This window comes from Diprion similis, chromosome 8, assembly GCF_021155765.1.
Source record: "Diprion similis isolate iyDipSimi1 chromosome 8, iyDipSimi1.1, whole genome shotgun sequence".
Taxonomy (NCBI): domain Eukaryota; kingdom Metazoa; phylum Arthropoda; class Insecta; order Hymenoptera; family Diprionidae; genus Diprion; species Diprion similis.
The window spans coordinates 7,163,895-7,216,983 of NC_060112.1; the positions used below are offsets into that span (position 1 = coordinate 7,163,895).

The 53,089-nt window shown below is 39.7% G+C and overlaps 3 protein-coding genes across 4 annotated transcripts; all 3 read right to left on the reverse strand.

Annotated features, from left to right (window-relative positions):
• Positions 1-1,219: 1,219 nt before the first annotated feature.
• LOC124408847 (cyclin-dependent kinase inhibitor 1B-like) lies at positions 1,220-10,306 on the reverse strand. Of its 2 annotated transcripts, none has more exons than XM_046886093.1 (3): positions 10,272-10,306; positions 1,690-1,873; positions 1,220-1,567 (listed from the first exon to the last, which is right to left on the reverse strand). In XM_046886093.1, the coding sequence occupies exons 1-3, from the start codon at positions 10,289-10,291 to the stop codon at positions 1,382-1,384; spliced, it is 390 nt and encodes a 129-aa protein (XP_046742049.1). In that variant the 5' UTR covers positions 10,292-10,306; the 3' UTR covers positions 1,220-1,381. The 2 variants fall into 2 exon arrangements, with proteins under 2 accessions (XP_046742049.1, XP_046742050.1); XM_046886094.1 differs by lacking the exon at positions 10,272-10,306 and adding an exon at positions 4,333-4,444.
• Positions 10,307-23,621: 13,315 nt separating this feature from the next.
• LOC124408541 lies at positions 23,622-29,417 on the reverse strand. Its single transcript, XM_046885532.1, has 2 exons — positions 28,825-29,417; positions 23,622-23,880 (listed from the first exon to the last, which is right to left on the reverse strand). Exons 1-2 carry the CDS (start codon positions 29,114-29,116, stop codon positions 23,723-23,725), a joined length of 450 nt encoding a protein of 149 aa, XP_046741488.1. The 5' UTR covers positions 29,117-29,417; the 3' UTR covers positions 23,622-23,722.
• A 9,081-nt stretch (positions 29,418-38,498) lies between these two features.
• On the reverse strand, positions 38,499-49,837 carry LOC124409048 (mucin-22-like). Its single transcript, XM_046886442.1, has 5 exons — positions 49,789-49,837; positions 39,359-42,807; positions 39,009-39,213; positions 38,746-38,925; positions 38,499-38,659 (listed from the first exon to the last, which is right to left on the reverse strand). The coding sequence occupies exons 1-5, from the start codon at positions 49,835-49,837 to the stop codon at positions 38,517-38,519; spliced, it is 4,026 nt and encodes a 1,341-aa protein (XP_046742398.1). The 3' UTR covers positions 38,499-38,516.
• Positions 49,838-53,089: the final 3,252 nt, after the last annotated feature.

Here is a 53,089-nt window from a genome sequence, read left to right on the forward strand (position 1 = left end):
CAATCAATCCACGCAATTATACTTGCAGGAATCGTAGATCCTGGTGAAAGTTGTTCGTGCAGTTCAGCTCGAAACAAGTTCATTGTTCTTACGTAACACTTTGCGATTAGTAAATATATAATATTCTCCAGAGGAAAATACCTATTCGGTTGCACATTTATGTAAGAATAGAAATTTCTAGCCTCGGTTTGGTTCGTTGGGTTTTGCAGGTTTGGGAAGGCGGTGGACGGGGGTGAGAGATTTAAATTTGGAAACCCGGACGCCGAGGATTTCTGCAAAGCTGCAGGTACCTGTAAGTAAGTTTATTGTATCCGAGTATTCGAGGGAAGAGACAGCCACCTGTTCACCGATGTGTACACAAGAAATTATTTAAATACCTACCCTGGCTTGCTTTGGATAATAAAATGCGACCCTTGTTGTACAGCCGAACAGCTGACTTTGCACGAACCTTCGTTATGCGGGTGTATTATAACAAGAGATTCTAAACAGCGGGATACATTCGGAAGGTAATAGAGAAAAAGAGAATTAGGAAAATATTTAGTGAACCCTGTGTAAAAATCGTTGACAGAGGAAAAGATAGTGGCTAGATTTTTTTCCTTAATGCAAATATCGTTTACACAGGGGCGGGAGGGAGTGTAGAAAAAGCATTTAATAAACAATATGACAACAAGAATAACATGTGCGTAATGAAATTTTTCAAACTTCAAAGATGTATACATTATATATTATCACATTATTATTGTTATTGTTGTTGCACATATTTCGAGAGAATATCATTATCATCACGAATGCGGTTTATAGAATTTTATCAAATACCGTATATGTTATGACAATAATTAAAATTTTTATACTATATGTATATCAAATTATCAAAAGTCTCTTAATTCCGAACACGTATAACATTATATAATTTTTATTCGCTAACGCTCGGAAGTTTCTTTTTTCTTTTTCATTATTTAAATAAGAAATAAATAAATAAATAAATGACTAAAAAATCTTATCAGTTAGATAAGAAAAAAAAAAAAAAAAAAACAGTAATAAAAATCAATAATATTACACGTATAATGTACCTAATGACTCGTGACTAATCTCTCTACTGGCCTAAATTTTTACTTCGTAAATACACTTTATGCGTTGTAGATTCTTGGCATAGAATGCTTTTACAATTTTCTCTAACAAGAAGATCTATTCTCTGTACTTTCTCTTCTTCCCGTTCTGCTCGAATTAATATTCGACTATTCTTACACACAGGTATAAAATATTATCTAACAATTATTTGGAATATAGCATAACCGAAAAATGCTAGTCTTCCATTTTCTTTTCTCTTCTCTTCTCTTTTCTTCTTTTTTCCATAGACTCATATATTTATACACTTATATAGCTAATTATCATTACTATCAACTACTTCGTTCGGGTCAGTCTCTGAGTTTTCTTTTAATTCTTCGCTCCCTTTCTCGCTCAGTGAATCGAAATCCTCGTCCTTTTCACCCTCGCCGACTTTCACCCATGCGTATTTACCCTCCAACGGTCTTTCGTTGGTGAAATCAAAGTTCCATCTCTTCTCAGCCTGCGGCAGTCAATTTCAAACTATTATTATCAGGCCTTAATATATAAAATAATTAAAGCAAAAGTGTAACGACGCGAAATAACGAAAATTAAACAGTGAATATATATCTGCCGCAGCCATACCTCTGCTAAACTCTTTCGCCCTTCCTCGGACAGGCGATTCGTCAGATTATCGTTGACGCCTGCCTTTCGACTATCCTGCGCATCCTGCCGCGGGCTTTCTTCGTCCTGAAAAAGTCGCCTCGCCACCCTCTTCGCTTCCGTTCGCCTGACTGCGAGATCTCCCTCCTGCATCGCAAGACGAGCCCTGAAAAAAAGTTGAAATTTTCCATCTATTGTACTGCGTAAATTTTGATCACTTTTTGCGAGTATTTTTTTTTTTTTGATTTTTGGCTTTTTTTCCCCTCCGTTTGTTATAAAGCGAAATTTGGGTATTACGACATATTTTTTGGAAGAAGATTTATTGTAAGAGGATTCTTCTTCCGTCTTGTTATGCTTGTGCTGTCGTATTATAATACAGTTTGTACAGTTTGCCCTTTGGAATTATAGAAGCCAATACTATGCGTGCAGCGCGGATCCGTTTCAAAGCGAAAGTCCGCCGTAATTTGAGCCATCGCGCTTTTGGTATCGCGAGCTTGGCGTCTAAATTTATTAATCGACAAATCGAACGCGTTTCGATGATTTTTGTAGAAGGAGAAGAAAAAAAAAAATTTTTCTTCCACTGAAAACCAAATTTTCACTCTTAGCCCAATTTTGTATACCTACATTGTACAAGAAGTGTTTTTTCTTTTTTTCTCTCCTTTTTTTTTGTTGTATAAAATTTGATGTCCGTTTACTCATTATTCTCAAGCGTTAAGAAATTTCAAATTTACACAGGCGTTTGTTCTTCTTGTGCGCACATGCGCGCATTTATATACAGACGTTGCAGAGAAAATGAGAGAAAAGAACGGCGCCTGCACCTGCTTCCGCAGATAACATATGACAAAGCGTTTTGACATAATCAATGCGGTTAGTCATTATTCTTACACATCCAAGCGTCATCAAAATTTTAGTATTTTTTTTTCTTTATATTTCACTTTAAGACAAAAGGTTATTAATCTTATAAAGATAATGATCATTTCTTTATCATAGTATAATACAGGCTTCGCTTTCTGTACAAATAAATTTTATATATATATATATATATATATATATATATATATATACACACACGCACACACGCATGTAATATTGTAAATAATTTGGCAGATGCGTCTATTCGTCTTATCGTCCCGCTCTGCAGAGTTGCAGGTTTTCGTGTTTGTTCCGCATTTTCGAAAATTCTTATCTGCGGAAACTGAGACCCTCATTGTATATTACAGACACGTGTAAGGGTTGTTTTTTTTTTTCATTCCATTTCACCACATTTTATCGGCGAGGTAAAGTTGAGCGAAAAAAGTGCAGCTGTAGCTGGTTTCGTGCAAAAAATATTAAACGTTGAGGAAAAAATCTCCTTTGGGCTAAAAATTTTGTCACGATAAAATAAATGAATTTAGAAAGAAAAAAAATGTTGTCACCTCTTTATACTGAAGCGGTTCTTCGCAGTCTGATTTACATCGTATAATATGTATTTAAATAATCATCTGCATATATGTATAATAATTGAAGGTCATCGGCCAGGTTCAATCATATTAGCTACATCTTACCTCAACGGCTTGTGTTTGTGTGTAAATTTATCCAGAAATCGAAATAATTATTGCACAAGAATTGCGTTTAATTATTCATAAACTTTTTATTTCGATTTATTTAATCTTCAGTCTCTTTTTTCAATCGAAGGAAAATATTTTGGTTGTTAGTTGTTCAATCCATCTCTCTCTCTCTCTTTTAAAAATTCACCACCTCTTACTCGATATTTATTTTTTTCTTGTCCCGAACACAGATTATCTTTGTTTCAAAAATTCTCGTCCATCGTGATTATTGATGAAAAGCGCGTCTGAGAGCTGCGAATTTCCGTCAATTTCTCTGTTTTTAATAATACAAGGAACTCTTTCTTGCTACGCGATATTCGCGAGAAACGCACTGATTTGCCCCGGCGACTCTCCTCGAACATGGTTGCGAGCCTCTGTTGCACCCCTGAAATCGATACGAACCATTTGTTTCCAAGGGTGCGCTACACGTATACGGGGGTGGATCATCCTGCGCGCGCACTATCATTTTTATTATACCTATATTCATACTCATTCACGTTTGTTGACGCACATTTCTTTCAGGGATCGTAAGTTCAGCCGGGTTGATAAAAATAGAAACAAAAATGACAGCATAATATTATAAATATCAGGATAAATAATGATTGATTTATATTATACGTAGGTATAATACAACTGGAGTTCTCATATTATCTAGAAAGAATTATTCTGCATACACGTTATTGTAAAAATCTTTTAAAAAACATATTCGTCTTCCACTGCTGCATTTTATTTTATTTTATTTTGCCGTTAGGGTATACATAAAAATAGATCAATTTTCAAAATATTTTTATCAACTATCATTCGCAACATAAGGTTAAGGAAATTAAAACCGCTGGATAAGTATTTTGCAGAAAGTTACGTATAATTATCACTAAATTTATTCTGGATCGGATATATAACCAAGTTTAAATTTACCCCAACACACTTTTTTTTCACTCACGCACTTTACATGAAACTCATTAAAGTTTCTGCCCCTGAAACTAATTATCGAGGGGACGATTTTTCACTTTTCAATAATTTGTCGGGATCACTTTATTACTTACCTGTTAAGTATCCTGGAATCGGGAAACGGTTGTGCGGATGTGCAGTTTATAAAACTCAAATCCGTCATGTGCACAGCATCGCGGGGAATTAGATTCGCGACTGGACTTCTATAACGGTTGACGCCTATCGTCGGACTGTCTCTGCTGCACGTTGCACGTTCACCTCGTGTATGGATATATACATAATTAACGCGGTGCACCGATGTTACATAGGCATGATACACTAGAGCCTTGGGACTAATCGATTCTCGAATCGTGAAAAACCGACGGCTAAAAAACTGTTTCTATACCAAACTTCGGGTGGGGGTCGAAACTCAAAAGGATCAATATTTCGAATGTCCGATATATGTATATCGATATTTCAAAAATGCGAAAATTAAATGATGAAAGATGAATTGTTCGAAAAAAAAAAAAAAAAATTGTAGAACCGTTTAACAAAGTCAGAAGAACTTAGCTTCTTTCGTCCTATTTTTTCCAATAGAAAATAAATAAACATGCAGAAATATTTTTTACAATAACAAATTGGCCGAAGCCTCTGCTCCGTGCTTGCACACAGTTTTCAGGACGGCTGCTGCAGTAGCTTCTGTCTTTATTGCACGTCTTGCCACCTCGCTATATCGATGAGTCAGTTCGTCGTTTCGTCGTAATCACACGGACAGGCTGAAACTCGCCACATTTTATCGTGAATTATTTACACTGCTTACGCGATTATGTAATGGAGAATTTACTCGCCAATATTGTTAGTCAAATAACTTCTGACCGTGGGAGGAGTTTAAAAATCGAAAAATACGAAAGACTTATATCGTAAAATAGAACCAAACAAAGTTATCGTGAAAATCTCTAATTTTTATTTTCTCTATTTTTTATCTTTACCGTACCTTGAAATTATTCTCCTTAATGGGTTCTAATGCTGTAGATAGTGAATAAATAAGCAAGTTGTAAATCATTATTTTATGTATATTTAAGTCTGCTTATTATGTACCGTGTTTCTCTCAACTTTCGTTTAAGCTCACGTAGTACTCCTACCTTTACCGACCGAGCAAATTCACCCTTTCTTCTCCTGTATTAAATAAACAATCGAACGGAAAGGGTTCAAATTTCGACGGTGCTTCGCTCTTTTGTAACCGAATTCAGGAAAGTTACTCATATCCCGAAAATTGTCAAAAAAATTTATGGTTTTTTTCACATTTGCTACTATTCTCACATTTCTCGCATTTCAGGGGCCAAAAAGTGCATAGCTTAGATACTTTGCGTAATCCCGGAAAAAATGAGGAGTAAAATGAGCCAACGTGAGACTGTTTTTACGCAATATTTAGGTGGCTAGACGAGAACTAGGATTTACGATAATTGCTTAGATCACGATCAGCTGAGCGCATGGACAACCAAGGAACTCTCGGCTGCATGACCTTAATGAGAGAATATAAACGACGACGGTAATGAATTCGAGTAAATTAATTATAATAGACGAATGGAGCGCACGTTTGGATCAATGCCCGTAATTGGTTTCTTTTTATTCTTTTGCACGGTCGTAAATAGCGTTGTTAATCATGTGTATGGCTGCGTGCAACTGAATGTATCGACCATATGCTGAAAATCTTTCGCCAACTGTTGCTTCCTGCAGCTCATGCACCGTACCTTGAAATCATATTCAAAGACAAATCCGACGCATGCTCGCTTCGGTGAATCGTTGCTGGTTATTCGGTGGGGATCGCCCCTATACTTATGGTAAAAAGAGAAGTAACGAAAAGATGAAGAGAAGGCTGAGTAGGAGGGAACGAGGAAATATACTGAAATCGACACACAGGACGGTTATTTAACGGATATTCTTTGTATAATTTTAAAAACTGATCGGTAGGTACATCCTTTTTTTTTGAACACGAGAAAACTCTTTGCATTCCTTGATCGCTTATACCTGCATTCGTAAAATTCCGTTCGAAATCTTTTTCAACGATACTAGGTATATATACCGTGGAATTTCATTTTGTCCTTTTTATATTTTTATATTGTTCATTCTCTGAAAATTTTCCTCATCTTCTTCTTCTTTTTCACCGCTGCAGTTTGATCAATATCGATGTATCGGATGAAACTGCTTTAAGAATAGATCCTCGTATACACAAAGCAGAAATAAATTATATACCTTCATAGAAACTTTGTCTTCACCGTGGAATTTTCGTCGTTTATCTTTCCGTCTTTTTTATTTTTCCAGATCAACAGTCGATTAGGAAAAACCGTTTTTCGAATACAGTGAGAAGAAAAAAAAAAGAAGCCAACGTTGATCGTGTATGTATGATGATTCTAATCTTGTCAACTATGCAATTAGTTTACAGTTTTTATGATAGCCCGATGGATCGCGGAAGAGGGTTGAAAAAGCAAAAGGAACAAAGATGGCAGAAGATAATAATTGATTGGAAAATATTGTTTTTTGCCATGCAATCGATTCATCAGCAATTGCAACTGGTATTCAATTCTCGGCATTGATGAAAGAAAGGAAGAAATTTAAGCCAAAGTCTCGATCTTATCTCCCCCTCTTTCTTTTTCCCCCCTAACTCTCTCACTCTCTGATTTTCTTTTTCTCTTTCTCTTCCCCTGCGGTTCCTTTATTTATATCTTCTGCCGCACCCTTTATAATCCATCCATCTGTGGACACACCGCGCTACCCGATTTTCTACCCCTTCATATACACATAAGAAGAAACGTTAATAAACATGTTTTTTTTTGTTCATTTTGTACTTTTAATACCACGCAGACGCGTTTTTTTTCACTAAACTGATTTCAAAACTCAGTTCATGTGTTGGTATTTTATGATTTCGTTATAAGTCTGCAGCAACTTCCTGTCATATGTCGCTTTTCAAATTATTATACACAAGGGGAAAGACTGAAAGCAGCGAGGGAAAATTAACTCACACAAATGATCTGTCAATAGGTTTGCGAATTAATTATAATTCACCTGAATTAACGAGAATCAACTGAATTGATGCAGGATAACTAAATCGATGAGAATTAACCGAGAAATAACTGAGTTTTGGAAAATTAAGTCAAGTTCATTTGAATTTGTTTGGAATCCTCACCGGAATTATCTGTTTACAGGGGAAAAAAATTTGAATTAAAATTAAAAAATTGAGTTTAATTAAAATGAAAAAATCAACTTGAATTCGAATTCGAAACTCACTTGAATTAGAATCAATTACTTGGAATTGTCGAGTGAAAATTTGAAATTCATGAATTGAAATGAATTGGTTTGAATTAAAGAAATTCATCTGAGTTAAAAAACTTAATTCGATATAAAAACATTAAGTTGAGTCATATGAATTGATTAAAATTAATTCGACTTAAAAATGATTGTGTCACTAAAATCTCGAGTTATTTTCACCTCGGCAAGCAGTGCGGTTGGAAAAGATGCGACTATTTTTCTCTCGTTCATTAATTTTCAATGTTTTTTTTTCATCGAGCAGACTTTAATTCAGGATGGCGGGAATATATAATTCATCGTTAAAATTTACGTATACATTTGAATATTAAACGCGTGTATAATTATCACGTGCCAAAAAGATATACAAATTTAAAGCCAATGATTCACTCGGGAATTTGTATTCCTTGTACTTTATTTATCTTCTTTCTTTTCGCTATGTGCGCGGATGAAATTAATTATGACGAATTTTTTAATTTTTCAACAAGAGTGTTGACTTTTTTCTTAAATTTTTTTTTTATTTTTTTTTTTTCTATTTTACATTGCGCAATTAATTTTCAGGAATTCTTGCAATCTTAATGACGGATATCATGCATCAGGGTATAAACCGCGATAACAATGGGACAATGCAAGCTGAGCTTGACTTCTGTAAGGCGGCTAATAATTCTTTGTTGTACAAATATACTCACGTACACAGCTCGCGCCTCTCAGGGACAATAAGTGTAAACACAAAACATATACACACACGCCCTCTGCGGGCTGTTTTAACAACTATAATATTATAATTTAATGCGTTTTGCGTCGACGCGCGAAAACAATGGCAATGCCTAGACGGTTGTATTATAATAGCATATATGTATGTATACAACGGGAAAATATATGGAAGGAGAGAAAATTTTTAAACTCCACGTTGAACTGCTTCTGTCGGTTATATTTGCCCGCATTTACTAAGATTTCTCGAACTTTTGCTTACGCCAATCGGCACGCTTCGATAATTTTAAAAAACTGAGCTATTATATGCTCGCGTGTTGATATACACGCGCACGGCAAGGCAATCGACGCACTAGAACTTGGCTGATAAAAGAGAGAGAGAGAGAAAAAAAAAAAAAATGTTTGCACTTTTCACTTGCGGAATTAAGTATTCAGCCGTAGATTTGTCTCCGGATTAGTTAGCACCGCCGCCGCTAGGCGGTGTTTTCTCGCAGTAAAAGAGACTCGAATATTCCGGTGCTTCTGAGGTTATTTCATCTTCGCAGCGAATTCATCGTAACATTATAATTTCGAATCTCTGACGAATCAATGTCCGAAGGATAGAAACAAAACCAAAAAAATGAGGGCAAGCATAATTCGTTGAGTCGATCACCGGCCAAGGAAGGTTTCAAAGAGAAAGAAAGAAGCGAAAGAGGGGTCAACGACTTTTCATCTTCTGCAGTACACCAGAGTGGCGAGAAAGCAGTCGCAGGCTGCATGTGATGCAGAAGGAGGAAAAGAGAGAGAGAGAGAGAGAGAGAGATAGAGGGAGGGAACGAGGGATGGAGGGAAGTGGCGATGCAGGGAAGGGAACCAGGCAGCCGAATGAACCGGCGCCACCGAGATTAAGAGTGGATATTTTTAGACCTCTTCATGTATTTCTACCTATACGGTGTATTCGGTCTGCTTCGATATTTGCGATCCCGGGCTCATGAGCTTACAGAACCTCCGGTCGCCATTTTTTAGTTGGTGGTTTTTTTTTTCTAACGTTTTTCAAATTGTAACGAAACATTGAAGAAGATACGACAGAAATGTTATTATTTTGTAATTCGTTGGAATGACTTTGAAGTTGAGGATAGTAAATATGACGAATTAGGGCTTACTAGAGTTCATGACAAACCTGAAGTTGTGAAATTACCGAAGATTTTATCGATAACAGTTCCAAATTCCCGTGATCAACTACCGGCCTTGGTATTTGTATGAAAATATCATCGCGAGGAACGAAAAATCGGTCACTGAGAAACTATTTGAGTCAGGTTAGGATCTCTGCCCACGCGAACAACTGACGGCTCTGTTATGCGTTCAAGTTCTGCTTCTGGAGCCAAGTAGGTAGTAGATATCGTTGCGATGTGACGACAACTCGTTGTTTAGACTTCGATTACTCGAGCATCTCACACACACACACACACACATTCGAATACTGCATACCAACGTGAAAAGATTACTGAATTTTTTTTTTTTTTTCAACAATCGTACCAATGAAACCTGCAACACCGAATTGTGCATCGAAAACTCTCATACGCGAGTATGTCGTCTTTTTTTTTTTTTTTTTTGCTTCTCATGACGGTTGGCTCATGGGCCACCACAAAGGGTGCTGCAGGAAGGACCTGTCCGCGTAATTCAATCCGTTTAAATCCCGCATGAAATGCTAGTAGATGAGGAAAAGATATATTCACGTAGGCACTCTGCTTCAAGTGGCCGGTTTAAAGTGGGTGCGGGTTTAGCTTGACACCGGATGAGGTAACCGTACCTGACACGTTCTCTGTCCCAAGCCAAGGTAATGTAACATCGTGCACAACGTGGCGTATGCGGTATACATTGTTCTCATTTTCCGTACAACAATCTCGGTGGAAGTATGAAATCTGCGCCGTTTGGCAATGTTCGAGCCTCCATGATCCGGAGAACAAGAAGTCCTCGGAAGTCCTTCGGAGTTTTGGTCGATGCACGAACAACTACTGAACACGTTTATGAAATTCTTAAAGTCATAACATCACTCACCTGTGTCTTGCGGCGAGCATTACGGGGATGATGCAGTTTAAAAGTGATCGGTATCGCTCTTCCGGAGCGGGGGATGAACCGAGTTCAGACTTCTCGGGACTAATTCTCGGAGAGTCTTTGGTGCCGGAACGCGATCTTCAAAAGCGTTGAGCGTACTACTGATCGTCAAATGCAGGAATGGGTAGATCGTTTAAATGTGCAACTGGCTGCGTTTTGTTTTAACCTTTAACGGGGTCTATTCCTTCAAGTCAAGTCAAAGCGGCGCTTGCGCGATTCGGAATTAGGAGCGAATGAATACAAGGGGCGCTGCAGCCTCGTCTTCTATACTTAGGTGTCGTCGTCCTCCTCCTCCTCCCCCTCATCTTCACCTCTGCATTTTACTTTGTTATATAGGTATATATACATGTAGGAGTAGTTACTCGCGCATCACGTACGCTATCAGCGTTACGATGCACGTGTGTTTTCGACGGCGCACTCGTCTTCTCCATCCTGCTGTACCTAGACACATATCGTATGATGGTCGATGTTAGAGCCCTTCTGTATATACGTAGGTACACACGTGTTACAGGAGTTACTAATAATAGTTTCCCGCCCGCGGGTCTCCCTCAGGAGAGAACCGGGTGAAACCAAGACCGAATTAGAACTCCGCTATATTATAACGAACTGCAGTCAAAACTCCACCTCAAGGGCGACGACGTTAACCACGCTTCCGACTATATTTCGTACCTACTATGCCTCCCCTAAGCCACAGCAGGGTGGATTCTAAACATAGGTTACATATACATGTCGACATTATAAGACGAGATATTTCGACGTTGTAAGCTATGAGCGATGCGAAACAAAGGATTTTTTTATCACTGTGTCTTATTTATGTGCTCAATACTCGCAAGTGAATGTTTAAATGTGTTTATATAAATCTTTAATCATAGGCACAGATTTGTCGGAAAGCTTAGCGGCTGCTTTTGTAGCAAGTGACGATGGGGGGGGGGGGGTGTTGCCCTGAAAAAACCTTACCCATCTTGACAAGGGAAACCTTAAATCGAGAAGCCGATAACTCACGTCGAAAACAAACAAGTTGATGGAAAAATTCGAAAATCTATGAAATTGGATCACCCATTAACTTTTATTGCATCAGTTTTTTTTAGATTACTCGTTGCTTAATACAAACGACACAAGTACTGCGTACAAAACCATCCGTTAGAAACAAGCATTCGATACTTCGTAAAATATAACACAATGTACTTATAATTAGAAAGTTCGACGCTTATGTCCTCAATTATTAAGAGTATATATAATGAGGAAAAATTTATTACATACCGTGTAAAAGTCTCAGTTGCATTTAGTCGCGATGAAAATAATGAGACGGAAAAATTTCGGTAAGAAGAATCTCTCTATCCATCCACCCGTATATCTATTCTATTCAATTCACCAGCTGTAAAATCCACCTCGCATGCAATAACGAGATCGAATATGTAACACACATTGCGTACGGATCAAGTACCTCTTACCCTGTATAGTGTACAGATAAGCTCTGTAGAGACGTCCTTGAAACACATACGGCGCGTACGTATAAAACGATATTCGCAGTTTAACGAGATTCGGTCGATGTACGCGCGGCGTGGTTTCGTCATACCGTACGTACTCGTATTTATGTGCATACGTATCCATCCACGTAACTACGGGTGTAAAACATGTTCCGTATACGTCCTAGGTCAGGAGAGCCTAGTTGCTCTCAGTGGGCGTCGAATGTTTTTACGGTTGTTGGAAGTTTTTTCTTTTTTTTTTTTTCTTCTTTTCTCATATCATACAAGTTTTTACGCTTCCTAACGAACATTGTAATAGAAAATAGACTTGTGAGAAATTTTATGAATTTTAATTAGGATAGAGTATATTAATGAAACAGTTTGGTGGGGAGGGATATTATTCAAGCTCGAATCTGACCCCAAATTGTTGAACGGATCAAAAAAATTATACGAAAGTATTTAAAAATATTGTGGATGCAATGGAAAAAAAAAAAAAAAAAAAAACGGTGCAAAAATAAGAAGTAGATGATCGGTTTTTAGTGACTCGCTATTTTTTTAAACAAACAGACACATAAAATTTCTATCGAAAGAACGCGCGTTTCAGTTTTGACTTAAAAAAAAAAAAATAGTGAGCCACTGGGAACCCATTAATGAACATTACTGTACAGTAATATTCATCAATTCCTTAACCTTCCGACTAACTTGTTTCCGGTCTGAAATAAAATGCGACCACGATTCTGTACAACTTATCTGACAATGACTCCTAATCTCTCACGTCGGCTGCATCATTGTCACATAATTCGTACAGAATCGTGGACGCATTTTGTTTCCGACCGAAAACAAGTCAGCCGGAAGTCCAAGGCATTAATGAACATTACTATACATACAGCTTAATACTCTCGATGTTTCCTCTCGTCTCGTTGTTATTGTTATTATTCTATACTCGATCGGTCTTCTTTCGCGCTCTCGATTTTCTCCTTCTTCCCTTATTCTTTTTTTTTTTTGTTTTATCTTTTAAGAACGAAGGAATATGAGATCCGACCAAGATCATCTCCCAGGGTGGTGCATTATGGTGCAGACTGCATGCAGGATACCCAGCGTGGGACACAAGGAGTTACAAATACGGTTCCTCGCCTCGCCTATATAATATATATATATATATATATATGCAGCGATTCGCCGGACAACGGTCACTCCATCCCTCCACCGACACTGTATGATCCACGATCGATATTACGGTCAGTTCTGCGGTGTTTTGGTCCGCTGACCAGTGACCAGCGTCCAGGATGTTGCATTAAATCCCTCGTGGGACTTTCGCGATTCGATTTAACAAACCTGACACCTGCCGCTCTCTCTCTCGTTCTGTAATGTCAACTCTTTCTCATTTCAAAGCTGATATAGTAGGTACGTATACCTACCACATACCTAAAATTTTACCCTCGACACTCATTTTTTCATACATCAGTGACTCGAGTTGTTTACATTCGAAGATTTTTTCACGCGATCATTTTCAGGATTAGTCTCATTTTATGGTTTAGAATATTTTTTACTTCGAATCGTATTTTTCTTCTTGTTTTTTTCATAAGTATTTTGAAAATCTTTCGTTTACGCTAAGTTTCAAGTTTATCATTATTGTTATTCGATTTTGAATAATAATTACGGTACTCGTGATGCATGTAATCTGCAATCAATGGAAATATATCCGTAAAAAATTTGATAAAATTATTATATAATACATAAATCAGGGAATCGAGAGGATTTAAAAGAAAATCTTTTCCAAGACCGGAAGTCGCTGCCGTAGGGGATGGAAATTGGGGACGCGTGACGCGTACCAGACATGGCAATGTAACAGACACGTGCGACTTCGACCACGTGTCGCATACATAGGGAGGCGGGATGCTGCGGCTTTTCCTGCTGCAGCAGCAGCTGCGCATGTCAAAATATGTGTGTATAATACGAGAATCGAGAGGCAGTCTATGTAAGCTTCATCAGGAAGTTGAACATGCGGTTCGGTAGGGGTGATTTTTTATTTTTACTTCTCTTCCTTCACTCGAAGAAGATTCGTTCTTCTAATTCAGCTCCGTGCTTGTTTCGTGGTAAAATTTCATTATTTCTTGTATCGAGTTCTTGGTAATTACGAAATGGGACATTTGTTCCATAGGGATTCGTGTATACTTATTAACTTGTTGCATATTTCATTAAAATTGTTAACTAATTCGCTTCTATTTTAATTATTTAAAATCGAATTACGGAAACTATTTACATTATATATAGATACAGTTAAAAACTATATCTATAACAAGATGGTCATATCGATTAATGGTCGGTGTCAAATGAAATGGCGTATTAACTTTGAAGATTGTGAGAAGAATCACTCAAAATTTAAGCAACTGACTAATCACTGGACATGATTTGTATGTTTGAATGTTAGTGACGATCGAAAAATTGGACTTTTCAACAATATTACGAATATAACCCTTAGAAGCTTGGCTCTATTTTTTTATTTCACAACAAAAACGGCGATTAGTTTTGAGATTTCGAATTTCTGCTCTTCTGGAAATAGCTACTCAGCAGTTTTTTCTTTTTTTTTTTGTATTTTGCCTAATGTACGTCTATCAAGCTGACTCTGTGGAATGAGGACAATCATGAAAACACTATTTTATTAATTCAGTACTCTTTTATTGCTAATTAGTTTCGCTATCGCCGATTTTCTCACTGGACATATTTTTTTGGAAACCGCGGTTGTGCTGAGTTGATATTTAAGCCAGTACAATTGCTCAAATTTTTTTTTTTGTCAATTCAGAGCAAAAACATTATCAACGAAATGGCACTAAATTTTTCCATCCTCGAGTATCAAGTCAGCACAAAATACAGTTTCAAAAAAATGTATGCAGCACCAAAATTTGGCGATAGCGTAGCTATAAAGTCCCAAAATAGCACCAAATTACCGTATACTTGTTGTCTGCGATTGTGCTTATGTATAGCTATGCGAGTTTAATATACGTGCTAAATGTCTATAATATATATATATATATATATATCTATATCTGTATGTACGAATACGTGTACGTAAAACGTGTTCGAAAACGTGCAGGTAATATATATCAATAATATTTGCATAATAATATTAAATGCCGTTGTAACCGACATTTCGCTTGACCGGTGCGAAGTTTTTCGGTTTGAAATGCGGACGAGAAAAGAGAGCGATTGGTCATCGTGGAAAAAAAAAGAAAAGAAAAGAAAAGTGACACTAATGAAGGTTATAACGTCGCATTCAAAAAACTCGTGCAGTCTTCTCTCCCCTCCTCTCCTCTCCTCTCCTCCCCCTTTTCGCCAGGCTGTTTAAATTTCACCGAGTAGCCGTATGTAGTATAATATAATCCATGTATCGCATTAATAAAAAAAAAAGGAAGAGGAAAGAGCAAACAAACAGTATTATTTGACGCAAGATGGGGGGGGGGGGCAAACGAAGTAAAAGAGGAAGAAAAACGGGGAAAATTGGGGGGGCAGAGGGGGGAGGGGTTGAGACACGCACATACGCATAAATAAAGTAACAACAAATGCGGTTTAACCGGGGCGACGACTTCTTCGTGCAGTTTCAAAGCGTCCGTCCCGGGATGCACGCGCCTCTCGGACCTTTTCAGCGTTATGTTTCGGTGGTAGTGACAATAGGCGTCATAGAGCACCTTAATGAACTCGTCGAGCGACATTTACTGCATTGGTAAAGAGCGAGAGAAAGAGAGAAGGAAATAAACGCGGTCAAGGATACCCATGCAGTTCTCTGCACTCTGCAGGTATAACAAACTTAGCGTTCAGTAAGTATTTATATCGGGCGATCCGCTATTGAGGTTAATTTTTATTACATTAGGGTTTGATGATTGGACAAGTATTTTTTAGGTCGTACGATAAATAAATTGTAAAATTCATTCTAACGCGTGAAGAAAAGATCGTAGGTAGTAGCAAGAATTCAGAAACGCGTAAGATTTTATGTAATTAGAATAAAAGAAAACTTTAGTTCTGTTTTAGTTGTAATATATAAGTTACGTGTCCAATTCTGAAATTGGCGCGGAACCCCCGATACAATTATTTTCTGACAACGATGATAATATTATGCAAATCGCTTCGACTCGCTCATTCCTCTCTCTCTCTCTCTCTCTCTCTCTCTCTCTCTCTCTCTCTCTGTCTCCCTTTTTCTTTACAGTCTCGGTGTGATGCACATAAAAATTTGAAATGTGTGTTCGAAGGAGAGAGAAAGAGAGAGTGAGAAAGCGCGTGAGGTCGAGCAGGGTGAAGGGTGTAACCGACGCTTCAATTAGTCCTATTCATTCCGTTCATTTATTTATCCCTCTCTTCCTCTCTTCCTCTCTTCCTCTCTTCCTTTTTTTCTCTTCCACTCCCATCGTCATATACCTACGTAGGTATAAGGTACCCTTTACGTAGTTCACCAGCAGCCATACGTTACTTTTAACATTATACATTATATTACACGCGCATGCAGTGGACATATATTATGTATCATTTATGCCTATATGTATATTATTCAATGCAATTATACATGTAATCTAGGACAGCGAGTTGAATTATAAAACTCAGCCATGGCGTGATGACATTTATGTATAATTTATACAGCTACCGGAATTTTTCGTAACATTTAAATGATTATTGCTTTAATGTTGTTTTTACGATTGTAGTAATATATTATATATTGTTATTATTTATTACGATAGAATTTCTAACGGGTGACATGTTTACTTTATTTTCATTTCATTGAATCTTCTAAGGCTTTTTTTCTTCTCTTCTCTTCTTTCTTGCTTCTTTCCCTTTTTTCATCGTATCGAGAAAGGTTCATCCCTGTTTCCTTCTCACGAATTCTTAATTGGAATTTTTTTATACGCCGGTCCAGATAATTTCACGGTTTATTTTCAATCAATTAAAATTACTGCGACTGCATGGATCCTGCAACGGTCTTTTGAAAATGGATCGATGTTGGTTTGTACGATATTGGCAGTGTATAAATGTAACGAAAATATTGAAATTTTTGTTCTTCTTCTCTTCATTTATCACATTTAATTTCACGCTCGATCGATCTTTTTTGTCTTTCATTACCTTATTTGTTGTTGTTGTTGTTGTTACATTCCTTTCATACAATTTTCAACATTATTTGAACAGTTTTCCAATTTATAACTATTATGCATCAATCGATTAAGAGAATTTTACTTTGGCACGTGTATTTACCGCGTGGAAAGTTCGGTAGTTGCGGATGTGAATTATTTGCGATCGAATTTTCATGCGTAGGCATAATGTAAAATCAGAATTCAAATACAAATTCCATATATAAAAATCAAGGGACTCCACGTGTCAACGAATGCTTGATGTATGTATATTCTTACACACACACACACACACACATACATACATACATACATATATACACACGGTATTTTAGTATGTATCTATAGCTTATACATCATGCTTACAGATATATGTTTTGTTGGAATACGCGAAACAAGGCGTAATTTTATACATCGAGCTGTTATTCAGATCTGGTATACATATATAGCTTTACAGGAGGAAAAAACGAATAGCTACCTATAATATAAGAAAAACAAGAATTTACATAACCCGAGGAGTGAGAAGGCCGACGAACGTGGATACGAAGAAAAAAAAAAGAAAAGTAAAGAAAAAAAAAAAACACACACACAACTCCGTAGAGTTTGAAAAAAAATATATACCCTGTATACGATCTCTAAAAATAATCTCTCGCGATACGAAATTTACAATTCTGCGTATATAAGTATGTATGTAGATATATACATACATGTTTTATACACATGTATATATATATATATATATATCAAGAGTAGCAAAATTCCACGCGATTTTGCCGCTTGTTTTTCATTATCATAAACTTTTGGCTATATAGGTACGGAGCTAGATACAAACGCGATACATATATTACATACCTACGTATATGTTTCTAACATAAGAAAGACGGGGAAAATAATATGAGAAATCTGATGAAATCAATGACGACGACAACGACGACGACTTGTGGACTTCGACGTTTCGAACGATTATGCATATATTTATCGAGTCACTGTTATATACCTATACCCATTACGTATGTACACCTAAAGCTTCTCATTTCAATGTTAAATCAACGTCGATTTGGATCACGTACAAAGTAACTACCTGACAAGGCGCGATTTTTTAGCATCTATCAGGGGGGAAAAAAGGAAAAATAGAAAATAAGAGTAAAAACGAAACGTCAAAACGTCGATAAATTTTTACGTCAAAAAGTTACACAACAACGATTGGGAACTTGAGATGAGATTTTAATTTTTTTCGTCGCGATGAATTTCGCATACTTGTATAATAACAATAAAAAAAAAAAAAAAAATAAAAAAAAGAAACGAGAAAACGCTACTGATATTATTAAATTATTGTTTAAAAATTTTGACGACTCTGGTGTGAATTTTAACCCGATAATGTTACGCATTTTATTTCATTTCTACACGACGATGGGGTGAAAATGTTGACACGACCGAACGGTCGAACTTAATTACATCCCTGGAATACAAGTATATACAGATACGTCTGACGCACGTCATATATGGAAGGTAATTCAACTTTTGGGGGCTGAAAACTAACCCCCGTTTCCAGTAGCTACACATGTATAGAGGTACGTTTTAAACTGTCATCAGGCTAATCGTAAGCCGGAGGCGCGTGACTCGTGTCGCACGTGTTTAGCCAACGACAAACATCCGATTCCTGTTCTATGCAATTGATGGTTGTCCGTCGTTTCCAAAAAACAACGACGATCACGGACATTGCATATACCTACATTAGGGTGTTTGAGGAGAAAAAAAATAATTTGCGATTTTCCATCATGGCACCCTATAAAAGATTATTTAGGTTAAAAGAAAAATCATGGAAGATCGTAATATCTACCTACGTCATTTTAAGAAGATCCACACTTTTGATATTAAGTCTTCAGTTTATGTTTGAGAAGTTTGTCCGACGAATTTTTCATTAGTTATTGAATCACATGAAATAGTCATAATTTAATATGAACTTTTACTTTAGGATAGTGATCTTTGGGGTTGAATATAAATGTCAGGAAAGAAATAATGATTTAAGTGCTGCAACGTGTTTCTTCATGAATTTGAAAAAAATGCGTTAAATCAAATGAGCGCCATCTTCCACATAACGTAAAATGCTCATATTTTCACAGAATCTTTCTATCAATCGAAACAAACTTTTCAGGGGGTGCCACAGAGGAATACCGTAAATTATTTTGTTCTGAAACATCCTAATATACATACACTACGAATATCTAATTATTATAAAGCCGTGTTGAATATGTCGGAAAAAGAAGTTGAAGGATAAAATGAAATAGAAATTAGAAGAGAAGAAAAAAAAGAAATAATTAATGAAACAGAAAAGACAAAAAGAAAAAAATGTATATGATCGTGATTTACTAGCTGAATGATAAATTTCTACAAAGAAAGTTAGTAATAATAATCTCAAAATTATGTTTATATCGTGGATTTAATTTTTTTATTCCCCTGTTCAGCTGTAAGAGAAAAAAGCAGAAACAAATAGACAAGGAAAGTATTCCGCAAGTATAATTTCTATTCCGATTGCATTATTACTGTCATCATTTCCTACATCAAATAAAATTATTGAGCCAGAACCAATAGATGATGAAAAAAAAATTATATGTAATAATAATAATTATTACAATATGCATTATAAAATAAAATCTTGTAGAAATCCTTTGAAAGTTTACCGTATGTAATAGATATACGATCTAAGTACGTTATAAAAATAACAATCTTCAGAAGAATCGTGAATTTCTTGAGAAACTGTTTCTTTTCTCTTTCTAGTTCTTGCTCACAATATATTACTATTATTATTATTGTACAACATATTTCTTATACAGATGAATTTTATAATACATTCTTTATATCCATGGATTTAGGTATATAATTATGACTTTCTTTTTTTTTTAATGGGGGCGGGGTGGGGGGGGGGAGACGTAAACGTAAGAGTTGGTTACTTTCAGCCGATCAATTACACTGCATGTCGTCAAAAATTTTGATCGATTCGTTTTATCCGTCAAACGGACGGAAATGACATTCCATACTGGGAGCAAAAGAGGATGCTAAGCGATGAATGAACGAAAGGCGGGGGCTGATTTTGACTCGAAGCGAATTAGGCAGCTGCACTTCACCGCGTGCGGCAAACAACCCGCGGGGAAAAGAGTTTATCGTCCTGCTGCACGCTGCAGTTTTGCGCAGGGGACATGACGAATTTCCGCGGTCAGGTCTGCATGCGGGAAAAATTACGTCCCCCTGCACACACGTGTGTATGTAATATATACACACATAATACACGTATACATGAGCTCCTCGTCGTCCTCGTCGTCGTCGTCGTCGTCGTCGTCGTCGTCCTCAGCACTTTTCGTAACGTACCGATCCACCTGGAAGCTCGCGCGTGCCATGGGGGTCCTTCCTGACCCCCATGGGGCCCGCTACCCCCCATCTTTGGCGGGGGAGGAGAGGAGGCCCCGTGCACTACACGGCTAATTATACACCCGGCCTCATAGAAAGCAGCGCTGATGCGCCCCGACGAAACGTAAATTATAATGTAACTATATCTATATGCGGTAAGGTGCGCCATGGCTTTTACTTCAACGAATCCCATAACGACTTGATATTGCTTTTATTTCTATGCATGGGATATTCCCTGCCAGTTCGCTCCGGTTTTTTACTCGCATCAATGTTCCTCGTACGGATATACATATTGAGTATAAAAATTTGTTAAGCAAACGTTTTTGAATTTCTTAATATTTTAAAGTTTTTGGTATTATTTACCTGATCAGCATTTTTCGAATCAACAATTTCTTGAAAATTTCATTCAATTTCTTCCGATCGTTGGTTAAGATTGGCTGTCGTTTAGATTTTTTTTTTTTTCTTCTTTTAGACGGTATTTTGAAAATTTTGATAACATTATGGTTTAATACTAATGACTTCGTTAGGAGCACATTGGAATTGTGTATGTAAAGTTCCAAATTGAGTTGAATTAAGTTAGTTTAGAGTAAATATTATCGACGAGTAATTGTAACGAAAGTCAATTTGACTTAAAAAAACAATAGAAAAATGGATAAAAATGTTGGGGTATTAAAAAAATTTCACACGAAAATAGTATTCGTGAGATCAGAGCCTGCCTGCCGTCGAGTTGGCACGGAATGCCCGTTACATATGATGCAGATCCTCCTCCTCCGCACCGCAGACACCCGGTGCAGCTGGGCTTTCCGAAGCTACTCCTCGGTCGCCCTGACACAACCGGGGGGTTGATGATTAGGGGTTGGGGGTCGCATCGCGTCGGGTTAACGTTTGTTTGTCATCCTAGCTGGCTATTTTCATAATGGAAATCATTTTCATTCACTCACACATGCCGTGTAGACGAGACATCTTGTATCCTTGTTCATTCGCCGACACGCGTCACAAGTAATAACGTCAACAACAAAAACAACAAGTATTGTTATGATTATCGACTTTTATATTCGTTTAATTTTCGTTCTTCTTTCATCGTTTATGAATTTTTTTATTGTTTGCGATTTCTAATTTCTTAATAATTCATCCTTATTTTTCCGGAGAATATTTCACCGCGTATTAGTGATGTTATATAATAATATTTTACAATATGGGATCGGTATGTGTATATATAACACACGGTTTACTGCAAGTATTACATGTTATGAAATAAAATTGATAGTTTGACCGTTACAGGGGCTGTTTAATGAGTTTGATTTTCTATTTAACCAAGTTTAACGCCCGAACGACTACCATCCACTGTATAGCATGTTAAAACGTTGAACTCAATTTCGTGTAATTCATACGTTATTAAATACATACGTACAGATGCCCGTATGGACTACATTGGTACATATAAACGAATTCACTATACGTTTAAGCACCGGAAAATATCTCAACCGAACAGAACTCTGCAATATCGATCTATACTGTGTATATATATATATATATATGTATATATGTATCTATATAAATTATAATTGAACTGTGAGACTCCCCCTCTGTATCGATACTTTATACCGAAAGCTAATTGATTTTCGACCGTTGCAAAGCACGTGTATACATATATATACAGTATATGTACAATACCTTTCGTGCACATGCCAGAAACTATCCAAGCCTGACGTTATTCCTCCGATTTTTGTCTTTCGACGTTATTTTCTAGCCAATGAAACCCAGCCGAAGTTATAATTTATTTTCTATTTGTTAATATTTCTGGTACATTTTTTTTTATCCAATTGGAAAAAACTGACAAACTAGATACACCCTCGACATAGCGATGAAACGTTACATTAATACTGCAATTATAGACGAAGTAAAATATAATATTATACCTATACGTATACAATATGCATATCGGATTGAAATTTGATGATTCTTATCACTCTCGACACCGTCTCAAGTTGACGCGATCGATCGACCAAGAATTTAATTACCGCGATAATGATAATAATGATGGATGGTATATAACAATAGCAATAGTCATGACGATAATGATCATACTGCAACGGATGCATTCGAATAATTTATGTATGTAGATATCAGTGAATTTGTCACTCACGATTTTTATGTTATCAAAGAAAATATGTTTATCTTATAATAGATATATAGAGATCGTGCACAGGGTATTCATTACGCTCACCGATAATCGTTACACAAGATATAATATATCTGTTTTGAAAGGGGAGGGTGATTCGATACGATTCATTTCAGACCATTTTATTTTTATTTTTTTTTATTTATTATAATTTACGCGGTTATCGCTAACATACTATAGTACATATTTATATCTACTATATTCTTACGTCTTTAATGACTAGAGATTCGATTTTATTTATATAGTATAGTTCATATAGTGTATAAACTTAAACAGATATGGATAGGAAAAAATGTTGTCATTTTTTTTTTAAATCTCTCTCTCACTCTCCTTCTCTCTCTTATCATCTCATCTCTCGCTCTTTCAGTCTCGCTAACATGAGTGTAAAATCAGCACTGCATGGGGATTCAAACATTCGCTTGTACATTATTTCTCACCATTATTAAAATTCGATTCATATCTTTTTTCTTTTTTGTTTGTTTTTCTCACGAAATCTTGTTCAAGCATAAATAGTTATAGTCTTTGGAGGCGCTGCATCTGTTGTCCAACGTACAAATATGTATATACATATTAAGGAACAACCGTTTCAGGCTTGTGGTGGATTTTCTCTCAGTTTTTTTCTTCCTTTTTTTTTTTTTTTTGAATTTCTTTTCTGTGCAATTTTAATACGTCTGGCATAATTATCGTAATAATCTAAACGGATTGTAATGATTCACGACGATTTATCGTAAATGCATCAATTTAATATATTTTATTACAGGGACAAAGAAAAAAAAAAAAAAAAGAAAAGAAGTAAAAAGCTGCATTCGAATTAAAAATCCACCTAAACCTCCGTATTATGTTCTCTAGCGATTCACATTATAACGCGTATACACTCCGTCTTATATTTATAATGTTATAGTTATGATATGTACAAATGGAAGGTGAAGAAAAAGGAACAAGCACTTGGCGTATAAAGAAATAAGAAAAACTACGATTCAAGACAAAACGAATTGTATGAAATAAGTAAAAATTGAAGAAAAAAAAAGAAGCGGGATGAAAGAAGAAAAAAAGAGAAAAAATAATAATATTAATAATACTAATAAAATTAATAATACTACTACTAATAATAATAATAAATATACAAGCTAATAATACGAGAATGTTGCAAGTGGGTTAACCTCTAATTATACTTGTAAATTTCTGTTTCTGCATGTTTACAGAACGAAATCGATGCATTGTACGTTCGGTTTACGGAGATGATGTCGAGGTGCATCCTGATTTTTCCGCGTTGTTGCTGGTCTGTTTGGTGACGTCATTCGACGACGACGCGGACGAGGAGGATGACGATGAATTGGATACGATTTTCTTGCTGCTACAATCGTAAGCCTTTCGCGAACGCCAGAAGTCTGTAATAAAGAAGACGAGAGACGATTAAAGATGTTAAACATTGGTGAGTCAGTAATTTCAATAAGTAAAATGGATCGCTAATTGTTACGTAATCATGTTAGTATGATATGCAAAGTGTGTTACGAAACGAGTTCAAGTTGTGTGTGTGTGTGTTTTTTTTTCTTTCTTTTCTCTCTTTTAAAGAGACCAGGAGGTGCAGTTACGTCGAGTGTTGACGGTAAAACGCAAGTGTTCAAACGGCGCGTAATCCGGCTGCGCTGTAGCAGACATAACGCGACATGCGGGTCATATCGCTACCCAGCACCCAGCATCTGTGTTATTCGGTTAGGCATTATGCATGCGATATACCGGCCCATAAGGGATACATGGAAAGAAAGGTTGAATGAATAGGTGCTCGAAGGTCTATGAAATCCCTTCGTCGAATTCACTCGCGCGCGTATCGCACGCACGTTCCTCTTAATCACGCTCAACGCGAATACGCAATTCGATACATCCTGTATCCTTCGATTCTCGCTATCGAGAGATTCGATCTGTTGTTGGAGACCTCTTTACAGGTCTGTGGACGTCTGGTCATCGAAAGTCAGAAAAAGATAAATATAAAAGAAAAGATACAAGCGAGAAATTTAAATGGATTAACCAATTTTTAACGAAATCTAATCAGTTTTAATTTTAAGTAGGATGACGTTGGATACTTCAACAAGTTTCAACTAAATCGGTCGATCTATTTTCGAGTTATTGTAGGACAAAGACATTCAAATTTTCCCAAATAATTCAGAAAATTTAGTCGCGGTTCTAACACGTCAGGAAGAACCTTACCGATTAATTATATGACTAATTTAATCTAGATACTTATTTATTCTTCAACGTGGTTTTGGAACATTTAGAGCATTTGAGTTAATCATGTACTGTGATAGTTGAGAAATGCAGCTATCAGACGAAAATGATAAAAAGCCGCCGATCCGTTGACGTCATATTTTCGAACAAAATATCGATCAAGAATTAAAAATAATCGGATGTGATTCTCTAGATCCTAATTGGCAATTAAAATTTTCATTTTTATTCTTAGTAGTAATTACAAGAACCTAATCAGACGAACGCGAAGTTGAAAAGAGACTCTCGTAGTCTAGTGTCCATCTCTGGCTTTGAAACGACAAAAGGTCAGCTTTGCACACAGTGCGCAATAGCCCGAAGAAATCGTCCAGCCCTCTCTTTTACGTACTATAACTATAGTGGGTCCATCACTACCCTATTTTGGTCAGGTAGCACCTGAGGAGGATGAGGATGAGGTTGAAGAGGAGGGCAAAGAGAGGGGCGGGAGGGGGGGGGGGGAAGAAAGAGAGTCCCGCCTCTGGGTCCGAGGCAAGTATAAGGTACACGTGACAGCAGGTGCGCCCTTGTCCCAACTTGAAATAACCGGATTCGAGGTGCAGAGGCTGCCTGGAGACCGAAAATTTGGCGGGACTTTTTCTCTCGATCTGGTCTCTTGTCATAGCCTTAATTGCTGAATCGGGTGTTTTAAGTTTGGTAGCATTGATCATCGGCTCGGTGCGCGAAGCAAAAACTCAGCCCGTGTGGTCTATGTTATTAAAGGTACAGGTATAGGTGTCCACTTCTGTTTGCGGAAACAAAGTGCATTCCTTTCACAACTGTAATCGGCCGAGTGCCGTGGCTAACTTGGTTTTAGTTGTGTTTATAAAGAGAAAGACGACGGCGGGATGAGGGGGGGGGGGGGGGAGGGTGTTTTTAGAGCAGCTCTTGATAGCGAAGGGAAGAAAGGAACGTTGAAAATATGGGTTGGTCGACGTTTCTAGATAACTAATGCATACGAACTGACCTAAGCTGGATATACGAAGCAGCCGCGAACACACAGTGACAGAAAAAAAAGCCAAACACTCTAAACCAAGAACTTATCTGATCTTGCCTATAGATTATATGTACTAGATGCATTATACGATACATTTGTTGCTTGATTCTTTTCTAATGAAATTGTATACTTTATTACACTCTGGATGATTTGATCAAAAAATTATAACCTCTTTTTGGATTGTTGGAGCGATTTAAGTATTTACTTTACTATTACTATTATTTAAAATACCAACTGTCGGAATCTTTTGTGCGCTACTTTTAACAATCGCGAAGTTTTTGAGGATGAGGTGAATTTATTGTTAGAGAGAAGATCGCGATGTTGTGCCATATGGCGCGGCAGTCCGCGAGCGTGTTTATAAACTGACAGAATTTGGTGGATTCTTTAGATTTTTGGCGGGAGTCTAGTCGTAGTCTGGATCTTCTGGCCGCCACCGCCGTCACATCTGTTTCCTTACAACAACCAACGTCTCGAGGCTCTTTAAGAAATATTCTGAAAAAGGTGGAAGCAGAGGGTAACCCCTGGCGGCCCTCCTCCTTTTCTTTTCTTTTCTCTTTTCTTCTTTTCTCTTCTCGTCTTTTTTTCCTTTCCTTTCCTTCTCTTCTCTATTCTTTCCTCGTCGCGTGGTTTTGCTCACTACCTTTTTCGTGACCGTGGAAGGAAATCGTGGGAGTCTTTCAACCGTTGTGTCCGTGGCTCGGTGAAGTGACATTTTTACCCGCCAAAATTTACCCGCGTCTTTTATCAGCGTGCAGTACTTCTTGTTTTCAAAATTCTCGAAACTTGAGCTTGAAGACTAACTTCTGGAGAGATTTTCAAGAGCCATGATCGTTATCGTCATCGTTTTTCTTCTAATCGTAACTGGATAATCTCGGTACGTTTCTTTTACCGTGTCGATCAATCGTACCAGTGGATCCTATCTTCGATTAACAAAGACCTTAAAACGCAGGCAGGCGTTTACCTAGGTATTCGACTGTGAAGAAGGACCCTCTGAGCGCCGCGACGCACTCTGCGCACGTTTTTCTATATTATGAAAATTCCATGCGCGTATGGTTAGTTGTAGGCTGAAGCAGATGGCGCACGACCTCTCCAAGGTCTTTCCTTATAGTGTTATAGTGTTAGATCGCGTGTTTCCTTGTTCTTCTTCCCTTTCTCGCGCTCTCTACTATTTCTGTCTCCTTCTATCTTACTCTTTCCTTTTTTTCATTCTTTCTTTCTTTCTTTCCTTCCTTCCTTCTTTTAAAGGCTGATTTTAATCGTGGGAAAAGACGTTTGAAACTTATACTGATCACAGCACAGTCTGCATCACGGTGTTGTGGGTAAAGAGGAAAAAAGTAGAAAAAGAAGAAGTAGTAGGAGGAGAGAGCAGGTGGTGCATTTAAAGCCACTGCACGATCCATCGCCGGTACTGTACTTAATTTGTTTACAATACGACCTATAGGCGTTAGTCAATTTTTTCTAGATTGACAAAATGATTTCCTAGAGCCCGGAACGTTTTTCTCTTCTAGTTTTCACTTTCTTTATTTTCTACGGCTCTCAAAAAGTATTCTCTTTGTGATCGAGAACGGTCCAAGAAACAAATATGAAAAAGATAACGAAACCACTTGAATAACGTCTATATAACTATAAAACGCGGGTTAAAAAGAAAAGAATAATCTCGTATCTATAACAAGCAGTAAAATTCTCGCTTTTTCTTCTACGTACCTGTATCTTTTTTTTTGGTATACATACTTATATGTCGATACGTATGAAAGGATAGCAACGCGTCGACCTATCAGAGCGAAAGAAACGGAGATCCAAAAAAAAAAAAAAAAAGCGAAGAAACTGTTTGGAAGAAAGAGAATTGTTTCGAGAAAAGAAAAGGGGGGAAAAAAAGTAGAAAAATACCACAGGAAATATCTTTCGATGCTGCGCATTCTTCTCGGGAAAGAATTAGGCCTGTATATAAAGGGCATTCCACCTTCACCGTTTTCGGTTACTAGAGATGAATCACGAAAATCCTACAGCGTTGTTGGCTCATGACTCACCGAGCAATTCACTCCGAGAAGAGATATTTTTTTCTTATACCTTTTCTTCTTTTCTCTTCTTCCCTTTCTTCTCCCTCTCTTTGCTTTTCCAATATCCGAGACCATATGGCGCTGCATCACGCAAAGAGAGATGAGATTCTCTCGGTAGCTGAATATGTACTCCCGAGAGTGATAATAATGAACGCACCGCCGCGTAGGTGTGAAAAAAGTGACGAAGACTCAAGGCGGTCGATCCGTTGCTCGAATCGAGTCGAAACGGTAGCCCCGAACCCGCAGCATCATCTCAGCCGGAGGATCGTAGGTATATACCGATGTGTAAAACAAGGAGCTGAAACCGGGAAGAATCAAGTCCGATTCTACACACTTGGTGTATAGGTAGGAGGGCGAAACCTGTTTCGACCTGAAAGAGCCACGCGACCATGGCTATACCGGCGTCTACCAATGCATGCCCGCTATTCCCCTGACCCGCCGCAACCCGCGTCTCTCCTACGACCGTTGCACCGCGACTCGTTACTTCCCGCCAAAATCGAGGAGGCCGAATACTCGATCGGCAATCGACGTTATTTTTGGCTTGCAGGACGACTAGTGAGCTTGAATTGGATAATTCATGAATTGACGAACTTAAGGGTGGGGATCATCGTTCAAACTTTCGAAGCTAACTTCACACGTTATGCTGCACCGTAGTAACGAGGGTATAACCTAAATTAAGTCGTACGGTTTGATTGAGTTACGACTTGAACAATTACCGTGACCGAGGGAGAGAGCTGGTACTCCGTTTAACGCAGTGTCTCATCTGATTCTTTACGACAGTACCGTTTGTTGTCTCTTCACGATGATGAACAGTCACGTAATAATCGAGTCGTAAAATCAGTCGACATCGTCAAACGACGAGAGGAAACGAACGAAGGGGATATTCAGGACCCATGCAGCAGCGTGAGAAAATCAGTGCATACATACAATAAGCTGAATATACGGTAAGTAATTCGCGTCGTTACCTATATATACATATATATATATTCGTACATTTGTACGATTTTTTCGCTCGAACCTACCGTGGATGTTCGTCTGCCGCGAATACGGGGTCGACCTCTTCCTCGGGGATTTGTTGTCCGTCCTCGGGTTGCTTTTTGCAGGCCCGCACTTGTTCTCCTTGTCTTCTGAGGACCGCGGATCGACGCCCCATCTTCTCGCAAATTTCGCCCTTTCCATGTCCAACGCCTCCTGAAGAAGATCGACCGTATCCTTGGCGTTTGATGGACCGAAAAGACATCGGGGTACCGTGGAAACCAGGGACGGTGGCAACACCGTGAAGTGCACTTCACGGCACATCGAAGCTGCGAGCATTATTTCAAATCGCGAATTTTCCTCCTCCGGCGCCTCTTGTGGCTTTGATTTTCTTCGACTCGTCGTTGTTGCGAAATTTTTCGTCCGTTTTATCGTTCGAAAAGTTAAGTAAGCGTATAGTAATATTTTTTTTTTTTCACACTGACACTTGAAAATCTAGCTTTCTGTTCTATTTACCGGATGAAATCCTGATTTAGTTCGAAAAATAAACTCGGAAGGGTAAAGAAAAAGACAACAAACTGAACTCTTAAAATGTAGCGTCTATTCCCTAAACCTCTGACGACCGATGCGTTCGGTGGTCAGACTTATTCTGGCTTCCATGGGGTGCGTGCAGGCCCAGGCACCAAGTGAAAAGGTCTCGGCGATCAGCCACGAGGCTTCCCCACCACGTTCTTTAACTCGATTCAAATCTGATTGGTGCGCCGTTTTAAATGCGCGGTAAAAAGCGCGCGGATATCCATACACTCAACGGATTACATATTATTATATGTATAAATGCTGGGTAGGTGGACAGTTTACATAAGCAGGTATATGTGTACTATGTACGAGCGATTTTCAAAACCCGGAATAACGACGCCTTTTGTATATTTAGATATACATACATACATACACATATATATACAACATTTATATGTATATGGTTATATAGAAACATAGCACGAACTACCTTTTGGTTTATTATTATTATCGTTGTCATTATTCTTTCTTATAAGCAGCTCCTCGCATACACCAGACACGAATTGAATTGTATGATGAAATCCTTACTGAATTGACTTGAATTTAGAATGGGTACGATTTTTAAAGGCATTCGTTTTAGAACGTGGGTGGAACAAGTAGCTTCCTAAGACAAAATAAACCATTCGAAGTAGAAAGGAATAAAAATATCGTTACGATTGCCTTTCCATCGTGAAAGCAGAATCTTCAAGTTACACAACGTGTGAGGAAAAAAGAAACCTTTCTACGGGATGGAAAGCGAGAAGAATTGACAAAAAACAGATTGTTCAGATATTTTATTCTGAAAATCTGTAAGTACTTGCAATTTTGGTTGGTTATGATTCGCTTATACAGACTTCGATTTTATTCATGCCTTGAGCGTGAATTGATTTTCTCGTAACACGGTCACGGTCCGACTTGACCTCGGTATATAGAACAAACACAGCGATCATGCAAAAAATATCGATCATAAAAATATCGACGCTGGAAAAAAATGTACGACTACAATGAATGGCGACGTTAGGGTGTTTTGCCAGTGCGTGATGCGGTCTGAGAATGCACCTTGCTTCCTGGTGCTGCGGAGTGTCTCTCGGTATCTACGTTCATACCTGCAGCACCGTCTTGGACCGAGGGAGAGAACGAGAGAGGGAGAGAGAGAGAGAGTCACGCTCGGCCATGGGGATTGTGAGTATCACGGTGGTGCTGGGGCAGGTCGTATGGGGGTAAATTTGACCGTTACGAAAGCCGATCCCGAGGGCGTCTACTCGCACTGCCATACGTGTCCTGCACCCTCCTCCGCACCTCGTTGTTCATACCCACGCTCGCTTTCCTTCTCTCGCGATGTGCGACGATCTGTACTGTAGGTTGGCTGCTTGGCTGGTTGGCTGGTTGGCTGGTTGGCTGGTTGGTACGCTCTCTGCGCCTGCATGCGGGCCTGCGACAGGTGGACCAACACCATGACCGACCGTCACGGCCGCGATCTAACCATCCTGATGTACATACATACGTGTTACCCGTTCTACACTCGTGAATTAGGTGACTACTGCATAGGTGCCAGGGTGAACTGTGGGCACCGTGTCGGGATTTAATTGCGGAACCGAGAATATATTGTCTGCGAACGAATGTGTGGTGCGAGGCTTGTTTCATAGAATCCCTTTCGAACAGCATGTAGTTCATTTCCTGGGACATCATTACGTACTATTGAAGTCTTCAACGATTAGGATATGCACGTGAGGTTCTTGCAGCCTCGATGGAAATAATTCTAAATAAACTGCACACTCTTCTTTGCAAATTTCTTTCTAAAAATAGATCAAGCTTGTCCAGTTATACTCTATTGAGAATGTCTTTTTACTAGTTATCAAAAAAAAAAAAATTATGAGATCTATTATATTATTCAGGAAATATCTAAAAATTCTCGACAGGGATAATAATTGTATGAAGTAACCACAAAATTTTAAACGTGAAGGGATGGTTGAATCAGAGTCGACACACTGCATGAGCACCTTGCTTTAATGCTTGTATAAGGAACACGCAGGACTAACTCTCGGGGGTCTTTCTTACCGGGCGGGCATTGTTGGTACTGGGGGGTGTAGTGACGTCACGTTCTCAGCACCGGCTTCCGTCATGGTCTAGAGACCGCGTAGGATATACCGGAAGTTGTATCAAGTGTGTAGGGGAGGTCCCGATTACCTCGGCTCGAAACCCGCAGGGACGAACTCTTGGTACGCGTCTTTTTACTCCTGGACACGTATGAATGAAGGCCTCAGCTGCTCTTCGGGAAGATTTGAGCTATGGGCCTTTCATACAGTTCACATGTGCTGCGGGGGAGTAAAGTGCTTTAATCGACTAACGGTTTTTCGGTAAACTACTTCTCGTCCGATGATGCGGCTCTCGTTTAACTCAACCGTCGTTTCCGTAGATTGATACAACCCACTCCAGATGTCGAGGATGAACTTGAAGTCTAATCGTGTAACCAAACTCGATGAACATCGATTTGAATTATTATGCTACGTGTATAGATATCGTGAGAGACTCTTTACTGAGCCTCGTGAAAAAATGTCGGAACGATAAAAACACGACGAGCCGTTGAAGTTGAAAATAGAATTGACGCTAGGCCCGTCGATGACGATATTCCTATCCATTCGAGAGAGCGTTGCGAGGTGGCGCGGTGCTTCCAAAGGCTGTTGGATTGTTGAGCGGGTCAGTACTCGTGGGTAAAAAACTGAACCGCCTTGAATTATTTTCTTCTCCACGGTGCGGTGGCCCAGCGCACCGCGGTACCGGGACCTCGAGATTCCCGCACCGGATACACGGAGCTAAACCACGACGACGCTCTCAGTTGCCAGGGAAATCTCGGCTCAAATAGCATCCGTCAAAGGCGCCAATCTCCTCTCTGTTTACCTGTCCAGCCATCCGCGAACCCATTATGAGCCGTCTTTCGCGCAGCCAATTCCAACTTCCGCTCTGCCAATCTGATGTCGGAGCAGTTTCACTTCCACGATGTCGAGATTCGTGGCTTCTCAAGTATCCAACTCGCAGGGTGAATGATTGGTCGACTTCTTTTTCTTCTTTGTTATTGAATCGAAGAGAGGATGGAGTTAAGAGCGCAGTGTCAGTATGTTGGGGTCTTCAGTGTTCATACGGGATTAGTCATGCTTCGTGTATGTTCTTTGCTCACTTTATCGGAAGAGTTGAAAACACTTTTATTTAAGAGCAGGTCCAGTACCAATGACAGCTGATGAAGCATCGCGTTTGTCGTTCATTCGCCGAGTATCCTGAGCAACGAAAGTTTGAAGTCTACCCTTTTGGAAGGCGGGAGAGAGAGAGAGGGAGAAGGAGAAAGAGGGAGCAAAAAGTTTCACATCTGCCTGGCCGCAGGGAGTAGCTAACCTTTCTTCCTAATCGCTGCGAATGGTCAAGCGGCCTCGCATCTATGGAGTAGATTTAACTCAGTAAAACACTAAACAATGACGGAGAGAAGTTGCGAGGGATCTGTATCTTTGAACAGATTTTACGCCATGAAATTTGCGGATTCCAGACCTTCTTACCTACGGCTTACAATTAGGCACATATTCGCTGGTCGTTGACTCATCGGTTCACCGAATGCGCCCGGAGTGAACCCGGTGATGTAAATTCTTTGTCCCGCGTCGAAGAAGCCGAATGTTTGTGAAACCTAATACACGAGGTCCTTGAAGCAGAAGCTGCAGATCCTGCGTGGTCATCTGCTGGCCACGAGACATCGGGAAATCGTTTTTCATCTGCTCGTTCAGCCACCCTGCGTCGGTATTCAGGGCTGGGAAGTGAAGGGTGAAGATTTGGTGGAAATGGTGAATAGAGTGAGAGTGATAGCTCGCAACTGGAGTCTGTGCAGCAGCAGGCATTAACTGTGAAAGGGGTTTTGTCAATGTGACAGCTTGGCAGTTTCCGTTTTTCGGGAAATGAGAGAAGGGCCGTGCGTGCACGTCCACAAACACGTGCATATACCTATACCCACATTTTAATAAATAGCTTTCTTGCGGCAGCTGCTGCCGTATGCAGATGCCATAGCCGAAGTGAGTGCTGGAGCAGGAATTTGGCTCTCCTCTTGAAGCGAGGCTCCCTCATATTTTTTTGCCATATTAAACAGCCGAAAACAGCACGCGACCCTCGAGAGGAAATGGACGCGAAGACGAGGAACAAGAAAAAATGTATAAAGAAGAAAACCAACACGTGAAAAAAAAGAAGAAAAAAAAAAAATACGGAGTTGAACCGCGTTCCCTCAGAGTGCTGTTGCACTGCTCTTGAAGAGCTCTAAGCGAACAACTGCTGGAGTGTATCTTAAACACTTTCAGCGCCTGTACAATCGGCTACTCACGTTACGTCCGTCGCGTTCAGCGCGCTTAGTCTAGGCGTCAGTCGACAGTCGCAAGTCCCACGCGGGACTTTAACACCAGTTATGCAATGTATCCGGTAATAATTGGCACGAAGTGCCTACACCGTAAAATTGTTCGATAGGGTGAGTATGCCAAAGGGACACGCTTGACGCAGGATGTTCACGGTGGTTGCGTGCGGCTTTGGGATCCCTCGATTTTCCAAAAAACTGCTCGTACTGCTTCTCAATATGATAACAGTTGTAAGAGGTTCTCTATGGATCTAGCGTCAAGAATTATTGATCATCGTTGGGTACAATAATCGTAAATGATGACCAGATTGAGACGAGTTGATATATTTTGGTATTTGTCGAAATCGTATCGTAAAACGCGATCGAGCATCTGTTTTGCGAACTCTTCGGGTTTAAGTAACGTTTTTACTGTTTTTGTCTTTCGAAAACGTCGGTTAGTACTGCCTCTTGTCCAGTTTGATTTTTTTCCTCTAACCATCTGCCGGAGCGCATTTCTCCGTTTCTCTTCTCCTCTCTTCCCCGTCTTCCTCTTCCTCTTCCTCTCTTCTCTTTGCATTGCCCTCCTTCGTCCTCCTTCATCTCTCTATCTCCACCGCTCCTATCGCGATAAATAAGGACCGGGAGAAAAGACAGCTGGATGTGTGTATCCCAGTTGTCGGTTGGGCTCTCACTCCCTGGTTGCGGTCTGTTCGTGGGGGTGTGAGATCGCTATCCGGGGATCTCGCGCTATCCTTCTCTCTCGCTTGGTGTAGAGGGTGCGCGGTCTGGTCTGGCCAGATGCTGGAAGTAATTAAACATCCTGTTCCTCCAGGCAGCTTCCTGCAATGCGCCACCCTCGGCTCTCAGCCCAGATTTTTCATGTACCGCCGCTTACCGATCGCCGCGAGAAATCCGTTGATGCTACCCGGGCCGTGACTCGCTGCACCAACGATCACCTTTTCCCGCCTGTTTCTTCGGACGATAACGGTTAAACCGCGGCAGCCTTCCTTCCTCTTCCTCCCGCCACTCCTTGAGGTGCAGGCGGGATAAAAGCGGCAGGTGCACCGAGCTCATTAAACACGCCCTGCATCTGCGCCAAGCGTTCTCGATTTCTTCATTCTCGATACTCGATTCTCGAACCGTCGCCGTCACGTCTGCATTCCTCAACAAACACCCGCCGATTTTCTCAGACTTCATCGCCGAAAAGGCGGACTGGAAAAATAAACACCAAAGCATATTGTTTCTTTACCCGGGTCCGCCTCAGCTTCGACCATTCTGGCGCGTGGCTACCTTCTTAGACGCGCGTGCCGAGGCTGCTGTCCTCCAGATGCACGAGAGGATCCACGGATGCATTCTTTTTGCCTTCGTTCATCGTGCACTTATATCAGCGCCGCCGCGTCCCAAACGCTGCTCATAAATCAGTTCATTCGTACAGAAAATTGATGTACATTTAAATGTCTGGTCTTCCTGCACTTGATGTTGCTTTCTTCGGAGACCTGCGACCGGCTACAGTTTTTCAGTCAGTTTTCTTACGCCCCCCCCCCCCCCCCCCCCCTCCTCATATAAATGTTTCTTTGCGCACCTTACCGACGACACCGTTCTTGCTATTATAATCCTGCCAGTAATCCTAAGACGGAATATAATGGACGAACGGACCTTTAAAATTTAAAGGGAGCCCCGCGTCTCTTTGGGCCCGTATCGAACAGCTGACGCTCCCAACGCCACAAACCTCCGACAATCGACCAGGTACAAATCTGAAAAGCGACGGCCTTCCGGGAAAAAGGAAACGTCTTGTTCACCTTCGCTGTGAAAATTTGTCGAAAACAGCGTGCAAGTATCACTAATTGGCTTTTCGTCAACTGGGTTAGGTATTGTAGGTATAACACGAAGTGTCAAGAATCTACGTAATTGCCAATTTTGGACCAGGAATCGTCTTGCTTGATGTATCCGAATTTCGTTTGAATTTCTTGCAAACTGCATGCTAGACCCATAACAGCAGTGTTTAGAGTTGCTGCGAGAGTTCACTGCACATCCACGACGGCATATGGCACACTAATAAGCTTATATTATAGAATTTGTTTTCACAGCGAGAGTTTGAATGTTTACGTGTGTTTACGTGCAACGATGCCCTTAATATAAATAACGAGATGCCACCGCACGTTTTATTCTCCCTTTTTTTTTATTCTTTACATCACATTCATGTTCGTGTAAAACTGACACCCCATATGGGGTGTCTATATATTTATTACACAACGTCTGATCTCCTGTATACTGTAAAACATATCGTGTGTATATCATGAAGCTCGCATCGTCAAGCCTGCTGTTTGTTTTTTGAATTAAACAATATAATTAAACAGATGAAATATGGAATAGGATGAAAGAGGAATAAACGAAGCGGAGAACGAGTCACCGCCGTTATCATTTATATTTACTTCCGTTTATACGGTGTTATTAAACCTGCATGACCAGTGCAATTATTGTCAACCAACTGCAGACGGCGTGCTTCCGATTAAAATCAAAACAAACATGCGTTCTGTGGGGCTTACCAACCCATAATTATTTCCCAATTGACGATATGACAAATGGATTGTGGTTGTTTCGGTTAATGCGAACAAAGTTGTTAATTGGCTCTCGAACTGTAAAGACAAAATTTTTAATACTGTAAAAAAATGTATATCCGTCATGTTTGCATAGGAATTTCATAACCTCCACAACCGCAACAGTATAAAAGTACAAAATTTCGTGGGAACGAAAAGCATTGAGCATGGTGCAGACTGAGAATTAACCGTCCGTCGGGGTTGTTATACGATCGGTAATTACGGCTGATTGCTTTTCCAGGAGAAGATGTATCAAATGTATCGGCGGGGGGTGGATATCGGGTTGTTAAACGAGGCGAGACGAGGAGTGGTATAATCTGCCGACAATAAGGGTCGCAAATTAATCATTGTGTGTAAATCGCACCGCAGGTGATCAGCATTTTATAAGGCTCAGCTAATTATAACCCAGATAGCTGTATCACTGTAGATTTCAACACTAAGTAAAATATCTTTCTCGATACGAGATATCGAACGTCGCTTTAAAGAATTAGGTTTTAAACTTACCGCCTTCGTCAATTTTATTGTGTTCAACAATCAGCCGTTTATCCCCGAGCACCGCGTTTGTTATGCACAAACGAAAGTTCGCGAGCAATGGTTGGTTGCTCGCACGGTACGAGAACCAAAAAACGAAAAGGGCGTCCTCCTCGTTTGGGATCCTTGGGGATTCCCTCCTCGCGTGGCATCATCATTCCAGCAACGCCCCCCATTTAGCACCTGGATATCATATCCGAACATTTAGGGTAACAGCTGCGGTACCTTCAACGATGAGAACCAACGATATTACCGCGCCTGATGCAAATCGACGATGATACACGCGTGAATTAATTCCCCCGGGCTTGCCAATCAGAGATATCATGGATTTATATACCTGCAATGTATGGAGGTAGATAAAATTCTTCTCGGGTTTTAGTTACTCACTGTGGGAACATCCTGCGGCCGTTTTTATGACACTGTTATCCAATGTCGCAGTTCAATTTGAAAAACGTAATTATATCTTATTCACTTTGCAAAAGAAGAAGTCCAGGCAAACGGTTTACCGGAGAGTGATAGAGTCTGTTTGGTGCAGATATTGTATAATCCATTTCACATGGACTCGATATTGGTTCACACGATCGAACAGATGACGCTGCGTGTTAAACGATGCAGTTTGAAAATTGCCTGTATCTGTTTATGTACAGTTTACCCACAAGCAGCGTTTTAGGGTAGGTACGTAAACTGAATTATTAACGGAGAAACGGAGAGGCGGGAATCGTAGGGGGATACGACTGGGTTTCCTAGCATATGATAATGAGTATAATTATGAATCGGTAGTGCTTCGAATTGCGTTCGTTATACCGAGTAATTAAAGGGAGTTTTTCCCATCGCCATATGCATTCCCAACTTCCACCCTGCTTCCAGTCTTTCCGGTGGTACGCACCCGTCGCTAGGCCTGCATCCGAAATCTGTTGATGCCTTTTTTCTTTCACGCCCTTGCAGTGCTCGTTTTTCAATTCTTTTTACCCACTCATTATTGAGAATTAAATATTCAATGATGATAGCTATAATAATTGAATAGTGTTTTTAAATATCTACGACTACTCATATTTCAATTGATAGTTGAGAATAAGTTTTGTCAAATTATTTAATTATTATTAAATTCTTTGCTCGAAATTTCTTTCCATGTATCTAAAGAAATTGTGAGCTAGAAAAATAACGGTAAAAAGTCAATCGTTATATTCTACAGGTACACAATGATACAATGAATACAAATCACTGCGTATAATTCTTTCTTCGTTTCATAAACACTATTTAGAAAAGTAGAAAAGAAATTAAATACAGTCATTCACGTTAAAACTAGTTTACATATGTACGTATTCATATCATACTACATACTTGGTGTAAATTGCACTTGTTATTACTATAGTTAAGGTAATGTCTCAGTCGTTCCCGTATATACATTGCAGCGCAGTTAATATAACAAAATTTTAATACCGATTCCAGCCGATGAACCGGTAAAAAACATTACTAATTAATCGTACACCATGGATGATGAAATATTTACAAAATTGGCAGTAAGGTATTTACACGGACAAATTCGTCTTTTCTGACCCCATCACGAATCGTGAGCTGGCCCGCGACGATCGCGGAACCTCGTTGAATCGAAATGCTTCCAGCCTTTCGATTTGGGTACCGCAATCAACGGCGCTTTATCGAGCCACCGTTTTCGTAATCTTCCCTCCTTTACCCGAGCTCAGGGCAAATCTGAACGGGGTATGACCTCTCTTTGCGAATACCATATGCCAACCCCGAGAATGACGATTGCTATGCCAGCCCCAATTCCGCCACCAACGATGACGCCCACGTTCACACCTGCTAAGGCGAGGCAGTTCTCTTCTGTTGGAATAAGAAGAAGAAAGTAAGTAAGTAAATTCACGACCAATCATCCTCTATCTTGTTGAATTCGAAATTAAAATACTCGCCTGTTCGACTGGACACGTCGGTCTCTGTGTTGAAAGCAATTAATTTTACGTTACTGAACGTCGCGATTATTTCCGAGCTCAATTCCGCCGTTTGGGAAATACTGCAAACGTATTTCCCAACTCCCAAAGTTGTTCGGAAGAGGCCTAGCCCGGAGTTCCCTTCGGCAGTTACTGTGCTTTCTGGAAAGGAATTATTTGATTTATTTGGTGCCGGGGGATTGTTAAAATGAAGAGACTATCAGTTATGGGGATTTTTTAATTACCTTTAGCGCTGGGGAACGTTGTATCGTTTAGATAAACCACGGCTTCGATGCTGTCCACCGTTGACGCCGTCCCGTCATTTGAGAAACGGAGTGATATGCTGCCCGCTGTTGTCTCTGACCAGGTTAACGTCAGGTAATGATCAGATTCGTCACAGCTACCGGAAGCCGTTGCTGTAGTTGGAATCAACACGATACCAGATGACGTCTAAGAAAATAAATTGAGTTATCGTGGACAAAGAACAATGGTCATCAAATATAGCGTCAATTGATTGAAATGTTTTCAGAATTACGAGTGTGAAGAAAAGCATTCTTGAGTTATCTTCAAAGAATTTAAAATTTTTTCATCTCACCTCTTCGTCGGTAGTCGTATAGGTGACCGTCAAAGTTATGTCCATACTCGCCAAGATGCAGCTTTCATTCGACGACGAATCTGTGATAACCCAATCGAAATCAGACATAATTATTGCTGCAGACTGTGTTGTGCCTTCGGCACTTATCGTCGTTGTTGCATCGGCAGACTCTGTTACAGCTGTCATTAAATCGGTAGTCGTTTTATTTTCTACTGCAGTTGTCTCTGACTCGGTAGAAGTTACTTCAGTTGTTCTTGACTCTGTAGTTGTTTCATTCTTTGCTATTGTCGTTGACAAACCAGTTGTATCCGTTTCGGTTGTGATCGAATCAGTCGTTGTTTCAACCTCTAATAGAGTTGTCGATAAAACAGTTGTTCCCATTTCGGTTGTCGTTGAATCAGTTGTTGCTTCGCTTTCTGATAAAGTTGTCGACAAAAAAGTTGAACTCATTTCAGTAGTCGTCGAATCAGTAATTGTTTGACTCGATGATAAAGTAGTTGAGGAGATAGCTGTACCCGTCTCAGTTGGCGTAGAATCACTAGTTGTTTCATCCCCTGATAAAGTTGTTGACAAAATAGTCGAAGAAGTTTCGGTCGAACTTATTTCAGTCGTCGTAGAATCGGTCGTTGTTTCAATCTCCGATGCTGTTGTAGGTGATTCAGATGAGCGAATTTCAGTAGTTGTTTCAAATCCTGATATAGTCGTTGATAGGATAGTTGAACTAGTTTCAGTTGTCTTAGAATTAGTAGTCTCTTCAGTCTCCGTCACAATTGTTGATGAAGTCGTTGAATATGTTTCAGTTGTCTCAAAAATGGCAGTCGTTTCATTCTCTGATACAGTCGTTGACAGGATAGTCGAACTCGTTTCGGTTGTCGTAGGATCCGTAGTTGTTTCGGTCCCCGATAAAATTGTTGTCGAAACGGTTGAACCGATTTCAGTTATCGGAGAATCAGTCGACGTTTCAGCCCCCAATACTGTCGTTGGCGATTCAGTCGAACTTGTTTCAGTTGTCGCAGAATCAGTTGATGTTTCATTATTCATTATACTTGTCGGTGATTCAGTCGAAGCAGCTTCGGTTGTCGTTGGCGATTCAGTCGAACTTGTTTCAGTTGTCGCAGAATCAGTTGATGTTTCATTATTCATTATACTTGTCGGTGATTCAGTCGAAGCAGCTTCGGTTGTCGTTGACGATTCAGTCGAACTTGTTTCAGTTGTCGCAGAATCAGTTGATGTTTCATTATTCATTATACTTGTCGGTGATTCAGTCGAAGCAGCTTCGGTTGTCGTTGGCGATTCAGTCGAACTTGTTTCAGTTGTCGCAGAATTAGTTGATGTTTCATTATTCATTATACTTGTCGGTGATTCAGTCGAAGCAGCTTCGGTTGTCGTTGGCTCAGTCGTAGTTTCATTTTCTGTTATAGTTGTTGACAATAGAGTAGAACCTGTTGCAGTAGTTGGCGAATTAGGCGTTGTTGTTTCGCTTTCTAAGACAGTCGTTGAAAGTACACTTGAAATTGTTTCAGTGATCGTAGAATCAGTGATCTCATTTCCTACTGTAGTTGTCGAAAAAATAGTTGAAGACATTTCAGCTGTCGTTGAAGCAACGATTGTTTCATTCTCAGATAAAGTCGTTGGCGGTTCAGTTGAACTTGTTTCTGTTGTCGTAGAATCGGTTGATGTTTCATTATTCACTATACTTGTCGGGGACTCAGTCGAACCTGCTTCGGTTGTCGTTGTGTCAGTCGTAGTTTCATTCTCTGTTACAGTTGTTGATAATAGAGTAGAATCTGATGCAGGAGTTGGCGAATCAGTCGTCGAAAGAACAGTTGAAATTGTTTCAGTTATCGTAGTATCAGTAATTGTTTCATTCCCGACTATAGTTGTCGAAAAGATAGTTGAAGACATTTCAGCTGTCGTTGAAGCAACGATTGTTTCATTCTCAGATAAAGTCGTTGCCGATTCGGTCGAACTTGTTTCTGTTGTTGTAGAATCGGTTGATATTTCATCATTCACTATACTTGTCGGTGACTCCGTCGAAGTTGCTTCGGTTTTCGTCGGCTCAGTCGTAGTTTCAGTCTCTGTTATATTTGTTGGCAATAGAGTCGAACCTGTTGCAGTAGTTGGCGAAACAGTCGTTATCGTTTCGCTCTCTGAAACAGTCGTTGATACTACAGTTGAACCTGTTACAGTTGTCGGAGAATCAGTAGATATCTCGTTCCCTACTATAGTTGTTGAATAGATAGTTGAAGACATTTCATTTGTCGTAGAATCAACGATTGTCGTTGACGATTCGGTCGAACTTGTTACAGCTGTCGTAGAATCAGTTGACGTTTCATTATTCACTATACTTGTCGTTGACTCAGCCGTAGTTTCAATCTCTGTTATGGTTGTTGGCAATAGAGTAGAACCTGTCGCAGTAGTTGGCGAATCAGTCGTTGTCGTTTCGCTATGTGAATCAGTCGTTGAAAGTATAGTTGAACTTGTTCCAGTTGTCATGGAATCTGTAGATGTCTCATTCTCTACTATAGTTGTCGAAAATATAGTTGAAGACGTTTCATCTGTCGTAGAATCAACGATTGTTCCATTCTCAGATGTAGTTGACGATTCGGTTGAACTTGTTTCAGTTATCGTAGAATCAGTTGATGTTATATTAATCACTGTACTTGTCGTTGGCTCAGTCATAGTTTCATTCTCTGTTATAGTTGTTGAGAATAGAGTTGAACTTGTTGCAGTAGTTGGCGAATCAGCTCTTGTCGTTTCGCTTTCTGAGACAGTCGTTGACAGTACAGTTGAACCTGTTTCAGTTTTTGTAGAATCAGTCGTTGTTTCGCTCACTAATGTAGTTGTTGATGATTCGGATGAAACTGTTTCAGCTGTCGTAAAATTAGTAATTATTTCGTTCACTGATATAGTTGTTTGTGATTCAGTTGAATCTGTTTGGGTAGTGGGTTCACTGACTGCTATAGTTGTTGCCGATTCACTTGTACCTGTTTCAGTGGTTGTTTCACTTGTTGGTAAAACAGTTGAACCCGTTTCAGTTGTTGCAAAATCAGTTGTTATTTCGCTCACCGATGTAGTTGTTGGTGATTCAGTTGAATCGGTTTGAATAGTAGATTCACTGGCAGTTATAGATGTTGTCGATTCACTTGTACCTGTTTCAGTGGTTGTTTCATTTGTTGATACAGTTGTTAATAGAACGGTTGAACTCGTTTCAGCTGTCGTAATATCGGCGTTTATTCCAGTTAGTTCAGTTACTGTCGTTGGTAGATCAGTTGGCGTTGTTACAGTTACTGTAGAATTAACAGATGCCTCAGATCCCTGTACAGTCGATGTAATAGTAGAATCCGACAGAGTTGTTGCTTCATTTCCCGTTGTAGAAGGCGATGATTCAGTGGAATTTGTTAGAGATGTCACGGATTCTGCATTGGTCGAAGATTGAGCCGCCAGCTCTATTGAAAAATTTCGATGATTGTCAATAAAAATGAATTTCGCCTGTCTCTAAGTTTAACATTGAAAATCGAAACAGTATTTTGGCATCAGCATTGTGCCTGTTGTTATAAATGGTCCAACGCGATCCGAGCTACCGTTGTCATATAGTGTATAACGCGGTATTCACTATATTATTCAGAATTATTTTCTTTGTCTAAGTATCGACGAGATTTTTCTTTTAATGATTCTTTGTTGCATAACATCCGGGCTCACCATAACGTGGATTGAACTATGTTATGACGCATGTCGTTAATAACAACTCCGATCATTTTATTCTTCAGTTACTTACATGTCTCCAGGGCTCTTTCCACTAATTGACACTTTCTCAACTCATGAATAATCAAAAATTCTCTACAACGTGTAAAGTACATCCTATGCTGTATGTCTGTTGTTGCCAACCGAAGGACTAACGGCGGGTTCAATTTTTCCGATAATTAAGAACATTTTAAAGACGTATTAGTCGTTCCTTTTTTTCTCTGTTCCTGACAGAATCTCACATATTCCTTAGTTGTTATGAAAACGTATAAAAATGTTACTTGATTTTCAAATTGCGACATTTTGGTCTCCGATACTTTTTTCCCAAAGTAAATTATAGTTTAAATTTGTCAAATTTATTCACATCTGAAGTTTAACGAAAATGAGTGGATTTGGCGTGTCGTAATAAACGCGCGTGTGCATAATTTCTAATATCCCTATCTCGAATTCCATCGAACATAACTATTCGATATTTGTAATACTATTTTCGCTGAAGGCAAAGGATTGACATGTACATTCGAAGCGTGCTGCTTGGTTTCCGAATTTCGACAGGCGGCGTCGGTTACGAACGATACTCTCACTCCACTAGCTGGGTTTATCCATAAAAGCATTGTCAATCACGGACTCCAAGCGTTGAAGATAGATAGGTAAAGAGTGACGTAATTTACGGATTATCGCCCCAGCTCGCTGATGATACCGTGCGGATTTTTCCCATTTCGCTTCTACGTTTATTTTATATTCTGTCAATTTATTTTACAATATTATATTTGTACTAAAATAAAATTTATCATGATTTTTCCACCAATAACCACACCGAAAAATTCTTGATTAACAGCTCAGGTGCAGCTCACGTCAGTTTCAAATCTACAATCTCGAGATACCACGATTCCCGTTGATAATACACAGGAAAGCACTTTGTGTCGAACCGAATTAGCCTCCTAAAGATAAGTTCAAACTTTTTTCACTTATATTTATTTCTCACCTAGTCGCTTTGACTGACGTACCGGAATTATAATTAATTCAATATCTATTTCTGCAATCGATATCGATCGAAAATATCTGTTGATTCAATCAGTCGCCAAACGGATCTCGATTCGTGCTATCTCATAATGTTTCGTAAAAAAATATAGAAAAAAATCAAAAGTCTAATGAAAAATATCGTAAATTGTATCGACAAAATGATAAAGAAGAAAAAATTTATAACCGTTCCTTGATGCATGGACGAAATATCTGTTGTTACGTTTCAACTCACCCTGAGCAACTCCAGCGACGATGAAAAACAGGATAAAGTTGAACTTCATATTTTAGTGAATATTTTCGCCTCGTATTGATTATAATCTTTATCGGTAAAAATAAACGACCCTTGACGAATATGTATAATTTAAAACTTGTTCATTGCGCCAATTGAGAATAATACACGAGGACTCTTAAAATTTTCACCTCACTCGAACCAACTGGCGTTGCTTTTGTGGCACCGTCGACCGCGTTTGGCAATAAGTAACCATTCGTACCGGTGATGAGTTTGAAAACTGAAAATTCGTCGATCGTGCGCCAGGCTGATATATTAGGAGGTATAAGAGAAATTCAGGGTGAACCCCACCACCGCCGCCAAAACGACTCAATTCTTCGTTATCTTTCCCCGTTGCTTCCAGACTCGACGAGATACGTTATCGCCGCTAGAGTAAAGCCCTGTCAATTGACCAATCCCGGCAAAGGACGGCCTTCCGTTTCTAATTGTTTCTAATCCGCTGTGTGTTTTCTTGAAAACAATTTGCACCCACATTGCACTCACTGATGCCCCAGCCCCACAGCACTAAGCACCGATTCGCGAATCCCTTTTTCACCTGACTCATTACCTCAGGTCAACAAAACTACACGCAATTAGGTTTCTACCTGGCCCTAATGCCGAACATCCCCAACCCTCCGTCTAGACAAGGAAAAATTTTGACAATATTTCACTTACTTTCACCGCAAATCGCGATTTTTTACGGTATCACGTGATTTATACACAGAACCTGATTGCTGATGTCTTATGGAGAAAGCATCTTGAGTAGTTTATTGTATTATTGGTATAACTGTTTTACGCTACATTGTGTCCCGGTAAAAAAATCTCAGTAACAATGTTGTGTTCTATTTTTTTTTCTTTGGTCTCCTGCGTTTTCGTTAATATGACTGTATACATTTATTGTACATCGTATTAATTCTTCGCAGAGCATGAAACCGCGGGCCTTTTTTTAAATGAAATATTATCTCCATACTGTACACACATGCTGATTTTCCAGTCGGTAATTTTCATTTGTATGACAATGTTGTACATTACATACCTTATAAATGCGATACGATGTGGCTCAAGCCTGCATTTGAAGTCTGTCGGTTCTTTGCAGCTTCATTGTCTTCATTATAATCTTTGTTTCGTGAAAATCATGATCAGTATTATCGCTAGAAGGATTGTACGAGGATGAGGAATCTGAGGAATGGCTTATAGATTAAATGAGACAGTAATCTGAATCAATTGTTTTCCTCGCTTTCATAACTCCTATTCTTCCGCTAATATAATTAACGTTTATTCAAATGTTGTTTTCATTTATATCATTTGACACAATCTGTTATTAACAATATTGTAGAATATTATAAAATATATCATGGGTCGACATAATGTGCAATTATATCTAAATAAGATCCCATGCTACTATTCTCAATATTTGTATAAAATTATTAATGATAATAACAATGATAAGATACATGATAATGGTGAAAAAAGTTATGACTAGCTCTTAATCTGAAGATAGGATGCAATGATCAGTATTCACGGTCCAGAATTGTAACTATTTACAACATTCAGAATTTATTCGACACTAATTGGGCGTTGAGATATAATTGCTGAGCAGTAGATTGTACATCTTGTTCATTCCCCGTCGACTCATCGTGTCAGGATCTTGTACCAAACTTGGATAACCAGAGTCTTGTAGATCATTGATCCGGTTTTAAGGATTTCGCATTATTCTTGAGTGACCGTTTATCATCGTCGATAAGGCCTACGCGCAATAATGATGAACCTTGTTCTTAAGGCATCACACGACGCGACGGTAACGGTAGGAAAAGTAGGTTTACTTTCATTATTTTTTAAGATATAAATATGCTCAAAATTTAGACACCTTCGTCTATACTACCACGTAGGAAAAAGTCAATATCTCAAAAATTAACACAATGGTGGAACTTTTTTCAGATTATGCGCATCAATTAAATGGCATGGGAGAAAAAAATAGAAGGGGGGTTGTGATAAAAAAAATCCCTACGAGGTGCTATGGAAAGTAGCTTTTTGTACAATTAACGAATTGACCTATGCAAATTGGACGTATGTCTTTTTTTTATTTGTCGTCAACAAGGTTAAAAACTCAAGTTTCTAGAGGAACAAGATCAAAGTTTCAGCTATAGATAATTCATACATGGAAACAAAATTGATCAACTCACTAATTTTTACATTTAATACCTCAAATACATTCTTGAGGCTCGAATAATCGTCGTAGAAAAGGATGCAGGCAATATTAGCAGCGGTTTCCAAAAAATGAAGTTCAAGTCCCGTAGTTACGTGTTTGGAACAGTTTCACAGAAGATGCTTTATTTCCGTGAATTTTACGAATTGATGAAATTTGTAGACAGCATGACTATGGAATGCATTTTTCAGAAAATTTGAAAAACTTGGATATTTGTCGTATTTTGGTGCTTCAGACATAGGGCACATCCGATCGAGCTGCAGATGATCGTCTCGAATACCATATGGTGAATCCGACGATTACGGAAAGGGCAGCAGCTCCAATTGCGCTCCCAATAATTATAAGCGGGTCGGCAACACTTGCGGAGGATTCGTGAATATGATGTACCTCGTATTCCGTAGACCTACTGGGTGTTATTTTTGATCCCGTCCTCACTGACGTAGTGTCCGTTAAAAAAATAGTTAAACCAATTTCAGTAGTCGTGAAATTGATCGTTATTTCGTTCACTGATAGAAGTGCTGGTGGCGTAGTTGCATTTGTTTGGATAGTGGATTCGCTTGTGTTCTGCTGACTTATCGATGACTCAGTCGGAGCTCTTTCGGTGCTTGGTCGACCTGGACCCTGCTCACTCAGCGGCGACCCAGTCGTGAAGGGCAGTTTGGTGCCGGGTCCAGCTGTATTATCATCCTCAGTCAGCGTCGTCTCAGTCGAGAAAGGTAGTTTGGTGCCGGGTCCAGCTGTATTATCATCCTCACTTGAAATCGTAGAAGGTAATTTGGTGCTGGGTTCAGCTGTATCATCATCCTCAGTCAACGTCGTCTCAGTCGAGAAAGGTAGTTTGGTGCTGGGTTCAGCTGTATTATCATCCTCAGTCAGCGTCGTCTCAGTCGAGAAAGGTAGTTTGGTGCTGGGTCCAGCTGTATTATCATTCTCACTCGAAGTCGTAGAAGGTAGTTTGGTGCTGGGTTCAGCTGTATTATCATCCTCAGTCAACGTCGTCTCAGTCGAGAAAGGTAGTTTGGTGCTGGGTTCAGCTGTATTATCATCCTCAGTCAACGTCGTCTCAGTCGAGAAAGGTAGTTTGGTGCTGGGTCCAGCTGTATCATCATCCTCAGTCAACGTCGTCTCAGTCGAGAAAGGTAGTTTGGTGCTGGGTCCAGCTGTATTATCATTCTCACTCGAAGTCGTAGAAGGTAGTTTGGTGCTGGGTTCAGCTGTATTATCATCCTCAGTCAACGTCGTCTCAGTCGAGAAAGGTAGTTTGGTGCTGGGTTCAGCTGTATTATCATCCTCAGTCAACGTCGTCTCAGTCGAGAAAGGTAATTTGGTGCTGGGTTCAGCTGTATTATCATCCTGAGTCAACGTCGTCTCAGTCGAGAAAGGTAGTTCGGTGCTGGGTCCAGCTGTATTATCAAACTCACTCGAAGTCGTAGAAGGTAGTTTGGTGCTGGGTTCAGCTGTATTATCATCCTCAGTCAACGTCGTCTCAGTCGAGAAAGGTAGTTCGGTGCTGGGTCCAGCTGTATTATCAAACTCACTCGAAGTCGTAGAAGGTAATTTGGTGCTGGGTTCAGCTGTATTATCATCCTCAGTCAAAGTCGTCTCAGTCGAGAAAGGTAGTTTGGTGCTGGGTTCAGCTGTATCATCATCCTCAGTCAACGTCGTCTGAGTCGAGAAAGGTAGTTTGGTGCTGGGTCCAGCTGTATTATCATTCTCACTCGAAGTCGTAGAAGGTAGTTTGGTGCTGGGTTCAGCTGTATTATCATCCTCAGTCAACGTCGTCTCAGTCGAGAAAGGTAGTTTGGTGCTGGGTCCAGCTGTATTATCAAACTCACTCGAAGTCGTAGAAGGTAGTTTGGTGCTGGGTCCAGCTGTATTATCATCCTCAGTCAGCGTCGTCCCAGTCGAGAAAGGTAGTTTGGTGCCGGGTCCAGCTGTATTATCATCCTCACTTGAAATCGTAGAAGGTAATTTGGTGCTGGGTTCAGCTGTATTATCATCCTCAGTCAACGTCGTCTCAGTCGAGAAAGGTAGTTTGGTGCTGGGTCCAGCTGTATTATCAAACTCACTCGAAGTCGTAGAAGGTAGTTTGGTGCTGGGTTCAGCTGTATTATCGTTCTCAGTCAACGTCGTCTCAGTCGAGAAAGGTAGTTTGGTGCTGGGTCCAGCTGTATTATCATTTTCACTCGAAGTCGTAGAAGGTAGTTTAGTGCTGGGTTCAGCTGTATTATCATCCTCAGTCAAAGTCGTCTCAGTCGAGAAAGGTAGTTTGGTGCTGGATCCAGCTGTATTATCATCCTCAGTCAACGTCGTCTCAGTCGAGAAAGGTAGTTTGGTGCTGGGTCCAGCTGTATTATCAAACTCACTCGAAGTCGTAGAAGGTAGTTTGGTGCTGGGTCCAGCTGTATTATCATCCTCAGTCAGCGTCGTCCCAGTCGAGAAAGGTAGTTTGGTGCCGGGTCCAGCTGTATTATCATCCTCACTTGAAATCGTAGAAGGTAATTTGGTGCTGGGTTCAGCTGTATTATCATCCTCAGTCAACGTCGTCTCAGTCGAGAAAGGTAGTTTGGTGCTGGGTCCAGCTGTATTATCAAACTCACTCGAAGTCGTAGAAGGTAGTTTGGTGCTGGGTTCAGCTGTATTATCATCCTCAGTCAACGTCGTCTCAGTCGAGAAAGGTAGTTTGGTGCTGGGTCCAGCTGTATTCTCATTCTCACTCGAAGTCGTAGAAGGTAATTTGGTGCTGGGTTCAGCTGTATTATCGTTCTCAGTCAACGTCGTCTCAGTCGAGAAAGGTAGTTTGGTGCTGGGTCCAGCTGTATTATCATTTTCACTCGAAGTCGTAGAAGGTAGTTTGGTGCTGGGTTCAGCTGTATTATCATCCTCAGTCAAAGTCGTCTCAGTCGAGAAAGGTAGTTTGGTGCTGGATCCAGCTCTATTATCATTCTCACTCGAAGTCGTAGAAGGTAGTTTGGTGCCGGGTCCAGCTGTATTATCATCCCCAGTCAGCGTCTTCTCAGTCGAAGCTGAACACAAAAGCAAAGAACGTACTATATCCAAAAAAAAGAGGCCAGACCTAGACTTCATATAATCAAATCGCTTGAAAATGGTTCAAAATTTATACTCAATTTGTTTGTTCCACTCTTTTATCACACCCACAAAATATATTTACGATAATTTTTTTTCACTCACCTTCATAGACTTTGAGGACAATCAGGAATACGACGAGTTTTAGATTCATGTCACTTTTTTCCGTTTATTAATTCACAAATAACGTAATTCAAAATGTCCAAACTAACAAATACTTCAGTAAACAGACGAAAGATTCCACGAAATCACTATGCACACGTAAACTGGCAAAATATTCAAGTTTCACTATCAACCGAAACGAGTTCAAGTAATCGTCTTCTACCTTTGAAAGCCTGAGCATCACTGACGCATTGCAACAGTGCAGACCAATAATCTCGGTCACCGTTTTAAAACTGGAAATATTTTGCCTCGGTAGCGAGCTTTTATTTCTAAGGAAACGCAGGATAAATTCCGGGTAAACCCCCACCTACCCGCAGTCACTGAATTTTTCCTTATCTCCCTCGCGGCTGCTTCCAGACTCGCACGCACGGCTACCTCGACTTACAATTAAAGCAATCCTTAGCGTTGACCAATCCTGCCTTTGCACAGCCTAGCGTTTCTCTCCTTCGTCAAAATCATGAAGCAAAATTAATATTGATGCGAAAATGCAAGCTTGGACAAAATTCCCAAGCTGTAGGTACTTTTTAAACATTCAATGATCTAATAGACGTATGGTGCCGCACATTCGAATCAGGCTTTTTTAATCATAACAGTCAACTCACCGTTACTCGGTTCTTCATCCTTTGCCGTATCACTGCCATTTTGTCCCGAACCCGCACAGAATTTCCAAATAAAAAAAATAAAATCTGCCACGTTTGGGTCGGCTCTTTCAACTTCTCTTTCCACTATCAAATTCGCTTCACGGGTACCGTAAATCCTATTTTTCAGAGGGTTAAATTCCGTTTTTTATGTATGTGGAACAGTGAATATTTTCCCGCTCTCGTGAAAATTTCAGTTCTCTAATTTACCGATGCCCTTTTCTCGTACCACCTTTCAATTATAACGGACTCAGGAAGTCTACACGGTGATAGAAATAAGATAAATATACAGACCGCCACTTTGGTCGAAAGTTTCATTCAAACTGCGATACCGTGAACCAAAATTCTTCTCAATTAATGTTAGTAAAACGGGAAGCTGAACAAAATTTATTACAACCATGCAATTTTTAGAATGGCAAAATTACGCGAAAGGAATATGATTTCTAGCTCGCAACTGGAATTCTTTTTCCGCGTGTTTTGGTAGTTTTTATTGGAATTTCTCGTCGTTAATTATAGAAAATCGCGATTGCAATTTACGGCATCACTTGCCATGTCAAACGTACGTTTATATGAAGTCAAACCGAGGGCGCTTAAACGGATGTAATTAGTTATAAACCCTGCCCAAGCCATCAGAATTCCGATAAAACTACCGGACGTTCATTACACGTGCATCTTATCGTGTACTTTCGCGTACACACATTCTTTCAGATAATTAGTATATCCCACAAGCTGTTGAATATAATATTTCTGCCGAGAATCGCGAGGTATCAATGCAAATATATGACAAATATTCCATAAAAATGATCAATAGATGATCGTCGATTTTCATTGGATATGTATCATTATACGTTCGAATTGGCGTCTTTATAGTCACTTTACGCAATTCCAGCAATACAAAGTTAGTATCTTTATTGCGGAAAGTAATGCCAGCGTGCCATTCCAACCGATCCACTTACAGCTTAATCAGTATAAATGTCTATTGTACATGACTCTGTCTGCACAGTTCGAATTCATGCTCATTTTTCAACTCGCAAACTATTATTGGATTTTATTTAAACCGTCATTAGAGTGCTTACAAGTGAATCTGCAGAAAATGATGAATATTGGATCATAAGGTTGGATAAAGTAATCACTCGCTATCGCGTTTTCGTAAGCATTTCTCCTTGATTCCAAACCACCGTGGCGACTTTCTTCCTTCGAATCGAATGTTTACTTTAACAATGTTTACTGAGTACAGACACGTGTTTGTATACAACGCGAATATGCATATCATATTCAACTTAATAAGGCTGTAGTGTGAACTGTGAGGAACCTCGATTAGTGCGAATTCCGTATGAGCTCAACGAAGACGTGACTGTGCAACTTTGACACATTGGAAAAACCCACGCAGAAAAAAAAAAGTTATGCAGATTTTGCATCGCTCGTGGTAAATATATGGACAGTACTTTTGTTGAATCAAATCTACATCAATTGCGGTAGATCTACCTAAGCATATCGTAATTCTTACTATTGATTTTGTAACTCTCATTATCGGATTTGTAAATCTTACCACAATTGCTGCAAATTAAACTCCAAAAAAATTCTCTCCATGTATTCACCACAGGGGATGTAAAATCAACAATATTTTTTTTACCGTGCAGACATTCCCGATCACCTTTATACCTACTCGTTCAGTTCGCACATCGACCTTCAGCTCCTAGGCTTCTTCCTCTTCTTTCTCACACGTACCTCGAAAACGAGGAAAGCCGCCGAAAAGTCCGTCGAACGTATAACCTGCGCAACTGGGAATTAGCCAGCTGCATCGTCGTCAATGCCCGGAAATCGCGGAGCGAATGCAGACCGCACCTATCTGGGCTTTGGACCCTGGATAATACACGTGCAGTACAGTGCGCGGCACACTGAATTTGTATAAAACGTATAATGAAACGCACGAGATAAAAACCACTTCCTACTCACGCACTTATAAACCGCCTTACATGTACACCCATACTTATTACGAACCCTTTTTACCTGTAACGCACACCTACTACCACCTTCGTCAAAGTTCAGGCCGCACAGAAATTCCCGTATTGTACGTTGGGCATGTTGTAAGTATAATAACCCTCGATGACGACAACTGCAACCCCCGCAGACAGAAAGGGGTTTTGATTCGATATAAATAGTGAAATATCAAACCGCTGCTGTAATTACGGTCCTGAAATTGTTCCGGCTAAATACCGCTTTGCTTTCACTGATACAAGGGGAAATCAAACTGTCACTGTAATATACATATAAGGTATATCGGATTCTCGTTCACCACTCCTTCTATATTGTGTCATAATACGTAACAGATGCAATCTACCTTTCGGCATTTTTTTTCCTTTTTCTTCTCTTCTTTCGCTTACTAAGACTTACCGTCACAGGACGGGTCGATTTCCGGTCGAAAATTCGGCCTTGTGATCCCGAGTATTGATAAGCGGCGGTTAGTGCAGGTCGATTCGAGCTAAGCTCACCGAGAATCCCAACGATTTCTACAATCGGTATACTGATTTGAATCAGGTGCTTTTAACTTATACGCTTGAAAAGTTAAACCAGTGGGGTGACGCAAGTTTTCCCTTCCACTTTCT

What these genes read in the sequence shown, in the direction of transcription:
- LOC124408847 (XM_046886093.1), bottom strand. Translation starts at nt 10,291, where the DNA reads ATGCTCGCCGCAAGACACAG. An exon ending in ATGCTCGCCGCAAGACACAG is followed by an intron (nt 1,874 to 10,271) that starts GTGAGTGATGTT and finishes ACTTTTTTTCAG; the next exon opens with GGCTCGTCTTGCGATGCAGG. An exon ending in GGCGAAAGAGTTTAGCAGAG is followed by an intron (nt 1,568 to 1,689) that starts GTATGGCTGCGG and finishes TGACTGCCGCAG; the next exon opens with GCTGAGAAGAGATGGAACTT.
- LOC124408541 (XM_046885532.1), bottom strand. Translation starts at nt 29,116, where the DNA reads ATGCTCGCAGCTTCGATGTGCCGTGAAGTGCACTTCACGGTGTTGCCA. An exon ending in GCGGCAGACGAACATCCACG is followed by an intron (nt 23,881 to 28,824) that starts GTAGGTTCGAGC and finishes TCTTTATTACAG; the next exon opens with ACTTCTGGCGTTCGCGAAAG.
- LOC124409048 (XM_046886442.1), bottom strand. Translation starts at nt 49,837, where the DNA reads ATGAATCTAAAACTCGTCGTATTCCTGATTGTCCTCAAAGTCTATGAA. An exon ending in TGTCCTCAAAGTCTATGAAG is followed by an intron (nt 42,808 to 49,788) that starts GTGAGTGAAAAA and finishes ATTTTTCAATAG; the next exon opens with AGCTGGCGGCTCAATCTTCG. An exon ending in CGACGTGTCCAGTCGAACAG is followed by an intron (nt 38,660 to 38,745) that starts GCGAGTATTTTA and finishes TTATTCCAACAG; the next exon opens with AAGAGAACTGCCTCGCCTTA.